The sequence below is a fragment of the Symphalangus syndactylus genome, chromosome 22 (assembly GCF_028878055.3).
Source record: "Symphalangus syndactylus isolate Jambi chromosome 22, NHGRI_mSymSyn1-v2.1_pri, whole genome shotgun sequence".
Classification (NCBI taxonomy): Eukaryota; Metazoa; Chordata; class Mammalia; order Primates; family Hylobatidae; genus Symphalangus; species Symphalangus syndactylus.
The window spans coordinates 60,887,058-60,959,146 of NC_072444.2; the positions used below are offsets into that span (position 1 = coordinate 60,887,058).

At 44.0% G+C, this 72,089-nt stretch overlaps 2 protein-coding genes across 2 annotated transcripts; both read right to left on the minus strand.

Annotated features, from left to right (window-relative positions):
- Window positions 1-28,071: 28,071 nt before the first annotated feature.
- CXCR4 (C-X-C motif chemokine receptor 4) lies at window positions 28,072-31,882 on the minus strand. Its single transcript, XM_055261919.2, is given in 4 exon segments — window positions 28,072-29,635; window positions 30,309-30,350; window positions 30,353-30,409; window positions 31,767-31,882. Coding segments are annotated over 4 exon segments (1,158 nt in total). The 5' UTR covers window positions 31,782-31,882; the 3' UTR covers window positions 28,072-28,591.
- Window positions 29,706-31,758, minus strand: LOC129472373 (uncharacterized). The gene has a single exon (XM_055261920.2). It carries the CDS (start codon window positions 31,733-31,735, stop codon window positions 31,145-31,147), a length of 591 nt encoding a protein of 196 aa, XP_055117895.1. The 5' UTR covers window positions 31,736-31,758; the 3' UTR covers window positions 29,706-31,144.
- Window positions 31,883-72,089: the final 40,207 nt, after the last annotated feature.

Consider the following 72,089-nt stretch of genomic DNA (forward strand, 5'->3'; position numbering starts at 1 on the left):
CATGGGAGAAAAGCTGGAGGAAATATCTCAAAATGTAGCTTGTAATTATCTCTGCATCATGAGATTTGCCTCTTTACATTTTTTAAATATTTGTCATTTTTTCCAAGTAATCTTCAGTAAATATAGAATACTTCTTGCAGCCAGTGACTTGGCTGGAATAGATTCCAGTACTATGAGTTTAGAGTCAGAAGTCTCGGGTTTAGTTCAATTTATTCAACAAATATTGACTGAACACCTTCTATGAGTCAGACACTGTGCCATGAACTGGGGATCACAGGATAACACAGGGTCTGGCCTAGGAGACCAACTGAAGGCTAAAAATCTGCTATGGGGGTGCTCGCAGCGTGGTAGGGGAGCACCAGGAAGTGGAAGGGGGTGTCTGGGGAGTGGAATTCACAGGACACAGGGTTTCAGAGACAGCATCCTGAGGGTACACCAGATCCCACTTACTTGCTTGTGATCTTGGATCAGACATTTAACCTCTCAGCTCTCAGCTTCCCATCTGTAAAATAAAAATAACACCACTGGTTGCCTCTACTAAAGCAGATGGTGATTGTTGAGAAAATCACATATTGAGAAGGCATCTAGAAGGCTGTTGGCACCTGAGAAATGCTAGCAGAGGCCTATGGACTTAACCTACAGATGGCAGGAAGGGGTTGTGGAGGGGCCTTGATTTAACGATTAGCAGAGCAGCGAGGCCTGGGGCCAGTTGGATGACAATCCTCTTGTGTCGTGAATGTGATCGCCACTTCTCCCTTCTCTTAGCTATTCTGAGGTGTGTTATGGCTCAAGGGAAGGGCAAAAAAGCTAATGCTGGAATAAAATGGGGCTCTGTGGGAGATTCTCAGCTTCCACATTGCAGTGTCCCCTCCTACCCTCTTCCTGCTTCAGCTCTGAGAGTGACCTGAAATGGTCATGTTTGATCACCCAGAGGAAACTGTGCTCCCACTGAGGACTTGCTATGTTAAAATGAACAAGCCCCTGTAATGTCTGGAGTTAGACTGGGGCACTTGTGGGGCCGGTAGTGTTGATGTTCAGTTTGCAGCTGTCTCTGGTAGATTCTTTTGTGTCAGTGGCATCCCTCACTGGTTGTAGATCCTGGGTCACTACACATTTCAGAACTAAGGGGAAAGGCTGTAGCTCCTCCTTGAGTGGCTGGATTTGAAACCTGGTTAGAAAGATCTGTGTGCTCAGAAAGGCATGGAAACCGGAGCCGGAGCCGGCTAGTTTCCTAAAATAGGCAGATTGGGTGCTTCTCCTGATTGTTCTTTCAGGGTGGCTCTGGCTCTCTTCTAGGGTTCCTATAGAGAAAATTTGGTTCATTCTCACTCATTTTCTCTTCCCCTCTGTTTTTTCCTCCTCTCTCCCTCTCCCTCGTTTATTCATTTTCAACAAATATGTATTGAGACCTGTTGTGCATCTGGCACTGTGGGGAAAACAAAGTGAAATTGTGTCCGGAATTGGTGGGTTCTTGGTCTCACTGACTTCAAGAATGAGGCCATGGACCCTCGCGGTGAGTGTTACAGTTCTTAAATGCGGTGTGTCTAGAGTTTGTTCCTTCTGATGTTTGGATGTGTTCGGAGTTTCTTCCTTCTGGTGGGTTCGTGGTCTCCTGGCTTCAGAAGTGAAGCTGCAGACCTTCGCGGTGAGTATTACAGCTCTTAAGGTGGCGCGTCTGGAGTTGTTCGTTCTTCCCGGTGGGTTCGTGGTCTCACTGGCCACAGGAGAGAAGCTGCAAACTTTCGTGGTGAGTGTCACAGCTCATAAAGGCAGTATGGACCCAAAAAGCAAAAGAACAAAGCTCCCAAGGTGTAGAAGGGGACCCCAGCAGGTTGTCACTGCATGCTCGCGCAGTCTGCTTTTAGTCTCTTATCTGGCCCCACCCACATGCTGCTGATTGGTCCATTTTATAGAGAGCCGATTGGTCTGTTTTACAGAGAGCTGATTGGTCCGTTTTGACAGGGTGCTGACTGGTGCGTTTATAATCCCTGAGCTAGACACAAAAGTTCTCCACGTCCCCGCTAGAGTAGCAAGATACAGAGTGCCCATTGGTGCATTCACAAACCCTGAGCTAGACACAGATTGGTGTGTTTACAAACCCTGAGCTAGATACAGAGTGCTGATTGGTGTATTTACAATCCCTTAGCTAGACAAAAAGGTTCTTCAAGTCCCCGCCAGACTCAGGAGCCCAGCTGGCTTCACCCAGTGGATCCCCCACCAGGGGCCGCGGGTGGAGCTGCCTGCCAGTCCCGCGCCGTGCGCCTGCACTCTTCAGGCCTGGGGTGGTCGATGGGACTGGGCGCCGTGGAGCAGGGGGTGGTGCTCGTCTGGGAGGCTCCGCCCCGCAGTAGCCCACAGGACGGGGAGACTCAGGCATGGTGGGCTGCAGCTCCCAAGCCCTGCCCCGCGGGGAGGCAGCTAAGGCCGGGCGAGAAGTCAAGCACAGCAGCTGCTGGCCCAGGTGCTAAGCCTCTCACTGCCCGGGGCCGGCAGGGCCGGCCGGCCGCTCCGAGTGCTGGGCCCGCCGAGGTTACGCCCACCCGGAAGTCGCGCTGGCGCGCAAGCGCCGCGCACAGTCCCGGTTCCCGCCCGCGCCTCTCCCTCCACACCTCCCCGCAAGCTGAGGGAACCAGCTCCGGCCTCAGCCAGCCCAGGAAGGGGCTCCCACAGTGCAGCGGCGGGCTGAAGGGCTCCTGCAGTGCCGCCGAAGTGTGAACCCAGGCAGAGGAGGGGCCGAGAGTGAGCGAGGGCTGCCAGGGCTTCAGCATGCTGTCACCTCTCAAAATGGTACCAAAAATTTGAGATGCATACTATGGAACTTCTGGAGAGTGATGACTGCCAGGGAAAATGGCCAGCTTAGGCTTCATGAGGATCTTTCAGGTAAGGCTTCATGGAAAATTTTGGGTTCTGCTCAGCTCAGTTTCTTTTTTTTGAGACAGAGTCTCATTCTGTTGCCCAGGCTGAAGTACAGTGGCGCCATCTCAGTTCACTGCAACCTCGGCCTCCCAGGTTCAAGCGATTCTCCTGTCTCAGACACCTGAAGAGCTGGGATTACAGGCACGCGCCACCACGTCCGGCTAGTTTTTTTTTTTTTTTTGAGGCGGAGTCTCGCTCTGTCGCCCAGGCTGGAGTGCAGTGGCGCGGTCTCGGATCACTGAAAGCTCCGCCTCCCGGGTTCACGCCATTCTCCTGCCTCAACCCGAGTAGCTGGGACTGCAGGCGCCCGCCACCATGCCCAGCTGTTTTTTTTTTTTTTTTTGTATTTTTAGTAGAGACTGGGTTTCACCGTGTTCGCCAGGATGGTCTCGATCTCCTGACCTCTCGATCCACCCGCCTCGGCCTCCCAGTGTTGGGATTACAGGCGTGAGCCTCATCTCAGTTTTATAGTAGAGTTAGAATCTGGCTATGCAGAAAGAAAGTCCATTCCAGGTGGAGGGAACGGCACAAACAAGGGTGTGGAGGGGGGGACCATGGGATGTGTTTCGAGTAGGGTGCAAGGGGAGGGGCCAGGACAAACAACAGCCCGCCTACCTTCGTTTCTTCTGTGTCTCTCACGGGATGGATAAAACCTTACTCAGCCATGGGAATTGCATTTCCTCACACAAAACCTTCCTTTCCTCCAGTTTTGAAGGAGTAATATCTGTATAGTGAGGCTCTTCCAAAGCTTTTAACCTGCTGGGTGGAGAATTTTGGCATAAAAGAATGACAAAGGCAACACTAACTCCTTCAGTTCAGAGAGGATCTTTCCTTCTAAGTTACAGAAAGCATTAACATCATCGTTAGCAACATCTAGCTTTTTTTTTTTTTTTTTAGAGCCTGCTCTGTGTGACACTCATAAAACCATTTTCTAATGGCAGTCCCAGACCTTAAGAAGCTCCATTGTACACACCTGCAGGCCAACAGGTGCCTTGAGAACAAGGCCTGATATTCTTATAAGTCTTCTGTGGTGCATCATGACAGTTGACCGATAGCACCAATGAGGACAGATGTGTAGGGACATTTGTTCTGCATAATCTGGGAATAAGAAAAAAGTGATAACAACCCCATTTTCCAGGAAGACAAATTGAGACAAAGCACATGAAAAGCTTCACTCAGGGTTTCTGCCAGAATTTGGCAAGTTTCTCTTCCAAGTTTTGGCCCATGGCAAGCTCTGCACGGCCTTGGCAGGGTGGGGGTCTGTCATGTCTACCACATGGCTGCTCTCCTGCAGTGCTGGAGGATGAGGCCATTTGGAGACAATCACCTTCTGTCTCTGGGCTCTGACATCTGGGAGGTGGACGACCAACAGGCCTTGGCCGGGCCTCCTGGCCCTTCGGCGTGCCGCATGTTTGTTGGAAGCCGTTTTTCCGGAGAAAGCCACAGCAGCGAAGGTCACCTTCTGGACAAATAATTCCGGTCCAGGGGCACCAGATGCAATTGGGAATCTGAGGCAATGAACAAATGCACAAATGACTTTGTCTTCAAAGAAAATAGGATTCGACAGAACCGTGGCTGTCCTTTGCTCAATAGGATTGGCACTGTGCAGAGAAGCAAGCCACTGAGGGTGGCTTGGTTAGAATCCAATTTTAGTAATTAGTTCTATTCACAATAAGGCGTGTTAATAGGTCCCATGTTGAGCAGGCAGAATCCCCTGTCTCAGGTGCCAAGTGCCAATTAATGAAATCAACATTTATGTCCCACAGGTAAACAACTGTTCTGCATTCATTCTCTTGGAGCTGCAGGCAGGCATTTCCCCCAGTAGGTGCTCTGTCAGATAATAGACCGTAAGCTTCAAGAAGACAGGGGTCATGTCTGTTTTGCTCACCACTATATTCTCAGTGCCTGCCTTACCTTTAGACACCTATTTAGATTGCAAAAGTCCCAAGAATTCTTTCCCTCCGTCTGTGCTCCCCCTTTGCAATACGACTTTGCAGCTCCTGCCCCTGTGATTTGCTTTGGCCATACTATGTGGCAGAAGCTACACAGCATCAGTTCCGGACCTAGATTTCAAGAGGCCTTGAACACTTCTGCTCTCCTACTTGGACCCGTGGAGGCTCCATGGGAACAAGCTTGGGTTGGTCTGATGAAGGGTGGGAGACACAAGGGCCTAGTGACCCTCATTGTCCTAACTGTCAATCAGCCAATCTGCAGAAGAGTAGCTGCTTAGATGACCAGTAGCTGACCACAGATGCATCAGTGTAGCTGAGTCCAGAAGAACTGTCCAGCTGGGCCCAACCCAAAAGGCCATTCAAAGAATTATAAAGAAAAGAAATTATTGTTGTAAGCCACTAAGTTTGGGGTAGTTTGTTGTGCTATTATTTAAGCCACTAAGTTTCGGATGGGCGTAGTGGCTTATGCCTGTAGTCCCAGCACTTTAGGAGACTGAGGCATGAGGATTACTTAAGGCCAAGAGTTCAAGACCAGCCTGGACAACATAGTGAGACTCTGTCTCTACTAAAAATTAAAAAAAATTAGCGGGGTGTGGTGGCACATGCCTGTAGTCCCAGCTACTTGGGAGGCTGAAGTGAGAGAATCACTTGAGCCCAGGAGACTGAGGCTGCAGTGAGCTATGATTGTACCACTGCACTCCAGCCGGGGTGACAGAGCAAGACCCTGTCTCTAAAAACAAAACCAAAAACAAAACAAACCCAAAAAAACCTAACCAGTTAAGCACTGAATATATATTTGCTGAAAGATGAATGAATTATTGATTACATATCATCCAACTGCAAACAGCTTGCCCAGTCACTGTCATTTATAGTATTGTTCTATGTTTTTCCTAACGTAGAAATTGTCTTTTTTGGCTTCTTGGCGTATTTCCTATCTCTCTTTTCAGTACGTACGTTTTATGAGGATAGGAGGAGATCTTGCCTGTCTGACTCACCTTTAAATTCCTACAGGCTAGAATGGTTCTTGCTACATAGTGGGGTCTCAAAAAAATATTTCTTGAATGAAACAGTGAATGGATTTCATTAATTTTACTTACAGTGAGGCTAGCTAAGCAAAGTGCTTGAGAAAAAGCTATCCCATATATTGATTGGCTAAGGTGCCCTTTGCTGTTTGTATACTTTCCTTAATTCCTTTCATTATAAATTAGCACTTAACTGAAGGCTGGCATGTGAAAATAAAGGACTTTACATTTGTGGAGATATTGTTACATTTCCTTTCTTCTACCTCAATTCTTAGTCTCCTCTTTCCCCCACTCCAATGCCTTTTCATCATGTGCAGTTATGCAAGGGAAACCTTTGGTTTGCTTGGATTTTCTCCATCAAAAACACCACCACCAACAACAACGTCAATATCATCATCAACAACAACAGCAACAGCAAAGCTTTGTTTCTAAGATTTCTTTTCTGTTCCTTCCCCTGCTCTTACCTCAGATATTTATCTTGGCTTCTCGGTATTTACCTTTAACGTTTCCTTTATTTATTCATGTTTGCTTCTTAATCTTAGATCCAAATGGGCAGAAAAATTACACAGAAAATGATGGAGGCAAGATTTGCACTTGAAAATCAGAATTCTATTTATTCACTTGTTAGTCAATAATAAAAGTGAAAAATACTCTTTTCTAATCAGATGTACACCTAATGAAATCTTTCTCATTTCTCACCAACCATCATTAGTGAGCTAATCTCTAGGTTTTGTAAGGAATAATATACAAAATCAATATTTTCTTATACAGCTTCATTGAAAAAAAGTATAGCATGAGAAATGAGTGTATTTGGACTCGGGTTGGAGTTTTGTCATAAAATGACCAAAAACAGGGTAGGTTTCCTTTTGCCTTTATGGTCAGGGACCACAGCATCTAAACATCGTTGGAATCAAGAGATGGACGTTGATTTTCCCAGAAGGCTTTTGTATTATTCATATCTGTCGCTCTTCACCTCTAAGGCTGAGAAAAAAAAATTAAGTCAGAGGGATGAATGACTTTCTAGCGCAGACATTTCAGACAGTTTTGGTGTTGTAACAGAGTGCTGTAGTCATTTTTACTTTAGGAGGGAGATGAGGAGGTGGAGAGAACCTTCCCTTTCACTCCTCGGATTACCCCTCCTGGACAACTGCCGACCTGGCTTCTCCTCCAGCCTGGCTCTGACCATGAGCCTCACATGTCATATGTGACATGAAATATGTGGAGGGCAGGGTGCCCATTTCTCAAAAAACCTCATATGGAGGGCTTCAGCTGGGTCAGTTAAATGCCTCAGTTTTTAAAAGACTATGTGTGCTGGCTCTGTTGGAAATTTATGACTTGCTAGGATCTTTCTTTTCTTTCCACATGGGACTTGTGCATTAAGTTTGTCTTCCTTAGTTTTGTCTTTAGCGTTGCGTTTAGGGCTTTCAAATCAGCCCATGAGGGCACTGACTTCAGTGGGTGAGTGAAAAGAAAGGAATCCAGCTCAAGGCCACCTGCACCTCTTCCTGTCACTGCCATTGTCAAAAGGGATTTATTAAGCACTGTCTTGTGCCTGATCTCCTCTGGAGTCTAAATTTATTGTTGAGAAATCTCAGACCTTAATGGGTATCCAAGTGTTTTGGGTTCATCTGCAGATGAGGCTTAACAGAGTTTCAAATGTTTGAAGACCATGTTCCACATATACTTCTCATGCTATTATTCAATTACTACCTGTTATAGGTTTATAAATTGAGCGCGTTAGACTTGCACTTGCTGAGCCAATTTTTATAAAGATCTCATCCAGAGAGTCGATACAGGGGGCGTTTTGAAGTGAACTCTTTTCCTCTGGACTGTACCCCCGGCCTCAGCTTCACGTTTGTCCATGTCAGTGCCCTGACCCTTGTCTGCGTGTAGCCAGGATATCAGATCCTGGAAAACCCAAGGACAGGGATCAAAATGTGGATGACAGGAAGCTCAGCAGGAGGATATTAACACTAATTAGAATACTTTTTCCTGAACACAGATAATGATGGCTTTCTTTGTTCAGCATCCTGGTAAATCCCCTCACTACAGATTTCCATACTCTGAACCAAATCTGAGCATCTGGGGGGAACTGCTGTTATGGCTGAATTAGCCATTCCAATTAGAGAAAGGAGGGAGTCGCCTGTGTGTCTCCATTCCCCAATCATCTGCAATAACTGGATTTTGGGGGGTTTATACAAGCATTCGTGGAAGGAAGAAACATTAACTATGACATGACCTATTCAACATATGCAGAAGTTATATGCTCAAGAAAGGGTAGGGATACACAGAAGTATTTTGAAATGACGCTTAATTTCCACCCCTGCTCACTGCACTAGCTCTGCGCTGAATTAATGCCACTTTTATCTTGCTTTTAAATAAAAATTTATGGATGACAGCTGAGGTCCTTCTTAGGGTGTTTATGATTTGGGATTAAGATCCTTAAGTGCTGGGGCAACTCATTAGCTTGTGCACACTACCCACTTTTATGTAGTCAGGAAAGGAAAGGAAAGAAGGAAGAAGGATGGAGTGGGGGAGGGGAAAGAACAAAGGGAAAATAGGCCACCATTGTCAGATAATAATAATGAACATTATAATTATTACTATTATGAAATTATTATTATTATTGTGCTGGAGCAATTAAAGGGCTTCCTTTAAGAGTTAGAAGATCAAATGCTACCCTAAGTATAAAAGAATAGGCATCTTGGCCAAAATTTAAATTCACTTTGAAGTAGAGTTTTAGACACAATTTAAATTCTAAACCTTGTATTTGTAAAAAATTTTAAGAAAACAATGAAACCTACAAGAAACATTCTACCATGCAAAACCCATTCCTGCAAATTGGACTTGGGCTTATTGGGCAGGGATAGGCAGATATGAAGGCCAGTGTATAACCTTGAGCCCTAACCAAAACCCACATCCCAAATGCTTCCGTGGCAGGCAGACTCCTTTCTACGTCCACCGATGATGAGGTGGCAAAACAGATGGGTCTCCAGTTGCCCTTTCCTGAGCAGACTTCCTGCCATGACTGTCCCCTGCTGGAGCAACCCGTAGGAGAATCTGTCATGGAGAGTCATATAGCCATGGGGCATAAGGCGTTCTCAGAATGCAGTTCCTTGTACTAGGACTTGAACTGTCTTACCCCTCACCTTGGGGCAAAAGTGCAAAGGGAGGCTATAGCCCACGCTTTTCTTTCCGCTTCCAGCTCCATTCCACATTTCAGGGTGGTTCTTCTTCCTTAGACCTGGGGACACTCCAGCTGGCACATTCAAGTTCCATTTTTCTCCCCACCCCAAATAGCTGTGTCTTGGCTGTCCTTGGGCCTAAGAATGTGCATCCTTGTGATATGTTCTGCTCTCAGGAAGGTGACCCAGGGAAGAGGCCTCTGAGGCCCAGGCCGTGGGTTTAGGGCTGTTAGGGCATGGACTCATGAGGTTCTGGGTACTGAGAGCACAGTCTAGAGTACCTGAGGCACAAGTTCTGTGTGAGCATTTTCTTGTGATCTCACAGACTCCTCACCAGTGAGGCTCCTCTGCAGAGCAGAGAGTCCCAGAAGTCCAGGTGTAAGGGGTTTTGAGAGTTCGCACTCTGTTAGCCACATATTTCCTGTGAACTGCACAGCTGGGTCGGTGTAAGCTGGTATCTTACAGTTAAACAGCTTCTTAAAGTGTTCATAAGGATTGTCATGAAAGGAGATTCTTGACCCTTCCTTGGTACCTTTCTAGAGTTTAATAAGTTCTCTTTCCTCTCTGTGTTGCACCCAAGAGCAAAGGTTCTTCCACAGTGCTGAAAACAAATACTGAGAGGATTAAAACCTGGTTAAGACCATCTCTGGTTCATAGCAAACATTTGCTTATAAGTCATCATATGGCTTATAAGATGATTGATCTATCTCAATAGATTCATAAAGGAGCATTTAAATTACAGAAGAGCTGAATGACTCCAAAGAGTTAAATATTTTTATTTACTCAATAAGGTTAACACTAAATTTAGCATACTTTTCAGCATATGAGTTGAGGGGTTGTGGTGAGGCAGGTAAAAGTCAGTTCATGCAGGTGAAATTGTTTTTATTAACTAAGTCAAGATGGGGCTTTATTTTATTTCTGTGCATATAATTTAGGATTCCATGGGAAAGTGGCACATAGCGAGATACCTGGAAGGGGGAAATCAATGCAGACTCCAGCTTTGGTATCTACAGAGATTCCAAGGACAGGACTTCACCTTGTTCATAATCAGAGTCTGACATGTAGCAGGTACCTAATAGGCGCTTGATGGAGAACTATAGAAGGAACTGAAGCAAAGGGATGTTGAGTGAAAAGTGAATTTAGTGGAGCACAGTGTTTCAGTGGCACACATTGATGAGCATGGTGATTGAATATTAACTTGCAGTCTGTTTTAAATATAGAGAAAACATTTTCTTGTTTCTTTGACTTTAGACTTTTCATGGATAAGTTGGAGATTTGAATCACATAATCTCAAAGGTCCATCTATACCTAAAATGCTAAGCATCTATTCCCAATTATTGTATCTAGAAAGTATTCTGTTTGCACCTTAGCTAGTAAATACTGGGTACCCATTAACTTGGGTACCTGGCTAACTCTATTAGCTTATTGGGAATATGGAATATGTCATGTGGTCCCCACCCTTAGGAGTTAGAGAGTAAAAATAATACATAAAATGCAGCGAGAAAGCAATTTAACATTCAACTCTGGGCTGTAAGTGTCAAAGATGACTTCATGAGTGGGGAGCTTTGAAGAATGGAGGTAACTTGGGTAACTAGATAATGGGGAGAAATATCAATTCAGGTTGAAGGAAGAGTATGATGAAAGATGGGAACCGGTTAATATGTTTAGGGACTGAGAATGTGGATATGTTTTTAGAATGGGAAGTAGAGAGAAAAATGTTTGCATAGACAGGCTAAAAACAGATTCCAAAGACTTTGATGGAGCTGGGCACAGTGGCTCACCCCTGTAATTCCAGCTACTTGGGAGGCTCAGGTGAGAGGATCACTTGAGCCAGAAGGTCGAGGCTGCAGTGAGCTATAATGGCACCACCGCACTCCAGGCTGGGCAACAGAGCAAGAGTCTGTCTCTTTATTTAATTTAATTTAATTAATTTATTTTTTTTGAGACAGAATCTCACTCTGTCACCCAGGCTGGAGTGCAATGGTGCGATCTCGGCTCACTGCAACCTGTGCCACCTGGGTTCAAGCGATTCTCCTGCCTCAGCCTCCTAAGTAGCTGGGACTGTGGGCGCACGGCACCACGCCTGGCTAACTTTTGTATTTTTAGTAGAGCCGGGGTTTCAACTTATTGTCTAGGCTGGTCTGGAACTCCTGACCTCGTGATGGCCTCCCAAAGTGCTGGGATTATAGATGTGAGCCCCTGTGCTTGGCTGAGTCTGTCTGTTTTTTGTTTTGTTTTGTTTTGTTTTGTTTTAAAAAAGACTTTGATGGAAAGTAGAAAAGGTTAGACTGGCAGTGGAGACACATCCTTGTCTTAGCGTCTCAGCATGTTATACAATAGGCCATCCTTCTGCAAATGCTGTCTGCTCTTGGCTTCCATAGACCCTACATTTTTGGCTTTTCTTGAGCTTCACTGTCTTCTCAGTCCCCTTTGCAAGTTAATCCTCCTCCACTCAGCCTCTAAGAGTTAGAAGCACTCAGGGTTCAGTCCTTGGCCCTGTTCTCTGTCTACTGTACTTGATTTAATCTCGATCCCTTTAAATGTCATCTGCGTGGAGATAACTCTCAAACACCTATCTCTGGCCTTATCCTACCCCTGGAGCTCCTTAGACTCACATTTTCATCTACCTACTTCACATCTCCACTAAGATATCCCCCAGGAACTGCCCACTCACATGTTTATTATTCCCACTTACATATTGACCCCACTCTAGTTAGGCTGAGGCTGCTGGTTGCCCACCAACATCCTTTCTACCTTTCTTCCTTTAGTAAAAGGACTCTGCAATTTTAGTTTGGTGTATAGCTGCCCAACCAGAGGCTTCACTTCATGCCTCCATTTCAATTAGGTGTGATCTTGTGGCTAGGCTCTGACTGACAAGATGTCAACAGAAGGGATGCAGGCCACTTTCAGGCTGTGGCCCTAAAATTGTCCTTTCCTTCCTGGCTGGGACGCAGTTGTAAGGGCTGAAGCCTAACACAGCTAACTTAGATCTAAAGACAGAAACCTTGCCCTTATGATGCCAGAGTTGCCTTCCCAGCCCTGCACTCTCTACCTGTGGCTTATTATGTGAGAGAGAAATGTTTCCATCTTCTTTGAGCCACTATGCTTTGGGGCCATTCTGAACAGGAGCTTAGGCTGTGCCCCTAACATACCCAGTCTTCCCCACCTCATAAATTTCATCTCCATCCACCTAATTTCTCAAGTCAGAAAGCGGTGAATACCCTATCCTTCTTCAGATCCGGTGTATCAGCATGTCCTACTAGTGCTACCTAAAAAGTATAATTGAGATCCATCCACAATCCAAATTCATGTGCAGCTACTCCATTACCTCCTAACTGGTCACCTCATTTTATTTTTGTTCCCATATGACCCTTCAACTAAGTGCAGCCAAAGACAACTTTAAAACTTAAATGCATCATTTTGTGTTCCTGTTGGAAACCTCTCAGTGCCTTCTCATTTCATTAAGACAAAGTCCCAAGTGTCCTGAACTTGATCCTCTATGATCTGGCCTTTGCTTTCTTCCCCAGCCTTACTGTGTGTCACTTTCCCCTTGCTCACCAGGCCTCAGCCACAATGGCCTTCTTTCCATTTTAGTTCCTCAAACGTGCCAGGCCCTTTCCCACCCCAGGCCTCTGCTCACATGCTATCTCTGCGTCTCCATGTCTGTTCCTTCATGCTTTGACAGTTCAGCTCCTATTTCTCTTTCAGGCATCAGCCTAACTCCCTCTTCCTCAGGTCTCCAATTGTGTTTCATAACAACCTATTCTTTTCATTTATAATACATCACAATTTATAATTCTACATTAAATGGAGGCTCTGTTTTTGTTTTTATTGTATGTGTTTGTGTGTGTGTATGTGTGTGTGTTTTATTTATTTATTTATTTATTTTTTTTAGGCAGGGGTCTCACTCTGTCACCCAGACTGGAATGCAGTGGCGCAATCATGGCTCATTGCAGCCTTGACCTCCTGGACTCAAGCAATTCTCCCAACTCAGCCTCCTGAGTAGCTGGGACTACAGGCATGAGCCACCATGCCCAGATAATTTTTTCAGAGAGGGGGTCTCACTATGTTGCCAGGCTGGTCTTGGGCCCAGGATCTCAAGCAATCCTCCCACCTCAACCTCCCAAAGTGTTGGGATTACAGGCGTGAGCCACTGAGCCCAGCCTGTGTTTAAATACCTGTCTTCCCTACTAGACTGGAAGCCGTTAGGAAAGTGGGGCCATGTTGCTGTTGTTCACCATCATACACCCAGCTTCAATAGGGTGCCTACCACATAGTAGTTGCTCAATAAATCTAGTACTTCCTGAAATGAAATAAGTAGTAGAAGAACAAGATGAGAGCAGAGATTAAGAAAAATAAATCTGGGAGAAATGTATAGAATGGATTTTAGTTGGATGGATAAATTTCCTACGACTGCCATAGAAAATTCCCACAAACTAGAGACCTTAAAACAACAGAAATTTATTCTCTCACAGTTATGGGAGTCACAAGTCTGAAATAGAAGTGTCAGCAGGGCCGTGCTCTCTCTGAGGTCTCTGGGGGGATTCTTCCTTAACTCTTTTAGCTCCTGGTGCTTGTTGGCAATCCTTGGGGTTCTATGGCCATGGCAGCGTGACTCCCATCTCTGCCTGCTGTCACATGGTGTTCCCCTATGTGTCCCTCCTTTCTCTGGGTCTCCTCTTCTTAAAAGGATACCTGTCATATTGGATTTATGAACTACATTACTCATGTATGACCTCATCTTAACTAATTACATTTTTAAAGACCCTATTTCTAAATAAGTTCAGGCTAAGGTTCTGGGTGGACATGGATTTTTGGGGAGACACTATTCCACCTAGAGTACTTGGGGTATAAGGAAACCAGTTTGCAATCTTGCAGGCTGGAGGTGAAAAAAGCCTGAACTGTGTTGTAGTGAGAATTTAGAGGAAAAGATAAAACCAAGTGACATTTAAGAAATTACAGACCATAGAATGCTAGGGCTGGAAGAGACCTTAGAGACTTCCATGTCTAGTGATTCTCAGGTTAGGCTTCTATGTCCTTCAGATGGGGTGCCTCAGAGGTGGCCAGGAAGTAGATGGCACAGGAGAGATTTTCTGGGTCTGCTACTCCTTGTTTAATTAGAACAATTATTATTTTATATTTTCCATGTTAGGTATCCACATAACATATTGTTTGAAGATCAGTTGTGCTACATATCTCTTATTTCACCATTTAGGAAATTGTAGCCAATTAAAGAGTAAGAGAGTGATTCAGAAAAAACTGCATAGTATGGACTACTGGTTTTAAGAATTTGGGGAGAAGCTGGCCAGAGTAGTATAGGAAACTTTCATAAAAGGGACAAGGTTTAAACCCAATGGCTGCACTTGTGAAATACAATGAGTAAACAAGGTTCAATTGTCTTTGTTCCTGTAAGCTACAGTTCTTCTGGACGGAGATGTGGGTGTGGCCTGGTCCCTATGGCAGGGGTGCAGGATGAGGTGGAAGGTGGCGGGGACCTGCCAGCAAGTTCTTCCTACCAGGGTCACTCAGCGACACGCTGAACACAGGGATGAAGGAGAAGGAAGTGCCTCAGGTGACATCCAGATCCCACAAGTAAAATATGAGGAGACAAGATGGTGTGGTGGGTGGGAGAAAGTGGTTTGCACCCAGATTTGGTTTATGGGGACCCCTTTTGTTTTGGACATTGGGTTTGAGGTGACATTGGAACAGTAAAACTTTGGTAAGTAAACTCGGATGAATTAAGTCATTTTATGTGTCTGTTTTGTAACCCCCATGACCTTTTAATTTCAATGACAGGGTAGTGTCTCCCAGGCCATGGTGTCCTCCCTAGAGTGCCCATTTTGGAACATGCATTGTGGAAATTAAGGAAACATCAGTCTGTGACGGGGGCTGTCATCTCCACCTGAATCACACACTGTCTTACTCGGTCGCCTTTCCAGATCTACTCAGGGCCCTTCTAATTTTTGGTTTATACTACATTCAAAGTTATCTTTCAGAACTCCAAAACACAAACAGATTGTGGTAGCCACCCCTGCTTAAAACAGTTCCCATTGCTCTTAGAGCAAGGATCAAAGTCCTTGATGTACCTTAGCAGATTCAGGCTAGAGGTGACTGTGTGTTGATTCTCTGGCCTTCCCTGGCACCACTTCTTCTCTGATCTTAGAGATCTGGCCACAGAGTCTCAGTTTCGCTGACTTCTTCCTGCCACAGGGCCTTTGCACATGTCCCCCATGCTGTCATTTCCTGCACCCCTTACCCTCTCCAAACACACAGTCATTCCTCAGATGCCAGCACAGTTAACATTTCTTTGACCCCTGGCCCACCCCAGTCTAAATCAGTTCAGATCAGTTTCTCTTTTCTTTCAGAGCCCTATGCTCATTTTTTAAATGTGTTTATTCCCCAGGTTATTTAACGTTTATTTCTCCTAAGTTTCATACGAGCAGGGGCTATGTATGTTTTGCTGTGTTAAGCACCTAGCATAGCACTTGAAATGTAGTAATGGAATGAATGAATGAGTAAAAGCTCAAACTCCTAATATTTGACTTCTTTAGTTTCCAAACCCTAAAGTTGCATTCAAAAGCACAATTTTATTTTTTGGGCAAACACTACTTTTGCCTATAGAGACATATCACACTTTAACAAAAATGTACAATATAAATTTTATTTCTGCTATATAAATATTTGGCAAGTTAAAGCTATATCAGGTGTTAAAAATACATTTCCTTAGAGACCTTGATTTTGGCTGTTAAAGCACTTGCTGGGAGATGTTCCTATGTTTTAAGTGTAAAGGAATAGATTGTACTGACTTAGAAAAAAATCTCTAGAAAACCAGGTCCTTATATCACCTTTTAGAGGCTGTGACCATTGAGGAGGTGCTGCTCAGATCTCCCATTAAGAAAGAACTTTCCATGGGCCCAATTAGTCAACAGTCTGTAGCTGGGAGCACCTCCTTCTGGCAGAGGCGTCTGTGCTTGCTCTTCCCAGGCAGCCCCCAGCCAATGATGGAGCATGGTTGAAATCCCAGGGCCGTTTCTGCCCAACACAGGACTTCTCTAACTTCTCTTTCCTTGGGAGCTCTCAGTTGGGTTGGCCAAGACTTTGTTGGATCTGCACTGTGGTCTGAGGCTTTCTCTTCCCAATCCTGCTTTCTCCCCAAGATCACAGTCTGAAGCCTTTCTCTTCCTAGTCTGCTTTCTTTCCCTTTCCATCTTCATACCTGATACCCTCTCATAAACCTCTTATACTCCTAACTCTGTCTCAGCATCTGCTTCCCAAAAGATACAACGGATGCAGAGGGCTTCCCAGCAGTATACTCATGTGACCTTAAAATGTTAGAAATTTAATTATTTTGTTTTATTGTCAATTTTCCTTTCCCAGTTCATTCCCTATGAAGATTTTTAGTTTACAGGCCAATTTATAAGGCCTATTTCTGAAATAAAGAATAATTCTAGAAAAAAAGTAATTCCTGTGTGACTAGCCTATAAGCTCATGGGGCCTGACACTGTGTTTGTTACTGTCCTATCCCAACACTTGACACATAGTAGATGCTCAATAAATATTTGTTGAATGAATGAATGAATGAATGTATATCTTAACAACAAGGTTTGTTTGTTTTTATTCCTGCTTATGTTGAACAGAAGAGGCAAGAACAAGACATACTATAACAGCATTTTAGATGGAGGCTGTATTAGTTTGCTCGGGCTGCCATAATGAAGTACCACAGACTGGGGGGTTTAAACAACAGAAGTTCATTGTATCATAGTTTTAGAGCATAGAAGTCCAAGATCAAGGTGTCAGCAGAGTTGATTTCTTCTGAGGCTGTTCTCTTTGGCTTGTAGATGGCCATGTTCCCATCGTGTCTTCACATGGTCTCCCTCTGTGTGTGTCTGTGCCCTAATTTTCTCTTCTTATAAGAACACCAGTTATGTCAGATTAGGGCTCATCCCAGTGATCTCATTTCACCTTACTTATCTCTTTAAAAACACTATTTCCTAGTACAGTCACATTCTGAGGTACTGAGGGGTTAGGGCTTCAACAAATGAATTTTACAGGGCAGACATGGTGGGGGCCAAGTCAGCCCATAACAGAACTGCCAGTAAGCAACTCTTTTGTGTAAAGATTTTTTTTTGAGATGGGGTCTTGCTATGTTGCCCAGGCTGGTCTCAAACTGCTGGGCTCAAGCAATCCTCTTGCCTCAGCCTCTTGAGTAGCTGGGACTACAGGCATGCACCACTGTGCCCAGCTTAAAGTATTTTAACTTGTGTTGGATGCTAATGGAAATAGAAATAAAATACAATAAAACAAAAAATAAAAATTATATGAAATAAAGCAAATAATTAATATCCTTCCTTTAACGTTTAATTTGTAGCCAAAGAGTTATATAAGTGTATCTGTAAGTATAATGAAGTATAAGACCAAAATCTCTTGATAATTCCTAGGTAGACTTGTGATGCTTGACCAGGTAAGTCATACATTGTAACAAAGAAACAAATTTCAACTCATAAAAGACCATACACTTGAAACTATGAATAGAAAGGTCTTTACCATGTGGATTTAAAATCTCAATCAAAATAGGTAATACCTTTATCATTAAAACATATACTTTTTAGGATAATTTATAGTCACATTTGGACAATTTGTTTTTGAGGATAATAATAAAAATTGTTAACTTTTTACTTACTAATATATTAATTTTATTTATTTATTTATTTGAACTGGAGTCTCACTCTGTCACCCAGGCTTGAGTGCAGTGGTGCAATGTCAGCTCACCGCAACCTCTGCCTCCCGGGTTCCAGCAATTCTCCTGCCTCAGCCTCCCAAGTAGCTGGGATTACAGGTGCATGCCAGCATGCCTGGCTAATTTTTGTATTTTTAGTAGAGACAGGGTTTCGCCGTGTTGGCCAGGCTGGTCTCGAACTCCTGACCTCGGTGATCCACCCGCCTCGGCCTCTCAAAGTACTGAGATTACAGGCATGAGCCACTGCGCCTGGCCAATATATTAATTTCATTTTAACTATAGGCAAAATGTTAGCTTTTCCTTTCCAGTCCCTGTTTTGGATCTGATTCCTGAGCCTATCTCAAGTAATAAAAGTAACAGACTTGCAGAATGCTCTCCACAAAGTGAGCATTAGTCTTTTTCGCTGGCTTTTCCCACCTTGGAACCTTGCATATGTGACATGCCGCAAACCACCATTGTTGTGTGCGGCTATATTCTGAGGGCTTATTCGAATGAAGGAAGTTCTTCCCCAACATGACATTTCCTTTCTAATACAATACAAAAATGGAATATTTAGGGTTGACCACTTACACATTGTTCCCATTTCAGGCCCCCACATTATTGCCGTCATGTATGAATGCCTAACCCTTTCAGAGATTTCCGTTAGGACTTTCTAGTATATTTACTTTCCTGTAGATTTTGAAAGACTTGACGTCTCTGGGAGAAGTGCTTTGAGAAACCGCAGATCTGTATTGCTTCTACTAAAGCCTTAACGGGCCGGTCTTATGAAGATGGTGCCATGAATATGTATTGATTTGAAATATGCTCACTTGCCATAAGTTCACTCTGGCCTGTGGCTGCTCCCATACAGCCCTGAATTGCATTCTCCTGTACTTTGGGAATTCTCTAGAATGCTTCCTTGAGATCATGACCTTCATTTCAGAAATGCTAGACTGCATCAAAGGCACTACTGGGAATATAATGTTAGGATTTCTGCTACTAGTAAACCCTACTATAGTCATGTATTGTTCAGTGACCAGGATGTGTTCTGGAAAATGTGTGCTGAGGTGATTTCATCATTGTGCAAACATCACAGAGTGTACTTACACAAAGCTAGATGGTGCAGCCTACTACATACCTAGGCTGTACAGCCTATTGCTCCTGGGCTATAAAGCTTACAGTGTGGTACTGTACTGAATACCATAGGCAACTGTAGCACAAGGGTATTTTTGTATCTTAACCCATATAAACATAGAAAAGGTACAGTAAATGCATGGTATTATAATTTTATGGGACCACTATCATATATGCAGCCTGTCCTTGATCAAAACATTGTTATGCAGTACATGACTCTACTATATTCTGAGTACCTTCAGGGTAATATGTATGTCTGATTTTTTCTTTAAATATCCTACAAATGCCCATTTCAGTTCAACTCAACAATCATTTATCTAGTACCTGGTTGGGTCCTGAGTTGATTAAAAAAGAAAAGGAAGAGATAAGGCTTCTTTCTTGAAGTATTTATAGCCTAGGAAGGAGCGTGGGGATTGTACACTTCTTTCCTCCCTTCCCTACACCTTTTAAAACAACCCAATCGATTCACGCCTGTAATCCCAGCACTTTGGGAGGCCAAGGCGGGCGGATCATTTGAGGTCAGGAGTTCGAGACCAGCCTGACCAACATGGTGAAACCCTATCTCTACTAAAAATAAAAAAATAGCTGGGCGTGGTGGCACATGCCTGTAATCCCAGCTACTTGGGAGGCTGAGGCATGATAATTGCTTGAACCCAGGAGGCAGAGGTTGCAGTGAGCTGAGATGGTGCCACTGCACTCCAGCCTGGGCAACACAGCGAGACTCTGTCTCAAAAAACAAACAAACAACAATAACAAACCCAAGCCAATTATCTTTTCATTATTCATTATAGTAAGTTTGGAAAATAGGGAGAAATCAAAAGAAAAAAATATTTTACAATTGCCCCAAAGCTTATTACTTAACTACTGCTGACAACATTTTATCTTTTTTAAAAAATATGCAAAGAATATTAAACCTGCTTCTTTCATTTCACACATCATAAATATTTTCTAATAAACTTTCCTCCCTTCTGTATACTTTTTAAAACAAGCCGATTGGCCGTGCATGGTGGCTTGTTTTAAAAGGTGTGGGGAAGGGAGGAATGTTTAAAAACATTTTCTTTTTAAACATTGATTAAGAAGCTGGATAATATTTCATTCTGTAGATTCACCATAGTTTGTTTCATTCTCATTTTGCTGTCAGATATTTAGGCAAATGGCAGTTTTTTTTTGTTGTTATTACAAATGTAATACTCAACTTTGTACACAGAATATTTTTAAGATTTAGGATATGTTTCCTGAAATGTCTAGATGTCTAGAAATGGTCTCTCTGTATCAAAGGGGATGAGCATAGCGGCTCTGGAGACATTTGCCCTTGGCTTTGGAAAGGTCTGGCCAGCTTATGTCTGACCAGCCGGGCTCAGAGGTGCTTGGCTGTCTGTACTCTGGCCCTTGGGACGTTATTATTTTAAAAATGTGTGCTAGTTTGGTAAGTAAGAAACAGTGTATTGTTGTTTTGATTTTCATTTATTTGGTTGCTAGTGAGGTTGAACATTTCCTCATATTTTTGTTTATCAGTTTTATTTCCTCTTTTGTGAAGGGGTACTTTGAGTCCTTTCTGATTTTATTTACTGTTTCCACACATCTGTCTTCTTTTCCACTCCATACGCTGGGGTTTCCATCTGGCCAGGGATTTTTTTCCAGGGCCACCTTAGCCTGGACGCCTTGTCCTCCTTTACTCTGGACCATGGGAACTGAGCAGCCGCTTTTGTGCCATCATCCAGATATAGCAGAAAATTCACATTTACACAGAAAGCACTTGGCAGTTTCCTCAGCGTCTTCTCACATTCTTTTCATCTGAAACAGAAGTTGGGCCTCTTACCTTGGGAAGAGTGTTCTATAAAGTAATGAATTTGCTTGGAGATGTTTCTAGTAAGAGACAGAACAGAGCAGCCCCTTGGAGATTAATTTTGATATTCCCACGAGGTACCTGAAGGCTAAAAGGAAATAGCAGAATTATCCTCCTTCCCCCAAGAGCTGGGGTCAGGTCCAAAAATGCTTTCTGCACCATTGATTTTTCTTGGACTTTTGTGGCTCAGCTTGTGGCCATGAAACACTATTCATTGCCCTGGATTATGGCTTTTTCTTTTGTCCTATTTACGGACTGTCTGTGGAGTCACTGCCAAAAGTTGTGATTGGTGATTATCACTTTGGAGGAGCAAAGCTGATGTTGCTCACACCAGATGAAGGTTAGTCAGCGCACCTCAACAACTTTCATTAGTGAGACGTCACTGCTGTAGCTTCAGGGAGTTATAAGAGAAGGAGATGCCACCTTTATCAGCACTCTGGGAGATCAAAGTGACACAGCTGCACAAAGGTGCATTAAAAAAAGCAACTCTCTTACCTCAGATTGTTCTTTCTAAAATAAAAGACCCAGTAAAGAAGCAAGATTTTGCCAAGCAATATGGCAAACCAGTACCCAGACCCACATTGAGGGTTACCTGTGAAAGCATTTTGTCAATACTAAAGGTGACTTGTAAGTGGTAGGTATCATATTTATGTGAATAAAGTCACTAGCACTAGTTCTCTGGGGCTTTCAGTGCCTGAAGCTTAAAGAGTAAACTTTCCTATATTTCGGGTTTCACTTGTTCATTTTTATCAAATTTCTACTATCGCTTAAGCACATTCTAGACCAGGGGTTGGTAAACCACAGCCTGCAGGTCAGATCTGGCCTGCCACCTGTTTTTGTTTTTAATAGCAAAGAAGCAAAGAATGGTTTTTACATGTTTTAGTGATTGAAAAAAAATCAAAAGGAGAATATCTCATGACACATGAAAATTTCATGAAATTCAAGTTTCAGTGTCCACAGATACAATTTTATTGGGACACAACAGCCACACTCACTTTTTTATGCATTTTCTTGTTACCATGGCAGAGTTGAGTGGTTGTGCTGGAAACTACAGGGCCCTCTAGATAGCCTAAAGTATTTGCTACCTGGCCCTTTACAGAAAAAGCTTGGGACCAATGTTCTAGACACTGGAAATACAGCTATGAACAAAACAGACCTACCCAGTCTTTACATTCACAGAGCTTACATTCAGGTAGAGCTTACTTTAAAAATGGCCCCAGGGGGACTGGCAGACTTGATTTTGGCTTTGGAAACCTCAAGTTCTAAACAACTGAGCTAACCTTATATAATTTTAGCCAACATTGGCATAGCCTTATGGAATCTGATTGCTTTTTAATCAAATGAAGTATCTATTAATTAACTACATTAGACTGCAAAGGTCTTGGTGCTTAAAACATTGAATTAGTTGAGAAAACAATATTTATAAATTTAAAAAGAAGATAATGCCATTTACAATAGCTCCTTTTAACTTTTCAAAAGCCCTTTATGTGTGGGATCTTCCCATGTCTCAGACTTCATGTGCTAAGAATTTAGGATGGAAAAGCTCACTTGGACTGATAGAGACAGAGTAGGCTTGCCAAAGGAAGTGGGATGTGGTCCAAGATGATGGTCTTGATTTCCTTCTTCAATCCCAGGAGGCTAACAAGTTGTCTTCTGTGAACAGAAGGCCAAAAAACTACCACCAGGGCTTTTTCCCATATCCTATGGCTTGGCAGGACTTTTTCTCTTATCTTCATGACGTAAACAGCTTCCCTTGGGCTGGTAAAGCAGGAAGGAAGATCAGGATTGGGGGCCTCTCACCCATCTCGTGAGGTAGGCTGGGATATGATACCCCTTAAATGGGGAATGAGTGGGAGCAAGACTGGGGGGTATTAAATAACGGGAAAATTGGGTGGGTGGGTGGAATCTTGGATTTCTTAAAATGTTGGACATTGGAAAGTCTGAGAGGTCTTTAGCTAATTTTCCAGCATGTCTAGAATATCAAAGGGCTACATCTTCCACTCTACCATAAGCAGCTTTCATACTTACCTGGTCCAGAGTGTTGCTCAGTAAATGATTCAGTAAGTGAAGGACTGTGAAAGAATGAAGGAACGAAGGAAGGAAGTCAAGTCATACACAGGAACATTAATCAGAATACTTAAGGCCAGGTGTGGTGGCTCATGGCTGTAATTCCAGCGTTTTGGGAGGCTGAGGCGGGAGGATCACTTGAGTACAGGAGTTTGAGACCAGTCTGGGTAAGATGCTGAGACTCCCGTCTCACAAAACAAAACAAAACAAAACAAAACACCCGAGCCTGGTGGTGCACACCTGTGGTCCCAACTACACCGGAGGCTGAGGTGGGAGAATTGCTTGAGCCCAGGAGGTCGAGGCTGCAGTGAACCATGTTTGCGCCACTGCACTCCAGCCTGACTGTCAGAGTGAGACCCTATCTCAAAAAAAAAAAAAAACAACAACAACAAAAAAAAAAACTTAGAGAATTTTGTGTGCTCCCAGGAATAGGAATTTATGGGTGTTGATTCATTTGCTTATTCCACAAAATATTATGAAGCTCCTACTATACGCCAGGCACAGTGTATCAAGTTAACTTGAAACCCATTTTATTTCAACCACAAATAGTGCAAATCTTTCTAGACTGTCAGTGTCTGCTTTGTCACTTACAAAAGGACAATCAGGTGAGTGTCCGGTCTTCAACTGAAGAGCACGAAGGATGTTTTTGACTTCATAGTTATGTTCCTGAATATTGGCTAACATCAAGGCAAATAATAAAGTTCCTGTAGTGCTTAGGAAGGCACACTCTGGTGTCGGATGACTTGGGTTCAAACCCAGGCTTTACCACTTATAAAACGTGATGTTGGGTCAATTTTAAGCTTTGTTCTATGCTTCAGTTTCCCCATCTGTAAAATAGGCAAATAATAATACTTACTGTGCAGGGCTGTTGCGAAGATTAACTAGTCAAAGCCCCTTGGTGTGTAGTAGGCCCTCAAGGTCAATGTTAACTGTTATTGCTATCACATAGGACTTGACCTAGAAATAGAAAAGATAGGGAAGTTTGGACTGAGTATATTGAGAATGTGAGGACATCTCCTAGAAATTGGTTGTCCTGTTTTCACATTTATAATGTGTGTAGTGGAAAGAACATTAACCCCTTTATTTGTAGTTAAACTTTGCCTGTGCCCTTGCCTGAAAATGGAGCTAGTAATATTGCTGGGACTCTTGCATCTTACATATGAGAGTGCCTGGAATTTCAGTATACATTACTTTTCTTCAGACAGAGTCAAATACGAGGAAGTAATTCCCTTTAATTAAGAGTGTTGATGAGTTGGGTTCTGGTTAATTGAACTGTAATATGTAAATCAACTTAGTAGTGGACTTGCTCTGCCAGATAAACACACAGCACCTGGTGTAGTTTGGTTGAGCACCTTTGTTTGTTTGATTTTGAAAAACTCTGTCCCTTCTGTGACTTCTTCACACTGGGGATCCCTCAACTCAGCCTGCAGCCAGCTTGCATTTTCAGTTGAAAGAAGGATTTTCAGAAGGTTTTAGAAGATTTTAATTGTTGGACTTGATAAAATTGATTTAAATTAATCCAAGCCAGTTTCAGACAATGGAACAATAGGCTGGTACCTCATCACTCATTTTTTAAATAAAAGGAGAAGAATGGGAAGTGTTCCAAACTGAGTCACAGGCAGTGGTGAGGATTAAATGAGTAAATGTCGTTGGCTTTAGAGAGACAGATATTTGATGATAATTAGAATCCCCAGCAATTTACCATTTATTTTTCTTTGTAGGATGGCTTCCTAGCACAGCCTGTGGCAGCCCGTCAGGGAACAGAGAAGAAATGACAGAGTCCCTGCCCTTGAGAAGCTAATACTCCAGTGAAAGAAGAAAACAGGCAAAGAGAAAGATGTCACGATGACAAAGTAACACTGAAATAAATGTAGAAGATAATTGTGGGGGTTCGGTAAGGTGGGAATGAGTAGAGTGCATTGAAGTGAGATTCACTCTGGAACCCTGTCCAGTGATACTGTCTTAGTCGGTTCTGGCTACTATAATGAAATACCATAGACTGGCTGGCATGTAAATAACAGAAACTTATTTCTCACAGTTCTGAAGGCTTGGGAGTCCAAGATCAAGACACCAGCAAATTTTGTGTCTGGTGAAGGCCCACTTTCTGGTTCATAGATGGCACCTTCTAGCTGTTTCCTTATTCGACAGAAGGGGCTAGCTAGATTTCTGGGATCTCTTTTATAAAGGCACTACAAATTGTGAGGGCTGCATGCTTATGACCTAATCACCTCCCGAAGACCCTATCTCTTAATACCATCACCTTGAGGGTTAGGATTTCAACATGAGAATTTTGAGAGGACACAAACATTCAGACCGTAGCAAATACCAAGCTTTTTATGGATTCATGCTATTTCAGAGAATTATACTGGTTGGCTATATCCTTATTTTGATTATTACTATCACCTTAAAAAAGGGATTCTCAACTTTGAGCATTACTGACATTTTGGGCCAGATCATTTTGTTGTGGGGGCTGTCCTGTATTGTAGGATGTTTAGCAACATCCCTGGCCCCTCCCCACTAGATGCCACTAGCACCTCATCTACTACTCCTCCCTGCGCCCCCTACTTCCTCAGTATGATGACCCCAAATGTTTCCAGACCTTACCAAATGTTCCCTGGTGGGCAAATTGCCCCCAGTTGATGACCATTGTGTTTAAAGAATTCATTTCAACTATTTTATCGGCCCCTAAGGCACCAGCCTTCCCTCTGAGGCTGTGTCCACGGGAATGCTGTCTGTCTGACTGCTTGTGGATCTCTCCAGCACTGACTGGCTAAGTCACACTGGCAGCCATGGGTGAGACTTCCTCACCGTGGGTGGAGCAAATTCCTTCACTGCCAGGCTGCAGGGTTGCATTTCTGCATTTCTAGGTGTTGGGGATGCCTTGATTCTTTTCCAAAGTAATCTAAATTTTGTCTCCAGGGATCTTTGCCCCTCCTAAATGGGTATTATCTGGGAATAAGACAGCTCAATTGTTTATGGAGCCTTTATTTAATATTTGACAACATCTAGGAGAAAGTCACACTTAGTTCAGTTATTAAAATGAAGCCTGTAGGGTATCTCCCCAAAAGAGTATCCCAGAATCATTATTTTAATTTAAGCATAATTGTAAAAGGGGGCTGGGAAGCCTGCAGTAGGGGGAGATTAATTTTCAAGTGTCATTTTAGGAAAACAAAGGCTTTGCAAGAAAAAACATTCACTTTCCCCCCTAGTTACAGGCTTAATGTTATTAATAAGTTAGATGTCAGATGTATGCTGTTACTGGCAGCATGCATACAATTTAAATATTTTAGCTTCTATTATACAACTGAATCTACATGACTGACCTTCAAGGGTCCCATTCATAAGGGATGAGGAGAGGGAACAATCTGCTACTTCATGCAAGGGCTGGCCAGCAGACTGGGTTTCCCCGCATTGTCAGACAAACCACGACACAGGGAATGCTTTGGAGACGCTCTAACATGGCAGGGTTGGGACAGAGAATGATGGGGGTGGGGGGCACACTTTTGGGGCAGGGAGAGAGCCAAGGCTTGTTTTTCTTTTAGAAAAAAAGCTATTCCACCTTTGTTCCAAGAGAGGATGAAATATCCATTAAGACTGGTGACACTGGGAATTTTGTTTTGGCTCAGTTCCTTTTGTTGTGACTCCACGGTAAAGGAGAGGAATCTGGGGTAAGGAGGTTTCAAGCCAAGATGAGAAAGAAAAAGCATGCCTTCCAAGGATTTCTTCTATTGTCTCCCGGAGAATAAATATTTATAGAGAGGGTTCAAGTGAAGTCTGTCTCAGTGGTCGTGGCTTTAAGACTAAGCCTTTGAGAGAGTGCATGTAGAACTATGCTTAACTGAAGGGTGATCCAATTAGGCTTCCCAGGGAAAACCAAGAAACCTCAAGATAATTTCCTATCTGAAATCTAATTGTGTCCTCAAGTGGAATATGAATACCACTTTGAATTACCCCAGATCCATAGACGGCAGCAAAAATGTACAGCCAAATTGGATTCTATTTTAAGTAATTAAGTTATTTCCCTTCACAGGATCTATAATTTGCCTTGAACAAATGTGATTTGCCTCAGAAAGATAAGGCATTGCAATTTTTCCTCCAAAATGGATTTTCTGTGCCAGAAACAATTACTAAAAGTAGACCAAATATTGCCGTAATTATATCCTACTTATTATCTGAGTGCATGCCTGGAGTACCCTGTTTGTGTTCCAATGTGAGGTAGGTATGGCCAGTTTAGAAATTACCTTTAAATAGAAACCGAAGCTGAAATTTACTCAAGAGCCTGGGGCTTGCACAATGGTCGTGTTAATAGCAACGGGTGGTTACATAAGTCTCCAAAATCTTGTGCAAAATGTGAGCAACAGGGAGCTTGCTTCAGTAGACCTTCCTTCTGACTCTGATAAATATCAATATTAACTTCTAGCTGCTTGGCTGAGTCCTTGAGGTGGTGCTACATGTTGCAATAGTTTAAGAATAAAAGTGTTGAGATTTGCATAGAAGATATTACAAGAGGAGTATTTTGGTCATGGTTAATTTTATGAAGAAAACATTCACTTTTGGCTTTCTTTATTAGCAGTTCAGTTGACTTATGCCCAGGTGTTCTGAAAGACAGTAGTAGGTAAGAGTTAAAAGCAAGAGCTGGAACAATAAACAGAATTAGTTCTTGGCTCTGCCCCCTTGAAAGTGCAATGTATGGAAAGTCTCTGAATCTCAGTTCTCTTGTCTGTGAAAAGGGAGTGATGGTTATCTACACTGAGGAGACTGGATGAGGAAAGCACACACTGTCTGGCATTGCACAGACCTGAGTTTCACAAGTGGATGGTGGAGTAAAATCCAAACACGATTGCATACCTTTTCTTCTTTATACATGCTTATCCTCTGAAAGATGATCTTTCATACAAATCGGTGCTGGCTGGCCATTTCTAAACTTCCATTTGAATTTAAAATGGTTAAAGCTTCAGATTCGTAAGTCGTGTTACCTGGTTTAAAATACAGGCTTTGCTACTTACTACATGCCTTTGACCAAGTTACATAGGCTTTCTGTGCGTCCGTTTCCTCTTCTATAAAATGTAATTAGTAACAGAAGCAGAACCTATCAGAGTTGTGATAAGGGGTAAGTAAAATATTACAATGAAATACCTAGGATAGTGCTTTGCATACCATAAACATATCTATTATTATTTTTGTCTTCTACCAGCCAAGAGAATGTCAACGGAAATCAGAACATAACATTAAGTAAGTTTAACATGTACTTTTATTAACAACTTAATACAAGACTGTACACTGTAGGTGCTGAAATCAACCCACTCCTGAAAACTGGCAAACCAGCATTTCTATACCACTTTGGGCTTTGGTTATAAGTGCCATCTTCTACAGCAAAATCACGTCTTAAGAACAGGAAAAATGTTCCACGGGAATGGAAAGATTATTTATGCATAAACAGCTGGGGATTATTTCTAGCTTTACGTGATTCACTACACGCTCTGGAATGTTCAGTTCCCTTTTCTACAGTCCTACCACCAGACATACAGCAACTAAGAACTTGGCCACAGGTCCTGCCTAGACACACATCAATATGAAACAAAAAAAATTTGTATAAATAAGTCAATTAAACTTCACAAAAAACTAAAGAAACACAAGACAAAAATCCAACAAGCAATAAAAACTGTACAATATTGGTCAGTCTTTTATATCTGAAAAATGTGTAACTTAAAAAAAAGTTCTTTATCGTATAAAAAAAGTCTTTTACATCTGTGTTAGCTGGAGTGAAAACTTGAAGACTCAGACTCAGTGGAAACAGATGAATGTCCACCTCGCTTTCCTTTGGAGAGGATCTTGAGGCTGGACCCTCTGCTCACAGAGGTGAGTGCGTGCTGGGCAGAGGTTTTAAATTTGGCTCCAAGGAAAGCATAGAGGATGGGGTTCAGACAACAGTGGAAGAAAGCTAGGGCCTCGGTGATGGAAATCCACTTGTGCACAGTGTTCTCAAACTCACACCCTTGCTTGATGATTTCCAGGAGGATGAAGGAGTCGATGCTGATCCCAATGTAGTAAGGCAGCCAGCAGGCGAAGAAAGCCAGAATGAGGATGACTGTGGTCTTGAGGGCCTTGCGCTTCTGGTGGCCCTTGGAGTGTGACAGCTTGGAGATGATAATGCAATAGCAGGACAGGATGACGATACCAGGCAGGATAAGGCCAACCATGATGTGCTGAAACTGGAACACAACCACCCACAAGTCATTGGGGTAAAAGCGGTCACAGATATATCTGTCATCTGCCTCACTGACGTTGGCAAAGATGAAGTCGGGAATAGTCAGCAGGAGGGCAGGGATCCAGACGCCAACATAGACCACCTTTTCAGCCAACAGCTTCCTTGGTCTCTGACTGTTGGTGGCGTGGACGATGGCCAGGTAGCGGTCCAGACTGATGAAGGCCAGGATGAGGACACTGCTGTAGAGGTTGACTGTGTAGATGACATGGACTGCCTTGCATAGGAAGTTCCCAAAGTACCAGTTTGCCACGGCATCAACTGCCCAGAAGGGAAGCGTGATGACAAAGAGGAGGTCGGCCACTGACAGGTGCAGCCTGTACTTGTCCGTCATGCTTCTCAGTTTCTTCTGGTAACCCATGACCAGGATGACCAATCCATTGCCCACAATGCCAGTCAAGAAGATGATGGAGTAGATGGTGGGCAGGAAGATCTTATTGAAATTAGCATTTTCTTCACGGAAGCAGGGTTCCTTTATGGAGTCATAGTCCCCTGAGCCCATTTCCTCCGTGTAGTTATCTGAAGTGTATATCTGCAAAAGAGGCAAAGGAATGGACATTCACTTCCAATTCAGCAACCATTAACCCAGTTAAAAAATTTTTTTAAAGCAATGTAAAAAACCAATTCAGGCTTGCTTTCTTCAGGAAATTCTGAAGTACTGGGCTAAGGGCACAAGAGAATTAATGTAGAATCCTACAACTCTCCTCCCCATCTTTTCCCATAGTGACTTCATTATATCCTTCTTTGGTAGAACCAATTACAAAATTCTTTGTTTAGAACAAAAGGGCGCTGAGATGCTGAGGGTTTCAAAGTCACATCTTGGCTAACTCCTCTGCCCCGCCCACTAGAGGGAAGAAAAAAACCTTCCTTAGGAGGAAAAAAAAAATACACACAAAGAGGCCACTCCCAGGCGGCGTGGGGGGTGGGGTGGGTGCTGCGAGGAGGGGCTGTGATTAACTTTTTGTAAGAAGTTTTTCGCCAAGGGAGGGAAGAAGGGAGGGAGGAGCACGGGGGGAGGGCGGGGGCGTTGCAAAGACTCATTCTCTTAAGGCGCAAAAACTTAATTTTCCCACGCCTGCCTAAACACAAACCATTCTGGGCTTCAAGCAACATGTAGTGGGTAAAGAGAATGCAGTCTTAAAACGAAGGCCCTTCAGTGCTTGGGGTATATTGGGCGGGACTGTCAGAAAATGAACAAACGGCACCTCCTCCCCCAAGCGGGCGCTCCTCCGGGGCGTGGGTCTCTTTTGCCATCCTCGTGTTTATCACTTGGCGCGTTTGGGACGTTAGGGAGCGGGGCATTTTCCTGGGTGGAGAAGGTAACGGGGTCTGCATCCGTGGTCCTCGCCCCAAGTTTCATTTCCTCACTCTCCCGGGTGGCTTCCCATTACCCCGCCACTGATCCAGTTAACCCGGCCGGAGGTGGGCAGCTGGAAGCCTCCAGGCTGTGGGCACGCGGGGGGCCGGGTCGTCCAGCCCCAGGCCACCGCGGCTGCCCACCACACCCACGCCAATCGCCCGCAAACAGCGCTACAGGGGCTCCACTGGGCGACGCGCCAGGCTCTGTCCCACACGGTGCTGGGGAGAGACTGGGCGGCTCCGCCGCGAGCGTCTTTGAATTGCGCGCCGCTGCAGGAAACCAAAAACTCCCTACCAAGAGGGTTTCAAAAGGCTTCTGGAAACCACCGACGGTTAAACATCACAACTGGACTCGGAGAGAGCCAAACGGTTTCCCCACTTGCACCTGCCCGTCTTCGCGGCGGCGACCGGGCAGCCCAGGTGCGGTCCTAACCGCCCCCGCCCCCCGCCCCGTACCCGCTCCTGTCCCCGGAGCGCATATCTCAGGGCTGGCAGCTGCGCGGTGTCAAAGGGGAGGTCAAACCACTCCGCTGACCTCTGCACGATCCCAAACTCTCGAACTGCAGGACCCACTCGCGGCCGTGGGGAAGAGGCGCGCTTCGCACGGCGGGAAGGTTTCCCCCCCTCAAACCCAAAGCGCGCGGGCGGATCAACTCCTAGCTGCTGCCACCACTCGATCCCCTCAGAGGATCGGCGCGGTGGGTCCACCCGCCTTTCCCGCCCTCTGCCTACTGTGCTGGGAGACTGGCACAGCTCCGTCGGCCGCACAGAGTTTAACAAACACGCACCCAACGTCAAGAACAGTCACCAGGCGCTTATCCCCGAAGCTAAAGCGGGCGCAATCTCCTCCTGGGAACTCAGCCCAGGCACGCCACCCGCCGCCTCTAAATTCAGAGAATGTAACTCCCTCCAAGAAATCCCCGCTTCCCCAAGGAAGAGACCGGTGGTCTGAGTCCCGAGGCAGCGCGCACGCCTTCTCTGCACTTATGCACAGAATGTTCTTCTGTTTGCAAACAGCGTGCAAGCCGCCGCGCGCAGCGGGACTCAAGGGGGAGACACATGCAGCCACTGGAACGCTCTTTCCAGTCGTTTCTCCTCGACTCACAGAGAAAAAGATTCCAATCCTGCTCCCCCCGACCCCTCCGCACCATATAGGCATGGTCAAGAAAACTCCTTTCCATGACCCCTTTTTGGAGCACGGATACCTCCAATGTCCTGGCCGCTTCTGCCCGCTCGGAGAGGGGCTGAGCTCTAAGTTCAAACGTTTGTACATTTATGACAAAGCAGGTTGAAACTGGACTTACACTGATCCCCTCCATGGTAACCGCTGGTTCACCGGACGCGGTGGCTACTGGAGCACTCAGACCCTTGCGGTCACTTTGCTACCTGCTGCCGCAGCCAACAAATTGAAGTTTCTTGCCGGGGCCGGACTTATAAAACACGCTCCGAGCGCGGCGCATGCGCAGCTGGGGCGCGGAGGGAGAAGGCGGGGTGGGGGAGAGGGGCAGACGCGAGGAAGGAGGGCGCAGGGGCAGGGCGGAGGGATGCGCGGCTTGGGAAGCTCAGGGGACCCTGTTGTTCGCGGGTGGTCGGTAGTGAGTCCGGAGCCGGACAGGACCTCCCAGAGGCGTTTCCTAAGTTTGAGGAAAGCAGGATGCGCCTAAAGACAGGTGGGAAGCGCGGGCTAGGGACGCGTCTCTGTGTGGCGCGTCCATCCTTCTAAAGTGGATGGAATTCCAGACCTGGGAATGCTACAGTAGAGACACTGAGGCCCAGGGAGGGGAAGTGACTTGCCGGAGTAACCCAACCAGTAGGCGGCAATGTTGGAAGTAGGGCCAAGCTTCCAACGCCATTCCCCGCGCTTTCAGCACACGCAGCCCATTCAGAAGGTAAAATGAGTAAAGATCCTTCCTTCGGAGGATGTAGCTATACGTGCACATTCACAGCATCACTAGGGTCAGGTGCAGATAATTAGGAGATACTTTCAGAAGAAGGTAGGATTTGGCATAATTCTGGAGACTGATCAGATGTAGATGTATATTGCTCAGTAATTTCATAATAGCGGTAACCAATTCGCGAATAGTGCTTTATTATCTTAAAAGTATGCTTTATTATAAGAGTAATTTAGCGACCAGTACTTTTTGTAACAGATTACTAGGAACTTGCACAGAATCACTCATTCATTCTCACCACACCGTGTGGGTATTGCCATCACAGAGATGCATTTAGTCAGATATTTATAGAAGGACGAACTGCGTGCCACGCACTGTTCTAGGCGTTGGGGATCCAGCGTGAACCAGACAAGGCCCGCATGCGGAGGAACCAGCAAATAAGCCCGGAGATGAAATGCCAGGGATGGGCAGGGATTCCAAGCCGGGCTTGAACCCAGGTCTTCGGTCCCCATACTCGGCGTCTTCCACGATTTTGAGCAGAGGACGAGCTTTGGCACGAATCAGAAATTAGGTTGAAGAACTGGGCGGGGCGGAGTGGGGGTGGGGGTCAGACGTTTAAAGCTATCCCAGACTGGCTGAGGTCTGCAGTGGGCGCGCAGACAGTGCTTTCCCCCTCGCGCCACTTCCCGCCGGCGCGGAGACTGGGTGGGGCGGGGGAGGGAGTGTGGGGCGGGGCCGAGAAACTGCGTCCGCAGGCGGGGTGGCAGCTGCGGAGATAGCTGGGACCGAGGTGCGTGCGCCGCGACACGGACCCCAGAGGCCCCCCACCCCGAAACGGTCCCGAGGAGAAGAATTGCCCAGAGTGCACCCTACGCACGACCCCTCTTTTCTATATCAAAAGAGGAAACATTTCAGTCTGGAGTGTTCCAGAGGTAGTTCGGAGGCAGGGAACCTTTTCTCTACAGAGCAAGACTTTCCCCCTTTGTCTGGGACCCCTCCCTAATGTTGGTGGTTGAAGGTTCTCATCTACTCTGCACTTTCACTGACACAGGAAAGATGATATCCGGGCCGGGAGATGGGACTCTCAGAAACGAACAAGTTAGGACACACACTAAAGGCCAGATAAAATCAATTCTAATATTACATTTGTAGAATTAAAAAAAAAAAAAAAGAAACTCCAGGTTCTTGGAGGGTGGTGGCTGGAAGAGGTTTCGGAAGCTCCACGCCCCTTCTCACAGGCCTTGCATTATGTATCTCTTCATCTGTATCCTTTATAATATCCTTTATAATAAACGATAACGGTAAGAAAAATCAAAATAAAACCGTAAAAACACTTTTACTTTTTTCTAATCTTTAATGAAACTTAAGGATCTTCATATTTTTATAGACACGGTAGATCCTATCTACTGAAGGTCTGGAATTTCAGAGCATTTTCATGACTTGCTTTTCACAAAGCCTGGTAGTGGCAGAATCAGTATGTTTTATCCTGGACCGTAAGCTGCACCGTACCTCAAAACTCCCTGCATGATGTCTAAAACCTGAAAGGTGAAATCTCCCAAATCTGTCCAAAAAGGGAAAGAGGAGAAAACTCGGAGCAAAATGGTTTGCATAATAAATATTTGTTGATTGTAGGCAGACAAAAGAAAGCTCCTTCCTTTATCTGAAGACTCCTTTCAGATCTTTTTAGGGATCTCTACTAAAAGGAAGCAGATAATTAAAAGAACAATGAGATGCTATTTGGTGACTACCAAATTAGGCAAAAATCCATTTTTTTTCCAAGATAATATTTGGTCTCCGGATTTGAAAAGACCAGCTGTCTCTCGCTTGTCACTGGTGGGAATGTGGCTTGGGACAGCCTCACTGGAAAGCATTTTCTATTCAGCAGGAACTTCAGAACAGTAATTCCACTCATAAAAACTTATGCCACAAAGGTATTTGTGGAAGCATTTTTTTTTTAAATAGTGAAATGTCTGAACATCCCTAAATAACCACTGTTAGTGGAATAGTTGACAAGATTTTGGTTCATCCAAATCTGAAATTCCATATGGACATCACGAATGTTATTTGTGAAGAATTTTTAGTGACATGGGAAAATACTTATGAAACATTAACTGCAGAAAGCAGGATTCAGAATTGTGTATATAGTGTGATCTCAGTTATGTTAAAATATGCATTTGGAAAATATAGGGAGGAAAACCAAAATGTTTATAGGCGTTTTCCTTGGTGCAGAATTATATTTGATTTTTGCTTTCTTCCTGGGGTTTTTCTATGCTTTCCAGATTTTCTGTAACAGACATGAATCATTTTCATATTCATAAAAAAGCCAACAAATTGTATGACAGAAAAGGAATCAGAAGGCCTCCTGTCATGTATGTTTCTACTTCTAAAGTATCTACTAGATGTGAGACTTTTTTCACAATAGTCCTTTCCCCTTTTCAAGGAAGGCTTGTTTTCCAATGGGCTAATCTTAAACTTCTATTTCCACTGGGCTACCTAAACCTTATTCTCAACTATTCTATGATGTTCTTTAAAAAGCAAACAAAACTCAAGCATTTACTGAGCGCTTGTTATGTGCAACTGACCTCATAGAATCCCCTCAATAACTCTACAAGGCAGGTGCCATTACCTCTATTATGTGGTAAAGAAATTAGGGTCTGGAAAGATGAGGAACTGGCCTGTGACCCTGGAATGAGGATCTGCACCCAGTCTGTCTGGCTCTGAAGCCCAGGTCATTTGGCATTTATGTACATATTGCTTTGAGTGGCATCCCTTGTGATGTTACTCAACTTTGAGTATATGTCATACTCCTATCTCCCCAATATTTTAGGTTCCTTGAAGTGAATGCCCAGATATCCTCTATCCAGCTAGCCCATTGCTGAACAAATACTTGGCTCCTTAATCTTTTACTGAACCTTTCTTAAAAGAATGAGTGACTTTCCTGTGTGGCTCTGGCAACAAAGTCAGGCTTAGGGGCTGTCAGGGATTTGGCAGGGTCCCCAACTTCTCAGGTTGGCTTTAGCCCAGGGAATAACTAGCCTTGGCCACAGTTTGGAGGGGATGCTTACAAATCCAGTGACACAGTGGCAAGCATCCTGCGGCCTCCTGTTGCTCGCTCTGCAGCTGGTTGATTTGTGTGTGAGTGTGTGTATCTGTGTGTGTGTGATGAAAAGCTGTACTCTGTCCCTAAATTGGCTCCATGTTAGCTAGGCAGAAAGCTTAGGAACAGACCTTTTCTCAGTGGTGGATGGCAGGAGGTTAGAGAAAGGAGGAGGTGCCAGGAGGAGGTGGATGGCAGGAGGCATTAAAGGCCTTCAGAATACACAGGGTCTTCTGGTTCCTTTGCTGGCCCCTCTCCTGTCTCTAAAAAGATTGATCGCTTTTGTTTCTGAAAGAGGAAAAAAGTACAAACTTCCTTGATAGTAGTAAGGGATACTTAGAGAAAGTTAATGTTTTCCCAAGTGGTTAAAAAACAACAACAACAACGGAGACTATTTCTCAAGGTGCAAGTAATTCTAACGCAGGGTTACAAATCTCAAAGAGACAATGCTATCAAATGTCAACTATTTCCAAGCTGGTGTTAGGTGGAACAAATTGTCCCTTGCCTAACCACACCCCGCCCTCTCCTCCTTCCCTAAATCCTTCTGTCTCCAACACCTACAGATGAAAAGTGACTTTGAAAACAAACCCAAACCTTCCATCCCACAGCTCTTTACCAATTTAGGAAATTATTACTGTTTTTTGGGGGAGAGCCATTTTTACTCTAGATTTAAATTATATCTTGAATGTTGAAAAGGTCTGCCTTCACTAAAATGGGATGATTAGTGATTTCCATCAACGCTTTATAGCAGTCAAGACTAGTCAACAAATTTCCTACACAAAGAGAATAAACTAGACTAGTAAACAAATATAGGCAATTTAGAGCCATCCTGGTAAGTCATTTAAACAAAACAGCCACTTAATTAACAGTGCAATGATCATTACTCCACTAGTTCCACTGCCAGGAGGATGATTGTTCACAAAGTTTGCTGTGCTCCTGTGGCAGGAGCTTGTGTGGCTTTATGGGTGTAAAGAACAGCAACAAACAGGCTTGGTGCTATTGCCTCAAAAATTATGGTGTCAAACTGGGAAGGAGGGCACTGCTTTAGGAAATAATTGAATGAATGAACCCTGTCCTCCATGGAAAAGGCTTGTCATTGTTTTCCTTAAACCAGTAATTTATTGGTGGTGACCTCAGACAGCTATATAAAAAGAGGAAGCGCCTAGAGCCCTGTGGACTGTCAAGTTTTATAAAGAGAACTGGGCATCCCATGGCAGAGCCTTGGTGCTCCCAGAAATGTGGTGATCTGATCGCCCACACAGATGGGCTTTGAGATCTTTCTGAGATCATTCTTCCAAGAATATTATATTAGCAAAAGAACAGGGTGGGAATTACTTTTGTGTGTGTGTGTGTGTGCGTGTGTGTGTGTGTGTGTGTGTAGGGGAATCCATACGTTTTGCTTGAGTTTTCTAAATCTAAAGCTATCTGTCAGCTATCAAAGCTGTGTCTTTGAGATTTGTAACTTTTGTTAGAATTACATGCCCCTTGAGAAATAGTCTCCTTTAAAAAAATAACTTGGGAATGATCTTAGAGCTACTTGTAGGTCTAAGACACCAGTGACAACATCTAAAAATCTGCAAGTATTGTAAATGAGTGAGGCAATAGGGACTGGTGGGGACTGTGGAGAACCAAAGGTTGCATGCCCTGTCCTAAAGCAGCAACCACTACCCTCCATTGCCCTTTGAGGGAATTTGGGCCATATTATTCACGTTATTTTTTTTTTTTTCGAGACGGAGTCTCGCTCTGTTGCCCAGGCTGGAGTGCAGTGGCACAATCTCAGCTCATTGCAAGCTCCGCCTCCTGGGTTCACCCCATTCTCCTGCCTCAGCCTCCCAAGTAGCTGGGACTACAGGCACCCACCACCACGCCCGGCTAATTCTTTTTGTATTTTTAGTAGAGACGGGGTTTCACCGTGGTAGCCAGGATGGTCTCGATCTCCTGACCTGGTGATCCGCCCATCTCAGCCTCCCAAAGTGCTGGGATTACAGGTATGAGCCAGTGCGCCCAGCCTATTCAACTTTTTTTAAAGAGAAAGTGAAAGTCCTGATTTTTTAATATGAAATCTCTCAACTTGAAAATGTTGGTTCAAAACAAACAAACACAAAAACTCTACTAGCTTCCAGTCTTCCAGTTTACACTGACCTAAGGTGTTGATGATAGCCATCAAAAGAAAGTATGAGACTAGGTATTGTGGCTCACACCTGTAATCTCAGCACTTCGGGAGGCTGAGGAAGGCCGATTGGATCATCTGAGCTCAGGAGTTTGAGACCAGCATGGGCAACATGGTGAAACCCTGTCTCTACCAAAAAAGTACAAAAAAATTAGCCAGGTGTGGTGGTGCACGCCTGTAGTCCCAGCTACTCAGGATGCTGAGGCAGGGAGATCACTTGAGCTTGGGAGGCAGAGGCTGCAGTGAGTTGAGATCTCCCCACTGCACTCCAGCCTGCGTGCCAGAGTGTCACTCTGTTTCAAAAAAGAAAAAAAGAAAAAAAAGAAAGGATAGGGTTAGGCAGTCAGGAGACTTGGGAGGATGGAACAGACACACATGGACAAAAACTGGCTGCAGAATCCTTTTGGGGTGGTCTCTGTCATAATTTGTCTCTCTGAGACTGAAATTAGTCACTTGGGATTTCCAGGTCAGTCCTCCCTTGCGGCACCTAACTGCACTCAGGTTAATGTCAGGGACCCTGAAGAGAATTGACAAGCTTTGTGTGATCCTTACATTCCTCAAACCTTTTGCCATCCCCAGGCCCTATGCCTTCTTCACTGTCTTGATGCATGAGTGCTGGGCCCGTCTTTTCTTTCAGTTATTATAGGACAACATCTTTCAGGGAGAAGAAAATTCTTCCTTCTTCTCTTTAAACAGAGGGAACAACAGCAGAAAGGAGGATTGCAAGCCAGACAGATTAGCTTTGTGGTTCAGAGCACAGCACTGGAGTCTGCTCAGACAGTGGCCTTTGTTGTAATATTTGTTTTAATATCCGGCTAACAATAACATTCTACTTTTTGGATTATTGGGAAGATTACTATGATATCTATGTAAAGACTTTAGTACAGTGTAGGGCACATAGTAAGTGCTCAATAAACATAGCCCATTACTAATATAGGTTCCTATCTCTGCTGCTGAAATGTCTTTCTTGTTGGTAGAGTGCTTTGCTTAACCAGACAAATGGCTTTCTCCACCATTACCCACTGAAATGATGTAGAGGGAAGTGGAGTCTTAAATAAAGTGTGAAGTGTTCTTACTTTTAATTGTGGTCAGAAGAGAGATCTATGCAATGAGGGAAGGAAAAAGAAGTCATAAAGAATTTCTCATACATGCCTTGAAAGCCCTTCCTGTCTTTGCAGTCTCAGATTTGGGGTTGAAAGGGGTCCTTAATGCCATTTGTTCTCTTTATCTTCCATGCATTGGAAGGAGCTCCTTTTCAGCAGGTGGTCTTGTCTCTGGACACTCCTGGGATGGGCAGCCCACCCTTTGGAAAGGAGCAGATCCCGCTGCCGGCCAAGCCTGATCACTAGACGGTCCTTTTTTTTTTTTTTTTTTCTTTTTTTTTTTTGGCTAGGCACCTGTCTCTCCTGTTTTCTAGCCTCTAAGTCTAACTTAGCTAGAGCTTGACTGGATGAGACGCCATGAGAGGAAGCCAAGGACCGCGGCAGCTAAAACCATCCTGAGGCTAAAGCAAAAGCTGTGCTTTCTGAGACATCCCTTATTTCTGCAGCCACAGGGATGAGTCTAATGAGAGGCTTCTTTGTTCCATTAGCAAGTCTGAGAAGGGTATCTGGCCAGGTTAGAGTTTCTTTTCATAAAGGAAATTATCTCCAAACATAGAAGAGCTGGGGATTAAGTGACTCAGAAGATTTAGTGCTGGACTTTTTAAGGCCTCCTGAGACTTTCAGATATACTTGCCTTGGCGAGAAAATGTGGGGAAGCAGCAGCTCTGGAAGCAGGTTAATAAAGAAGGCAATTAACCCCATCTTTGCTTGGTTTTATGTTAGGCAAAAGCAGTTAAAATGAATACTTGAAAATTTGTCTGAAGATGTGTGTCTGAATGGGCTTCTTTTTAACAGGTGCCAATAGCTGCCTGGAGAAAGCATTTCCGTATCATCTGTTCACCCCTGTAACCCCGTCCAATCACAAGCTCAGGCTGTTTCCTGGAATCTTTGTAAATTGGGGATGTTCTGTGTCTGAGCAACTTCTTTTTAAATGGAAGCCATGAAATTGCTTTCAGTGTCATTTAAAAATACTGAAGTGGAGTGCTTTGGGTTTCTCCCTACTTTGTCTGCTTGTTTATCCTTGTGGTTAACCAGCTGCAGCATAATCTCCTGGCTGTGTTTACTCCTGTCCTATGTGCCCAGGGCCGCCCTCCGTGGCCTGCTTGCTATTTTGAGCCCAGGTGGGGCAGCCCCTTGGGGGGAGTGGGCATCAAAAGTCCGCTTCTGCCCACATTGTCTCTTTTTGGTTGGGAAATCGGCTCACCTGTGGATAATTTATTGCTTGTTTGGGGCAGGGGAGACAGAACGAACTCCACAGAGACACTTTGAACAACGCGGAACAATTTCGATTAATCCTTTCCACAAACAGGGTTCCATTTGCATGAGGGGATTGCTGAGAGTTTTATCTTGGGTGATAAATGGCAGGCATTCTAACTCCATTGGCGAGCATCGCTCCCATGCAGGTTTAGATTAGGCTTCTCCAGACTGAAGAGGATTTTTGTTCTTGGCCAGGTAGATTTTCACTTCAGGGTTAGGGTTCAGGCAGCTGGTTACTTTTCTGAGGGGGCTTTTTTGTTTCCTATTGCCTTTCACCCGTCTGGGGTATGCTAAGGTTTTTGTCCCAGTGTGGCAATTTTCCAGGCTAAAAAAAGAACCACCCTCCCTCCTTCAACCAAAGCCTCCTCTGCCAACTTTTCTCACACATGTGTGCACACAAGAGCATGCACACATGAGATCACAACCAACCACCCCAGAAAGCCCAGTTCTCTTGTGCCGCTGAATGTTTTGTTTTGCCTTCTCTCTCCTCTGTCATATGCCTGCTGCTGTTCCCCACCCTCAATTCTAGAAAGGGGAAATCCTACTCAGGCACTGCCATGGATTTCTCTTTAGGTTTCTACCTACGAGTTCAGGTGCTGCGGGTCACCCGACTGGCCCCGAAAGTGAGAGGGGCTCCCTGGTCCCAGAAGGCAAAGACCTCCTGTGCCTGTTTATGCTAAACCTAAACATTTAATTGATCCTGCTTTCTAGCAGGTCCCAGGAGACTTCATCAGCCTCTTTCTTGGAAGCACAAATATACAGAAGATATTTCTTCTGACTATTCTCCAACAATCAAGAGATGTTTGTTGAACTCTACTTACTTTCAGTAGTTTGTATTGTGAAAACATGAAGTTGTTTTCCAGAGGTGAAAAAGTACGTTATTCAATCTATATTTTTTCAAACTGTATGCTTCATTTTCTTCTTGAAAATCTGTTTTATCCCCACCTTCAATCAGAGAGAATCTTAGAATGCTCTGGTTTTCTGACCTGTTGTCTGCAGTCTCCTGGCCCATACCTTTGTGCCGCCTGTGAACAGAACAGGTTGTCTTGAATTAATTCTGCAGAAGAAAGAATTGAAAATGGGGGAGTGTGAAGAATCCCTAAGAATCAGAAATAAGCAAAACTCAGCCAGTACGAGGTCTGAAGTTTCTCTCCCACCCTCCTGCTGTCCCACTTTGCTGTAAGTATAAACAGCTCTCCTCTGCTTCTCCTAGCGAGCAAGCTAACGAGGGAAGTGGGTTCTACTGTGCAAGCTCTCCCTTCTGTGTGTTGCTGGGGTGGGGTGCGCTGGGGGCAGATGCGTCTGTGTTTTTTCACCAGCCCGAGGCAGTAGCACAGGCCCTGTAATCTCCCTGGTCCCCCTGTGTCATCTTCCAGAATTTTCCATAGAAGCTGAGGCAGCCCCAGCATGCCAGGCTTAGGCTGCCTGGTGATGGATCCCCCCACTACCCAGGGGAGGACCCCAAAGAGTCCCTTGGGTGGTGCTACTCTGGTTCTCTCCCCAGAAAACCTGGCTTCTGGAGGTGAAGAGGTTGAAGGACTCAAAAAAAAAATTCTACCCAGGGAATCATCTGGGCAAAGACTTGGACGTGTAAAGCAGCAGGCTGTGCTCTGGAAACTGGAGTAGATGGATCTCTCTGAGCGTGACTTGGTGTTAAGGGAGTAATGGAGATGTCAGTGAGCAGCAAATGAGACAGCAACGTAAGACAAGGAGCTCACCACACGCTGCGAGGCAGCTATCAGGGAATCCCATTAACTATGTATGTAGCAGGAATGCTGTGAGAACTGTCTAGGGTAATCTATAAGGCTATTTTGTAAACTGGAATAACATTAATTAAAAGTTAATTATCAGGCCAGGCGCAGTGGCTCACACCTGTAATCCCAGCACTTTGAGAGGCCAAGGCAGGTGGATCACTTGAGGTCAGGAGTTTGAGACCAGCCTGGCCAACATGGGGAAACCCCATCTCTACTAAAAATACAAAAATTAGACAGGCATGGTGGCGTGTGCCTGTAATTCCAGCTACTCTGGAGGCTGAGGCACAAGAATTGCTTGAACTCAGGAGGCAGAGGTTGCAGTGAGCCGAGATTGCACCACTGCACTCCAGCCTGGGTAACGGAATGAGCAGAATGAGACTCTGTCTTAAAAAAAAAAAAGAGTTAATTATCATAAAGATAAAATGTTTTAATTAAATCTAGATTAAGTATAAGATGAAGGTGAGCATCTACCCATTCTGGTTTCATAAAGCGCAGGAACCAATTTTCAGCCTAAAGACCCCAGCTCTGCTGTGAAAGATGAGGGAGATAAGGTGATTGAGTCTGCCACTGAAGAAAACCAAGGCTGGTGTTGAGTGTTCTCATGATGCCAGCAAGTTTCCTCAGTTCTTCTCCCTTGCAAATCTGGTACCTATACTCTCACACGGCCCTGGATCTGTCCCATAGCATTTTATTTTTTCCGTGTATCTTCATGACCTGCTTTCTCCTACAGTGGCTTCTCTTCCTGCTCCCTCTTGCCCCTTTTGGTTTCCTTCTCTTTTATTTCTGAGGTCTCTTCATTCTCCCCCTTCCTTCCATCCTCCTATCTTTCCTTCTCTTCCTCCCTTCCTTCCCTTCTTTCCACAAACTATTTTGAGTGCCTACAATGTGCAGAGCTCTGCTAGGTGCTGGGAGAGACACTAGATGAATAGCATACAGTCCTTAGCCTCAAGACACCTAAGTCCAGTATAGGAGATAAAATAGGGACATAAAAAACTGTGATATAAGCCAGAGCAGGGTGGGCAGTGCAAGTGAAGTACAAACAAGGCCCAGCAGGGAAAGAGGAGGCCTTTCACATAGGAGAGGCATGTGAAGAATGGGTAGGTATTGATTGGAAGGTGTTCAGCAGAAAGGAGGACAGCCTGACTCAAGTGAGAAGGCATGAATGAAAGGTTGGAGCTGCAAACAGGGATGAGCTAGTTTGACTAGAATATAGGCTGGAGTTCTGTCTGCAGGGGTACATTAGGCCAGAGCATAGAAGGTTTTATAGACAAGGCTAAGAGGTCTGGACTTTATTCTATCAAGTAACAGGAAAACTGTGATGATTTGGGGTTGCAGAATAATATGCTCAGAGCTTGGCTTTAGAATAATTAATCTATAAATGTAGTGTCAAATGGATTGGAACAAGAAAGCTAAGGTGGAGAGACCAGACAGAAATCTATCTGGATAGCTCAGGTGGAAGGTTGTAAAGGTCTGGGCTAGCCACACATGGTGGCAATTGCAAGGCTGCTAATGGATGGAAGAGATCTTGGAGAACCAACATCTGGTGACTTATTGATGTGGGGCTGAGAAAGAAGGGGGAGATGAAGGGAGACTGGAATTTCAGCTAAGATGTGAAGAATGAAGGTCAAGGGGAGAGACTATTTCAGAGGGGAGGGGATGCTGTTGAGAGAAAGTCTGAAGGCTTACCCTTGTATTTTTCAAAGTTTGTATGTTGGTTTCTCAGCCACCACCTGCATCTGACTTGTGGGCTTTTGTGTAGCACGATGATATCCTGTTACTTATGTCATCGAAGTGACTTCATCTCCTTTCACATCTCAAACAACAACGATCAGAGGTGGCAAAACTTGGCAGACAAAAAAAAAATGCAGGCTTTGAGATCCTTTCCTTACATTTCTAAGGTCACTACCTGGGTAAGGCCAAATCTGGATTTTAGGGGGAAGGACATTTGTTAGATCAAAGAAATAAGTATGTGGGTATCAGTTAGTGCTGGGGACTTTTTTCTATGGGAGGAAAGGCAGAAGGAAAGAAGCAAATGTCACAAAAGCTTAAATACGAGTTCAAATCAACATCTGTGATGTAATAATAGTTCCAATACAATCATGTGTAACTTTTATGGTTAAAGATGAATTACACAGAAAATAAGGAGTTGATGGTGTCCACCATCAGACCAACAGTATCAGAATGAGCAGGGCTGGGGCTCAGTAGTTCAGATGAGAAACAAGTTGTTCCAACCCAATGTGCCCTGGGAAAGTTTTGCAGGAGAAATGGCCTCTGAAGCTGAGCTTTACGGCAGTCCACATTACCACTACAGCACCCACTTCCTGGTTGGGCACATTGTTGGAATGTCATACCAAGGCACCCGAAGTTTAAATAATTTCAGGACTCCTTAACTGCAAATATAATTTTTAGCAGAACATTGAAAATAACTTGCTCTAGACTTAGGCCTTTATCTGTAAATTTTATCACAGTCATTCTTAAGGAAAATAGGCACCCTTTGCTTCCGGACCTTTGGTCCCTTATAACTGTTGCTTTGCCAAGTGTCCTGGTCTACTTTTGAGTATCCAACTTTGGTTCTTAGAGTGCAGTTCCAGGCTGGACCTAAATATAACTTGTTGTTATATCTAGATTCTCAGAGTGTGGCTCCATTCTTCACATCTTAGCTGAAATTCCAGGCTTCCTTCACCTCCTCCTTCTTTCTCACATCAGTGAGTCATCATATACTGGTTCTCCAAGATCTCTTCTATCCATTAGCAGCCTTGCAATTCCCACCACTGTGTGGCTAGCCCAGACTTTTAAAACTTTCCACCTGAGCTATCCAAATAGATTTCTGCCTGGTCTCTACACCTCAGCTTTCTCCTTCTCATCCATTTGTTTGTTTTCAGACCCATTTTCTCTTTCCTTCTTGGCCTCAGATTGTGTTTCTGGCCCTTCGGTTACTTACCAGTGGCTCATCTCAAACATGCTCTTCCACAGTTGGGTTTTTGGGTGATTTACTGGAAAGGGGAATGTAGGGGGGTAAGGTGGGCTGATCACTGACCTTTGACTCTGTCAGGTGGTACAGGCTGGTTCTCAATCTGTGAGCAGCGGACTGCAAGGGAAGTTATTGCGAAGGGTCTAAATACCCCCAAGTGCCAAATCTTCCTGTAGATTGAATATATAATGTGCTACAATTTTTGAAATGCATGTGGATGCTATTGTGATTCATAAAATATGGAATTGGTTTGGAAATGTCTTGAATTCATAGGAGTTTTGTGTGTGTGTGTGTGTGTGTGTGTGTGTTTAAGAATGTTGTTCGGGCCAGGCAAGGTAGCTCATGCCTGTAATCCCAGCACTTTGGGAGGCTGAGGTGGGTAAATCACCTGAGGTCAGGAGTTTGAGACCAGCCTGGCCAACATGGTGAAACCCCATCTGTACTAAAAATACAAAAAAATAGCTGGGTGTGGTGGCAGGCGCCTGTAATCCCAGTTACCCAGGAGGCCGAGGCACGAGATTAGCTTGAACCTGGGACACGGAGGTTGCTATGAATCAAGATTGCACCACTGCACTCCAGCCTGGGTGAGAGAGTAAGACCCTGTCTCAAAAAAAAAAAAAAAAGCTAAAAATGAATGTTGTTCGTCAACAGACATTACCACACTACCAGCACGATCAGCTTTCATCTGGTGGTTCATGAAACTTTGTGGTTGTTAAAAGTGATCTTCATGTTCCGCAGAGGAAAGGCAGCCCTAAAGGGAATATAGTTTTTGTCTGGTGCCCAGAGCCTATCCACCCCTACTTGGGCTGCCAGAGAGTGGAGCTTGGGACACGACCAGTGTGGAATAGGATGGAAAAAATATTTCTCTGTACACTGATCACCACACTGCTTGCAGCAGGGAGCTATCAACCGAGAACCAACTACATAAGGGGGTTGTTATTTGTGGAGGAGCTTTCAGGTCATCTAAACCTACCTTCCAGTCTCGGCAGGAATCCCTTATGGAACCTCCCTGTGGGATGAACATTAGCTTGGCCCTGGTCCCTGCATAACAGGTAGCCCTGTTTACTATAAAGTAAATTCAGATTCCAGGACCTCCACCTTGGTTGTTTCTGATTTGGCAGGGTTGGGGCGGGGCTTTGAGCATTCGCCTTTTCAAATAATGCTCGAGGTGATTCTGATGTCAGCCAGAGTTGAGAGAGAAGATTGTTATGAAAGGACACAAATACCTCATCACGGTGCTTTTTGTTTGTGAAGTGCTCACTAAGGCGTGAACAGCGTCATGGTGGGGCTCCTGCAGGCTTTATATTTATACCCCGTTTCTTATTTCTCACACCCACTCTGGTAGATAGATCCCTATTTCAAAAATGAGTGAATTAGGGTTCAGGGAAGTGAAACCTGTGTGCCGGCTGGGGACTGACAGTTGGAACCCCAATGTACAAATGAAACCAGGGAACAGTAGGTGTGACGAGCACTTGAGGAGCGACAGAGAGTTATGACCTCGAACCCACAAGTGAGACTGCAAACACAAGGAGGTGGGAGCCCAGCGGCAGGAGACTGATGCTGCTGGAATCAGGGCGGGGGCAGTGCTGTTTAAGAGCTTCTGACACACTTAGTTCCTCCCTTCATCCTAAGAGACCTGGGCTCACTAGCAGAGGGGCTTTGGCAAGTTACTTGATGGATTAGGGCCTCAGTTTCTTCATCTGTGAAGTGGAGATAATAATAGTGCCTGCCTCCTGCTGTGAGTCTAGTCATCAATATCATCAACATTGGTGGTACACCTGCTCGGTACCAGTCCTGGGGTGGGGGTGTCCTCTCTAGAGGATAAAAGCCCATGTAGAGACTATGGGGGAAGGAGCAGGACAAGAGAATCAGAAGCTCACCTCATTCTTAATGTGAAGAGACATTAAGATCAGGAAAGCCAGATGCTTGATGTTCTCTCTCGTACCCATAGCAGATGGGTGCCTCACTGGGTTCCCCCAGAACCTGATGGTGAGCAGGGAGGTGGCAGCCACTTTTCTTTTCTCTTTTCTTTTCTTGTCTTCTCTTCTTTTCTTTTTTTTTTCTTGGATCTTACTCTGTCACCCAGGCTAGAGTGCAGTACTGTGAGTATGGCTTATTGCAGCCTTTAACTCCTGGGCTCAAGCAACCCTCCTGTCTCATCCTCCTAAGTAGCTGGGACTACAGGTGTGTGCCACCATGCCCAGCTAATTTTTGTTGTTGTTATTGTAGAGATGGGGTCTCACTCTGTTGCCCAGGCTGGTCTTGAATTCCTGGCCTCAAGCAATCCTCCTGCCTCAGTCTCCCAAAGTGCTGTGATTGCAGGTGTGAGCCACTGCACTCAGCCAGCAGCCACCCATTTCTTACAGTTGCTCCAGTGTGAGGGGGTAACAAAAAGGCTGCTTACAAGGCAGCAGCCCAGCCCCCATGTCTCCTGCCTGGTCCCTGAGGAGTGCACATGTGATCAGGAGAGATTCTTCTTTTGGTCACAGGGATCTTAATGATCACTGGGACTCGGGCTGTTTAAGATGTCACTTAGAAGTTCAAATCCAGATGGCTTCCAAGCGAGGGATGGCCTCTACAGTGAGGCCAATCATGTGGTATATTCTTACCTAAGTGGGCCTTGCTGCCCTGCACAATGGCATCTCTGCCCATGGGCCAGCCTCGTAAGGTCTTTAAACCTATGACCACCAGGTGATCTTCTCTGGGGAGCAGCAGAACTTCCATGAGTCTGTCCAGGGATCTTATTTAGAGATGAGTCATACTTTTCTACCCTGTCAGCTCTAGGTTGAAGTAGAATGTACCAGCAACAGACTAGGACGACCTTGCAGCTAGCTGTCCATAGGAATACACCTCTTCTTTCTTCCAACCTCTCAGTTTCCTGGCGTTTCCTCTAAGTTAATGTCTTGCTACAGTGGTTCGAGTTGACATTAACTGTCTGCTATGTTTTGTGCAGCACATGGCCACCTACCAAGTGGCACTTTCCATTTTGGGTATGGGGAGCAGGGCATATTTTATACCTCCAATCTCATTGTTCTTTATGAATCTTTGTTCCTTCACCCCTCACTTCCCAAATTGATCACTTTGCTTCTTGATTATGATATCCCTGTGGGTGAACCCGTAGATAGCAGAAACTGAGCTGTCTCTGCTGTTGATAATTTTAGCTGTTCTTGGAACTCCTGTCTTTTTGCAAATGCCTACCAGGTGTCCCCAAGTGAGAGATGATACTTGTTTGTTTGGTAAAGGCACACAGATAAGAAGAGTCAGAATGAACAGCTCCAAAAGAGAAGTGGTTTCCTCGGTCACCGACTCACCACATTAAACATTCACCCTGGCTCACTGTCTGAAATGAGTCAGTGGTCCTTTCAGAATTCCCTTTACAACAGTGTTTCAAAGAAATCTGTGACTGAGGTTGCAAATCATTTTTTCTTCACTGCAGCTGACTGTTTTGCATTTTCCCAAGGTGAAACTCAGCCTGTCTTTTCAGGTGTTGAGAAAGAGAGTCAACACTTCAAAGTTGAGGGTGCGGGGGTGCGGGGCAGGGGACCCAGCTATCAAAGGGAAGCCCGAAAACACTCTTTTCAAGGATAGGAAAACACTCACCAAAGTCAGACTCTAACACTGAGCTGAGTGGTTTGCTATGTGCAGCTTTCTAGTGGCTTGGATTTTTCTCTCCTAATTTGTTTTTTAAACCATCATCCTTCTCGTTGCCATCATCCTCTTAGCATTCCTGACCGCCCAGTGTCTGGCCTCACTTGATTTACCGAATATTACCTTACGGCTTCTTTTTACCAAAGGCCATTGCTATATCCATGGTGGTCTCCTCCCTGATCTCTCTTCACACAGATTGCAGCAGTGATTTTTCTTTCCTTTCTTTTCTTTTTTGAGACAGGGTGTTGCTCTGTTGTCTAGGCTGGAATGCAGAGGCATAATCATGGCTCACTGCAGCCTCTGCCTCCTGAGTCAAGTGATCCTCCCACCTTAGTCTCTTGAGTAGTTAGGACTACAGACACAGGCCACCATGCCCGTCTAACTTTTTATTTTTTTGGAGACAAGGTCTCGAGATGTTGCCCAGGGTGTCTCGAACTCCTGGGCTCAAGCCATCCTCCCACCTTGGCTGCCTCCCAAAGTGCTGGAATTACAGGCATGAGCCACCACGCCTGGGCCAGGAGTGATTTTTCTATGGGGGTTATTATCCACTCATTTCTGCACCACCTTCTGCATTGATAGAAATCCTTTTCATCTTAGAGCCCATTGTCCATCCCATGTGCTGGGTAAAAGCTTCCTGATGGATATTCAGTTCCCTCCTTCCCCAAATGCTTGCTGAGCACTCTGTCCCAGGCACTAGACATAGGGATAAAGGCAGTGCACAAGGCCAACCAGGAACCTGTCCTCATGGAGCTCATGAGGATCCAGACAAGTGCACCTGCACTTATAGTTCAACCTAAACCAAATGTGGAAGGCTTTCCAAAAGAGATGACCTCAAAACTAAGACAAAACAAGTAAATGGGAGTTAACCAGGTGAAGGGGGTAAAGTGAGGCGTTTTGCTTTTCCTTGCACTCATGGTATGAAGCATCTTCTGGCAGCCTGTTTTGCATCAGCTTGTGTTGTTTCTATGCCCGATGTGGGCATGCTGTTTGTTACCTTTAAAGTGCTATAACTCTTTGAGAGCCAGAGAGTGTGGTACTTTTCCACTTATCCTTCTCAGGTTTTAGCACAGTATGGTATAGTTTGCAAGGAAGGAAAGTAGCATTTAAGGAGGGCCCATTGTGGGTCTGTCACTTTGTGTGCAAGAGGTAAAAGCTACTGTGTTACTGAAAGGAATGGGAAGCCATACGGTTAGGGCAGTGCCACAGGCTGGAAATCAGGATAGTGGTTGTATTTTTGTCTCCACTGCTGAGTGGGTGTGTGATTTTGGGTGAATCTCTAAACTTCCTCTGGGCCTGATTTCCTCATCAGTGGAATGAAGGGATTCCACTCCAGCATCTTCCAGCTCTGTCATCTACTTTTTCCTGTGGCCTTGCAGGCCATCTGGTTGTTGTTGAACTGGTGGGAAGACAACTGCAGAAGTCAGTTCAGGGGTTAAATCTGGAAACCCAATGTGGAAATGAAACCGCAGCCCTGAATACATTAAGTGCTGGGTTAGTTGGAGACTAAGGAAAGAAAGTTCCTGAGGAATGAGCCCATGTGAGCTTTAGCGCCTCTGTGCCCACTACCAGGAGCCCCCAGTGCAAGCTACCAGCCAGGGAGGAACAGTGTTTGCTTGGGCTTTGCTCTGTGGGCATGCAGAGCTTCCACCCGGCAGCATCTACACCTGCGGTCTTGTAACCTAGCTACAGAAATAGCAAGTATGTGCGCAGAAGGCAAGTTGATGAGCTAGACAGTGGGTACAGACACTTACAGCAGAACTTTGGTGCTGAAAACACCTCGTTCAGGACATCATGTACTAACTCAAGGGTGCCTCCCCCTTTTTGTCTCTCTTAAATTTTTCAAAACAGGAAGAAACTTTTCTTCAACTGCAGGCACCAATAACCTATGACCTTCTAGAGAGATCATTTTGGAAACCATCTAAGAAAGCTACCCTCACTGAGGGGATGCTAATCACTCTTTTTCCCTCTCCCCACAACTCCCCACCCTCCCTTTTTTTTTTGTAACTCTGGGCTTCTGGCAACAGTTTGGAAGGTTGGCACAAGGCCATCTGAAACCACAGTGGGGTGTTAGGTAATCTGTTCTCATTAAAATGCTGTTCTGTGGTTTAATTTTCAACGGTTTCTTTGCAGCTTGAAAACACACGTACTATATTTTTTGAGGTAAGGAGAAATGGCTGTTACAGAGGCAAAAAGGCGGGAAGATGGGGTGCCCCTAAGACACTTCCTTGTATGCTTCCAGAAAAGAAACAGCTGCTTTCCTTCTAGAGGGGGCAAATTGAGCCTACGGCAGCACTCAGGGAGCTTCCTGGACATAACTGACTCTGGGGACAAATGCTTCAAACACGTCTGAAAACTCTCCAGATTGAAAGGATCAAATCATATGACCATTCCCCCTCTTAGTCATTGAACTGAGCACTTTTATTGACTGTCTACCAAGTGCCAGGCACTGGGAGACATTTCATATCACTCCTGAGGACAGAGAGACAGAAGCCACTGCCCAGCAGGAGATCACCACCAGGTGGTTGATGACAAATAGGGTGGTGCAGTATAGTGCGGTAAGCAAGCTGCTTGTTTGTTCTCATCCTCACCTTCATGGAATTCCCACTTTTTGAAGCGTATCAGTGAAGACAGCAAACTAAAGCCCAGGGTTATCATTTCTTTCTAAAAAAGAGAATTGCAACACATTCAAATGCTCTCATTGCCACAAAAAGGCCTTAAGGTTGTCAAGTTTTGAGTTCAAGCTTTAGATGAGTTACATTCTGTCATGAGCAGCATAACCTCTGTAGGGGTGGTAGGGTGTAACCCCTTTCCTACCCATCATAAGGGTTACAGCCAACACTGCTATAACAAAAGACAGGTTAACAAGAGAAAAACATAGCAAATGTATTAATCAAAGTTTATATGACATGAAAGCCTTCAGAAATGAAGACTCAAAGACCTAGAGAAAGCTGTTTTTATGCTTAGGTTTAATGAAGAATGGACAGCGGGTAGAAATGTGATTGGAGAAAAGGTATGGTGTAACGGTGATAGACTGAGGGGGATATCCAGGGAGGCTGTCTGTTCAAATTCTTCTTGGCCTCTCTGTGCAGCATTCCCTCCTCCCAGGTATGGGGGCAGGACCTCTCTGGAATGAAGGCCTTCAAAGGAGAAGGGAGAGAGTGATCTTTCTGGTTTTATGGCTTGCTTTGAGGGAGAGGGGTTCTATTTTCTATGATCCGCCTTGGGGAAGGAGAATTCTAGTTTGTATGGCTCTCTTTGGGGGAGAAATGAAGAGAGGTGGAAAACAGGAAGGGAGGAGAAGGTCAGAAAGACTTTGTTTCTGAGGCCTTCCAATCTCCTTTAATTCAAAGTACTCAGCGTGTCCAAGTGCCATGCTCTGGGTTGCTGCATTCTAAGTCCCAGAACCACTCACCAGCAAGACTAGGGTGCCATCCTCATGCTGATAACAGTGGGTAGTTCAGACAGTCTTCTAGGAACTGTCTCACCTCCCCCACAACTTCCCCCTTCTTTGCCCCAACCTTCTTGACTGACTCCTTCCCACCTCACGCAGCTCTGGCTCTGTGACCATGACCTTGGTCCTTAACTTGTCCATTCCCAGCATCTTGGCTTTCTTCCTAGTTCTTCTCTTTCACTCTAAGCAATGCTGAGGCTCAAGGAACCTAGGCTAACCCCTATCCCTCAGGGTGACAGAAGAGCACCAAAGGATGATGTCCAGGTGCGATGAAGATGGCCCCCCAGTAAACTGAACTAACCAAATTCAGCCCCAGGCAAGTTGGACAGGGCAATTTTGATCCAGGTCTGATTTGAATATTACTAACCAGATGAGCATTTTAAGTCATACCAATTCCAGTAACAGGTGAAAATTCTACCTGTTCCAATAAAGGATTAAAAGAAACCCATCCTTGGAACTTTTATCCCCTCCAACATTTTTCTTTCTTTTCTTTTCTTTTCTTTTCTTTTCTTTTCTTTTCTTTTCTTTTCTTTTCTTTTCTTTTCTTTTCTTTTCTTTCTTTCTTTCTTTTGAGACAGGGTCTTGCTCTGTTGCACAGGCTGGGGTGCCGTGGCATGATCATAGCTCATTGCAGCCTCAATCTCCTGGGCCAAGTGATCCTTCCACCTCAGCCTTCCAAGTAGCTGGCACCACAGGTGCACAACACCACACCTAGCTAATTAAAAAAAATTTTTTTTTTTAGAGATGGGATCTCCCAGTGTTGCCCAGGCTTTTCCAACATTTTTCTTCCCTCCTGTATGTCCTCACTCCTTGGGGCAGTTTCTCTCTATTTTTTTGACTGTGTTATTGTATGTGTACTAATGGAGAAATGTGCATAGTTACTTTGGGTCTTTGTTTTGAGGGACTCAGGGCATTTAAGTTTTCAGAAAGCATCCACAATAGGTTAATATTGACAAGTGACTCATTTTCCCTCTCTTAACCATTAACTATTTGGCTCAATTGAGACATTCAGTCAGGGTTCCTTAAAAACATTTTTAGATAAGCATGAAGGCTTTTGATTTTATTTAAAATCTTCTCATTGGTGGACACTTTTTGAGACAAGTCAAATTTGGTGACACTTAATGGAAGTATTTTATATATAGATGCTCCTTGACTTACAATGGGGTTACATCCTGATGAAAACCCAAGTATGCTGAAAATAATGGAAGTCAAAAATACATTTAAAGGATAAAATGGTTGATGGCCACTCCTGGCTTGCTGCCTTCATGCTGGGAAATTCTCTTGAGTTTCATCTCAAGAGTAATTGCCTTCCTCCTCTTGTCACTGGAAGCAGGAGACACAGATGGACTTTTTGTAGACATGATGGTATTTGAAAACACAAAACACAATATCCAAAAAAAACACTGACCACTTGGTCTGCTGTAGAGCATCGGTCAGTGGCCCTGCTGATTGCCTGGCTGACTGGGAGCTGTGGCTCACTGTTATGAAAGAGTCTCATATTGCATATTGCCAGCCCAGGAAAAGATCAAAATTCAAAATTCGAAGTATGGTTTCTACTGAATGCATATTGCCTTTTCATTGTCACAAAGTCATAAGTCAAGCCATCCTAAGTCGGAGACAGTCTGCCCCAAAAGGTGAGTGAGGAGTGAGCTGGTCTGATTTATTGTCAGAATTTGTCAAAATATCGACATTGAAGCAGGTAAAAATCAGTGTGGTTTTCTTCGTGGAGGGTTTCACTTTGACTTTCAATACTGTGTCTGAGGGTTTGAAGAACCCGGAAATGCAAAGTGAAATTTGGGAGTATCAGCGCATTTCAAGCCAAACAGACCTCTATGAATGAAAGCTGAGTTCCAGTTGAACTTCTTATCAGCATAGACCATTTGTTAGATGCCACCCTCTTCTCTTCATAAAAAAATATGGTCCCTTGTCTCGAAGGAACTTGTTTTTAAAATAAGATATATTGTCAGCCACCAAATAGCATGGCATTTTCTAACTCTTGTCCTCAAAGTTCCATGCTCTTCTGGACTACTTTATTTTTATTTATTTATTTATTTATTTAGATAGGGTTTCACTCTGTCACCCAGGCTGGAGTGCAGTGGCATGATCTTGGCTCACTGCAACCTCCACCTCCTGGGCTCAAGCGATCTTCCCACCTCAGCCCCCCAAGTGGTTGGGACTATAGGTGCAAGCCACTACGCCTGGTTAATTTTTGTATTTTTCGTAGAGACAGGGTTTCACCATGTTGGCCAGGCTGGTCTCAAACTCCTGAGGTCAAGCAATCATACACTTACCTCGGCCTTCCAAAGTACTAGGATCAGATGTGAACCATAGTACCCGGCCTGGACTAGTTTATTTAAACTAAAGGTGCCATCTTTTTTTTTTTTTTTTCTGTTTTATTATTTTGAGGTTCTACCTTTGGAGGTTGGGTTGTAAGATATTCCTGCCCCATCTTCTGGAAGATTGGAGGAAGGGGAGTAGTGAAGGCAAGGCTGGCAGAGCCCTTTCCCCCAACATTATCTCTTATATGGGTGGGGGCACAGGGCAAGGGTGCCCCCTGCCTCCTCCTGTGACGGCTCTGGGAAGCAATGTAAAGGCCAGAGGGTGTGAAGAAAGGCCTTGAACCACCAAAAACGCATTCTTCTATCTTGACACTTTTGATATGCTAGGTTTAAGTAGATCAATAAAATAGTGTGATGGAAAGCCACTAGCGTATTTCTCTTGAGTGCACATTCAACATAGCAAATGCTTCATTCACTCAGGCTCCGGGAGGTTTTGTGTAAAAGTAGAAAAGGTACAGAAGAAGCTTTTGTTTTCATAATACTTTAAACGGACTTAGTGTTCAAGGTGAAATTCGGGGTGTCTGTCTGTGCAATGAATGTGACCCTTAGGTCTGTAAATCCCTGGAGTCTGGGTACCTGAGTCTGAAAGGGGCGCTTTCAACACCGCCTCCCACCCCGCTCCAATCGCTTGCTTACAGTTGTTAAAGTTTAGCTGAGGCGGGATCAAAATCAGTGATTGAATGGCAAGGTGCTATTGTCCTGGCTCCACCAGTGAGTTTACACATACTCAGAATATTAGACTTGATTGACAGAGGGGTGTGTGTGTGTGTGTGAATCAAACCCCTTGTTCTGTTTTGCAGTCACAGAGAATCCTTTCCTTTTGAAATCCAAGAAGGTCCCCTTCTCTCGGCTTGTGGAGGGAATTAGGCAGCAAATAACCATGAACTTTTTTTTATAATCGGCTAAAACTTTAATTGATGTAGAGTTTATGAAATGTGTAGGAATTTCAGGATGGCTTTTTTTTGCCTGTCTTTCAAATGCAACCACCTGTAGAGGGGCATTAGTTCTAATAGGTGTACAGTCTTCCCTAAATCCTTGGATCTGACCTTGGTTATTGTTCAAATTTTACATTTAAATAAACCATAAATTTATTTTGTATAACTAGATGATATTAAAAGAAAACTGGCCAAGTGATCAAAGGCGTTCTGTCTCTCTTTTTAAAAATAATTCAGAACAGAATCCTGCATACAGGTTAGGATTCTATGAAACAAAGACTTTGTATGTGACTTGCAGAAATGATTGTGCACATAGTCTGAAAGCCTTTTAATGGCCTCGAATTGAGGAGTCTACAATCAGGAAGGGCCAGGTGGACCTGAGCTGGGATGAGTGCTTTCTTGGCAGGGAGCCCATTCTCATGATGAAAGCTGGGAAAATTTGCTGGAGGAGAGTAATCCAATGATACGAAAGGATTAGGCAGGCTTACATTTAGCAAACTGTAAACCATGAATGTGAATGCTGCACCTCTTCCCCACTCAGACAGCTGCCTTGCCTATAAAATAGAGCAACCATAATTAAATAAGAGGAGAAACTAAAGAGAGAGGGTGGGAGGAAGGAAGCACCGGGTGTTTCAAAATGATATCGTGTGCATACAAACCAAGTTTGACAGCGTTAAGTAATTCCTGGTGAGTGCTAACAAAACACTCCCCATCATCACTGGGGGCAAAGACAGGTGGAAACTTTGAACCTGCACAGACTCCAAGTTTACCTTCCACTCTTTGCTCCTATTGGTCCAGCCACTTTTTTTCGCTTTTGATTACTTAGCTATTAATGCCATTAATTAAAACCTGCCTTGCTTTCAGATGTATTATGAAGCTGTTTGTAAAATGCTGTGAAGGCAACTTGTTCCAAGAGCCATTAATTCTGGTAAGGGCCATGTCAGCTTCAGTTATGTGCTCATAAATGCAAACCCAACCTGGTCAATAATTTCCAGGGATGGTCTAAATTGCACAGCTGGCTTTTTAGAAAATGTGTGTGGAGGAACATGAAAAGATGGTTGAAAATGCCTGAGTAAGGTTAGATAATAAATGGAACTATACTGGGAAGGGGGAGGGCAGAACAAAGAAGTTATTATTGAGCATAAGGTATGTACTGTATTCTACAAAAGGGTGATTTAGGCTGGGTTAACAAGGTATTTGGGAGGAGGTATTAAAATAGGAAGGCAGCATAAAGCATGATAGGTTCGACCAAATAAGTTCCCAGCAATGCCTGCTTCAGGTCCTCTTTCTTTCTTTTGCTGGCTGTCCTACTGTCATCACTACTTGGGAGGATCGGGGAAATGGAGGTGGAAGATGACTCCTTGAGTTACCAGTTTGTTGGGCCTATGGACTTTCACCTTAGGACTTTTTTAGAATATTATTTCACATACTGTATTTATTCTGTAAACCATATTCAGATAATAAAACTAAGTACATAATAAAATGAACTCACTAGTATGCAGGCTTTCTCATATGATGGATGAGTAGGTACATGATGGATAAATAAATAGATGGATAGATGGATAAGTAAAAGCTTCATTCATCCACTTATTCAACAAATATTTAGTAAATAAGAACCATGTGCCTAACATTGTTCTAGGTGATGGAAATGTGGTGATAAAGAGACATGGTTCTTGTACTCAAAGAGCTTTATCTTTTAGTGGGGGAGGCATGCAATAAACAAGTAAATATGTGGATGTGAAAGTGGCAATAAAGAGCTACAGAGACAATAATACAGGATAATGTGATAGAAATGGACAGAATAGATAAATTTATAGCCTAACAATAGAGCTCCAGGTAATTTAGTGTTGTGGTCTTCAATCTTCATTTTAACAACAGAACCTACATATTTTTTCAGTTGAAAATACATATCCTATAGGGAAACCTCAATAGAGACTAGAGGTGAAAGCATATTTGCCCTGGTTATTGTGTAGAGGGGTGTGTGTGTGCAAGTGTGTGGGTGTGTTTGTGTGTGTATGTGGTGCCAGAGCCCTCTCCACCAGTTTAGGTAAATTGTAACAAATTGATTACAAGTTGTAACTGTCATAAGAGAAAAATAAGTTAAAAATTAAGTGGTAATTGTTCCGTTGCAATGGGGTGGACAATATTGCTGGCAGTCTCTCATGAAGACATCCATAATCTCTTTGTGTCATTCACTTGATTCATTGATCAGGGTCTGCACTAGGTCATTTTCTATACTTATTGTTTCTTTCCATCTTTTTAGTATTTTAATTTCTTTTCCTATTTTTATTAAATTAGAAAATCGTATCTTGCAATTATGAAGGTTTGAGGAAAGGCACATATATTTGGTTCTGGATAGTTTAGTCTCACACAGATCCAGAAATTATGGCAAGGGCTCTCTCTAAAGACCATGTTCAGTGCTTTGTCAGGTGCTCAGAGGATGAGCTTATCACATCAAATGGGGGATGACTGGATGCTGCACATCAGGAGATAACAGCAAATGGATTCTTAGTCTATTCTTGGGTTCCATTTGGCTCTGAAAGTATTTATTTATGTTTTATTGCCACATTTAGGTGTGTTTTTAAATACATAAAATAATACATAATAGATTTTCCTCTCCAACAAGTGTGAAAAACCATTAAATGCTGGGAACAAATCAATTTTTTATTTTGTATTTTTGAGCTGTTTACACCATAGTTCAGCCTTTAAAAAATCCCTTTATCTTATCCTTTTCATGGCCATGCAGGTTCAGTGTGTACAAGATACTGACTATATCAGTGAGATATGCCCTTATAGCAAGTCACGTGAAACCATAGAAATGACCATGAAGAAATTATTTTTTATCTCATCTCTCATTTCAAAACCTCCTTCCTTGTGAATAGCCAAAATATGTCACTATCTACCAGTGACTGCAATTTCCTCATGTTCCCAGTTGTCACCATTTCCTTTGTGGTGGTGGGTGCTGTGATGTCCACTGCCCTGATCCCCCTCCAGTAATTAAAAATGTATTCTCCCCCACCCCCAAGTTGCTGGACATGCTGCTGGAAGACAGGTCTCAGCTGTCAGTGCTCTCTGGGGATGCCTGGGCTGAAGAAAAGTGCCTCAGCCAAGGTCACACCTCCTTCCAGGGGCTGACTGATCATTGTGCAGCAGAGAGGCCCAGCCCCCTCAGCCCAACTCAGAGCACCTCTGAAGGGTCATCCCTGCTCAGGAACTCCTCCCCACAGGGCTAGCTTAGGACCTGATCACAGCTCAAATTTTCCCTCTGACCAATCCTGCTTCCTTTCCCTCCTTTCCATAGGTGTTAATCCAAGAATAAGCCCTAAAACACATCCTGCATGTTGTGGAACCCAACCTGTGATACCTGGCCCCAGAAAAGATAGGATCAAGCACTCACTGGAATGGGATTTTAGATCTAGGTCATGAGCTGTCTGGTGGTAATGAGGCTCCCATCATTGGTGGTAGGTGAAGCACAGAGAGCCCCTGGCTCAGTGTGGCAGTATAGCTACTAAAACTTTTGCCGGCCAGGCATGGTGGCTCATGCCTGTAATCCCAGCACTTTTGGAGGCTGAGGCGGGAGGATCACTTGAGCCCCGGGGTTCCAGACCTGGGCAACATGGAAAGACCTCGTCCCTACAAAAAACAGAAAAATCAGCCAGGCATGGTGGCACATGCCTGTATTCCCAGCTACTTGGGGCACTGAGGCAGAAGGATCACTTTAGCTTGGGAGGTCAAGGCTGCAGTGAGCAGTGACCACGCCACTGCACTCCAGCCTGGGCAACCGAATGAGACCCTGTCTCAAGAAACCCCACAAAAACACACAAAAAAACTTTTGACAGTAGTGGACTTGGATGGCACAAACATGGAAGAGAATGTGATAGCTCATGCAATGTTTAGGCTTTTGAGAAATATGGTGGAAATGGGAACTTTAAGGAGAGTGGAATTTGGTGGCTGTAACTCAACTTTGCTCTGGAAAAAGATTATGAAAAGCTGAGCATGACTAACTGGCAATTAAAATTTAAGTTTAAAATCCAGACAGTCTTTTTGGTAGCATATGAAGTGGCTTTTATCTCCTTCAGCGGGAGAAAGAGCCAAGGATCAGGCTCAGGATTTAAGTAGAAGAGTTGCTGAGCTGCAAGGAAGGCTAAAGTCTCAACTGAGGCTGGTCTACTATTACAAGGTTATGGCCTTAGTTGGGAAAGAATAGCCTTTTAGATACAGGATAGGGACTTCTGGGTTGATGCATCCAAAAATCTTGAATACTGAGATTCACCTGAACCTTCTGAACCTGAAGAAGTGGCCTATATCTCCCTATCAAGAATGGTGTTCCCTTCTAGCTTAAAGATGATATTGAGGTTTCTCCCTGCAGGACATGTGCTCCTTCCTGGCAGGATCTCCCCTCTCCTTTCTTTTGTCCACTAGGTCAATGATTAGGGCTAAATCATAACATAAGCTGAGGACATGCTGGTCCTTCCCAGAGAGGGAAGGGGCTATGCTCTCCAAAGAACTGCAGGACCAGCAAGACCCAGGAGAGGACTGGATTCTGAGGATGTGGGACTGATGAGGGCAGATCATACATTTGATAATAGAGAGTTTATTGATATGGGAGTTCTCTCCTGGAATATAGGGTTTAACACTCTGGGAAGAACTCCCAGGGAATGGTACAAACATATTGGTAGGATGGCTCCTGGAAGCCTGAAAATGTGGTGGTCAATACTAATTGAGGCCAAGATGACAAAATTTTTGTGGCAGTTGGTGGGAGAAGGAATTAAGAGGCTCAGTGAAGTGAGCACATGAGAGAGGATATACTACATAAGGGTGAAAAACCTGCAAGATGACTATGTTCTACAGAAGGGCCAGGAAGACACATCATTGACCACTCCAATAAGGAATGTGCTGGAGAGGGGTGCACCAGCATTGCTAAGAAGCTCAGTGGTGTGGCTCCCCTGTATCCCGGGCCTGACAATAGGGAGATGCTGTTACAGAACTGAGTTCACAGATAACAATAGGGATCATAGGAATCCAAACCCATAAGAGGCCAGGTGGCAGCATTACCTGTCACTAGCCAGGTAGGTACAACTATTGTAACGAGCAACGAGGTCAAATGGCATCCAAGAGGGCCTGACCTGTAGATGGTTATGAAGATAGTTAATAGAACTCAGTGTCCCTAAGGGCAATATAGGTGGCCAGCCAATGAAAGTACTACTCAAGAGAAATCATGGGTGGATGACCAGGAGACTGAGTGATGTTGCCACAATAAAATTCATGATCCCTTGCCCAATTTCTGGACCTGAGTTAGTCTTTGGACCAGGAACCCACTGACTGAAGGAGAGTTCATGTCTCCAGGAGGAAATATCCTGAGACACTATTGTAAGTCTGTTTATAAATGAGTCTCCCAGTCCTTCCCCCAGAGGAATATATGACTGTATATTCTGAAACTTTATGTTGTGGGAAGGGGAAGACCCAAACATTTTTGAGAACTGCTGGACTCAGTGTGAGAGACTTTAGGACACTGAAGACCTAAACCATCATCATAGGCCCCCTCTTAGAGTGGGGGTATAGGGAGATAAGGTAATGAATAAAGTCCTGGCTCAGGTCTGGTTCACAGTGGGTTCATTGGATCTGCAGACCCACCTGGTGGTCATTTCCCTGGTTCCTGGAAGTATAACTGGAGTAAATATACTTGGTAGTTGGTACAACCCCCACAATGGGGAAATTGGCCTGTGGGGTAAGAGGTCAAGCGAAAGTAGTGGGCAAGGTCAAGTGGAAGCCATCAAAGTGGCTTCTTTCCATCCTACCCACTGGCAAGATAGCAAATTAAAAATAATATTGCACTCTAGGGCTGGGGGAATGGCAGATATTAGCACTACTCTTAAAGATGCAGGGTAGGAGTCTCCATCATATTTTTTTTGAGACGGAGTCTCGCTCTGTCACCCAGGCTGGAGTGCAGTGGCGTGGTCTCGGCTCACTGCCAGCTTCGCCTCCCGGGTTCATGCCATTCTCCTGCCTCAGCCTCTCTGAGTAGCTGGGATTAAAGGCGCCTGCCACCATGCCCAGCTAATTTTTTTGTATTTTTAGTAGAGACGGGGTTTCACCATGTTAGTCAGGATGGTCTCGATCTCTTGGCCTCATAATCTGCCCGCCTCGGCCTCCCAAAGTGCTGGGATTACAGGCGTGAGCCACCACACTCCACCCATAACTACATTTAATACACTAATCTGACACCTGAAGACAGCAGATGGATCATGAAAGGTGATAGCAGACCACTGCAAACTTAACCAAATAGTAGCCCCAACTGCAACTTCTTTTTTGAGCAGAATACCATGCCCTTAGATATCTGATATGTGGTCACTGGTCTGGCTAGCACTTTCCTTTCCAACTCTATTGGAAAAAAGTGCTCTGACTTGGAAAGGACAAGAGTATCCATTTTCAGTTTTGTCCCAGGGCTATGTTAATTCCCCTGTCCTCTGTCATATGATAGTCTGAACTAACTGGCCATCCCAAGGAATATCACTTTGGTCCATTATATCAATGAAATCATGTTAATCAGATTGGATGAGCAAAAAATGTTCAGTACTATGGATACCTTGGTAAGACACATATACTCCAGAGGGTGGGAGACAAACCCTACAAAATTCGGGGATCTATCACATCAGTAACATATTTAGGGGTTCCTGTTCTGAGACCTGCCGGGATATTCCCTCAAAAGTAAAAGGACAAATGAGTGCATCACGTACCTCCACCACAAAGAATGAAGCACAATACACAACTCTTGGTAGGCTACTTCTGGTTGTGGAAGCAGTATATTCGGTATCTGGGAGTGCTGATCTAGTCCATGTAGCTGGTAACATGGAAGGATGCCAGTTTTGACTGTTGCCCAGAGCAGAAAAGGGCTCTGCAGCAGGTAGAGGTTTGGGCTATACTGTATGACCAGGAAGATTCTATAGTATTGGAGGTATCGGTGGTAGGAAAAGATGCCTTGTAGAGTTTATGGCAGACCCAATGGAGAATTATAGTATAGACTGATAGGTTTCTAGAACAAGGAAATGCCATCTGCAGTGAAAATTATATCCCTTTTGAAAAATAGCTTGTGGGCTCTACTAGAGACTGTGTGCTTAATACATGGCACACCAAGAATTGCCCCAAATGGGCTGAATTCTGCCAGGTTCATATGGTTGGGAAGGCCCAATAACAGTATATAATAACATGAAAGTGGTTCATCCAGGGCTAAGCATGAATAGGACCAGGGGGCACAAAACAGCTGTAGAGTCAGGGCACCCAGAGCCCCATGTCACCCACTATGACTGCACCAGTGTCCCTCTGTCAGCTCACTTCTGTGATTGCAAATGGATCCTTTATGACCAGCTGATGGAAGAGGAAAAAACCCTGAGCTTGGTTTGTGAATGGCTTGACTTGGTATGTGTGTTTAAGCTGAAAATCATGGTGGTTGCACAACAGCCCTTCTTGGGGTGGCCTTGAAGGATGTAATGAAGGAATATGCTCCCAATGGGCAGGGCTTTGAGTGGTACACATTTGTGTGGAAGGAGAGGTGGTTCAGAGGTTAGAATATATACTAACTCAACATCAGTGGCGAATGGCTTGGCTGGCTGTTCAGGGACCTGGGAGAAGAAAGACTGGAATATCAGCAACAAGGAAGTCTGGGGTAGACACATGTAGATGGACATTATGGGAGTAAGAAAGAAGGGGGAATATTTTTGGTTTTCATGTTAGAGCCTACTAGAGAGCATCCACCATGGCAGAGGCACTAAACAACCATGTGGACAAAATGACTTGGCCAGTTAATATCAGCCAACCTCTGTCATCAACTGCCCAGTGCTGCTCCAGTGGGTCATGAATAAAGCAGCCATTGTGGTAGGGATGGAGGCTGGGAAGGAGACAGGGGTTGTGCATGGGCACAATAGGATATAAATTTGTGCTTCTCATCCCCAGAATTCTGGGACTTATGATTGAGAGATCTTGGCTCCCAAAGGGGATCATGAATACTTCTGCCAGGGTATGAAGCAAGAATCCCATTGTAGTATAAGCTATGACTGCTGCCTTCACACTGCAGGGTTCCTTGAGCCAAGAAATCAGCAGACGAGAAGAGGAGTCACCATCTTGGCACAGGTAGTTGACTCTGATCATCAGAGAGAGGTAGGGCTACTTCTACCCACTTCTACACAATGAGGGCAAGGAGGAATGTGGCACCCAGGCGATCCACTTGGATAACTCTTTGAACCCCCTTGCCCAACTCAGACAGTAGATGGACAAGTTCAGCTACTCTGGCCTGAGAAGGGCATGGTGACCAGGGACTCAGACTGCTATGAGGGTCTGGGTCATGCCACCAGGTAAGCCAGTGTGAACAACTGGCTGACGGTGAGGGAAATCTAGAAGGGGTTGTAACAGGTGGGAAATTATGAGTATTAGTTGCAGCCTGGAGATGAGCTATAGTGACAGGGACTATCCCATCTCATTAACCTTCCTTTCCTAAGTTTTCTCTGGGAATCCTCCTAGAGGAGTGGAATCTGAGCAACGCAAGGGGAAGAGTGGACTGGATATGTGATGCACTTTCAGATCTTCCATTAGGACCGAAGGACAAATTCCTCTTGCTGCTGGGAATGCTGCTGGAAAGATGGCTCTCAGTCCTTTTAGGGGATTGCCTTGGCTGATAAACTTCCTTGACCAAGGGACAATCTACATCCAATAACTGACCAATAATGGGGCATATAGATTTGGTCCCCTCACCTCTATTCAGTTAAACTCTGAAGAGCTTTTCCCTAGATCCATAGCTCCCTGGAAGATTGGCTGAGGACTTTGTTGGGATGTACCGCAGCTCGCCTTCTCTCAATCTTGCATCTCCCCTGCCCAATCTTGCTTCCTTTCTCTCCCTTTAACGGGTATTGATCCTGAGCCTATTCTCTAATACACATCTTATATACTAGTCTCCACCTTAGAGACTGCTTCCGAAGGAATGCCTTCAATACGGAATCAAACCAAAAGGCATGTTTTCGACAGCCAAGTGATTTCTTTGAGGGAAGCAGTGAATCGATTGGTGTTCAGATATGCCCTCTTCAATTCACAGGGGATGACTTCCTTAATGCACACAGAGTTGGAACTTCACCAAAACTGATGCCAATGTACTTTCCCACTTTATATCATGGCTCATGAGGTAAGTGTTGACCAGATGAAAATCTTCTCTTAGAGCATAGATTTTTGTGATAAATAATGAGGTAAATAATATCTTAGAAACTAACGAGTCTTGCAGAAGATAGTGGTGATGGTTGCATAACATTGCAAATATAATGAATGCCACTGAATTGTATGCTTAAAATGGAAAATTATGTTATTTATATTTTATATTTTACCACAATTTAAAAAAATCAATAATGTAATATACCAAAAACATTGACTTGTGTACTTTAAGTGGATGAGTTGTATGGTTTGTATCATTCAATTATATCTCAATGAAGCTTTTTTTTATATAAAAAAAGAGTCTTGAGGGAGAAAATAATCAACTGTTTCTTTTTCATATATGTGCTCCACCAGAACTGAATTTTGTCCACATATAAAGGGTAATCTCTGCACAGACACAATACTACCTTTCTCCCACATTGCATACCATTGATATTATGCAACATCTACCAATGTTCTTTGATAAAGAAATTTTGTTGGTAGTTCTGATTCTTCTCCAAACATAGTATTTATCATTACCTCTGTAGCTGGTTTCACAAGCTCTTTGGCAACAGCACGGCATATACTTACCTTACGATGTCTCTGTAGTGTTGTGTTTTCCATTACTTTTAGCAACAAAATTCTTCAATTTTGTATTGGGAAGCGCTTGTAATGCTTGCACTTGTTCTGGCAAAACTTTATTGTTCCATCAGAGAAGTCACTATAGAAGTCACTATACTTTGTTGGAAAATGACACTGAAGCTTTTGTGGCTTCCTGCTGTTATTGAAAAACATTTTTATAACAGATGCCACCCTGGACGTCTAGGGGCAAACGTATTACCGTCTGATACAACACAATTTTCAGAGTTTTCTGGTCATACTTCCTCTATTCTTGACTCACAGTCTTACATTTTTGTTAGCTTGTATAAGATCATCACAGTCATGTTCTTACTTCTTCCAGAAAATACTGCTTCACTGCTCTTTGTTGGTCCTTGAACCTGTTCTCTCTTTATAGTAAGATGTTATCATCTTGAGTTATAATATTTACGTTACGCTTTTCATCATCATCACTTTTGATCCACTGATACATTTTTGTAAATTAGAGATAATCACATTAACAACTAAAGATACAAATTCAGTAAATGAAAACAGTGACATATGTTATCTGAGACAAAATACACACTATGTAAATGAATGTCGGCCTGGATGAACTGATGCGTTGCTGGGGGTAACCTAAGCATTCAAGGATCTCATTTTGAGCAATCAAACCCTGGTCTTTTCCACTTCCCCTTCTTCCTTTTTTCCCTTTGTTGGTCCTACCTGGACTCCTTACCTACTTCTTTCCCTTCCTCGTTCCTCTGTTTTCATCTTGAGAGTTAAAGAACATTAAAATAGAAAGAGACCTTGGAGATTTTAAAATCTAATGATCTCATTTTACAGATGAGGAAACTGAAGTCCAGAGAGATACAATGAACTTCTCCAAGTCAGAGGGACGAGATCTGGCCTCCTGGCTTCTCTGACTCATGGGCCAATGCTTTTCCATTTTGCCATGACTCCAGTAAACTTTCTCCTTCAGATTATCTTTCTGGTCCTCTTGTCGCTGACAGTGGTTGAATCCATAGTGGTTAAGAACGAAGGAGACAGGCATTTAAGGGAGTCAAAACTTCCTCCTTTCCCTCCCTCTCCTTCCTTCCCTCCCTCCTTCCTTCCCTCTCTCCCTCCTTCCTTCCCATTCCGCCTTCTTTTCTCTCCCTCCCACTACTGCCAGAATGGCCTGATAATGTCACTCTCTTCTCTACTCTTTGGTGACTCTTAAATCCCTATAGGATAAAGTTCAATCTTCTACCTGGACATGTGACAGGCAAGTCATTTTTGTGTTCTGACTCTTGCCCTCCTGTCTAGTCTTATCTTCATCACTCTGTATATTAGCCAGGCTGGTTTATGACAATATTAACAAACAGGTCCAAAATCTCAGTGGCCTTACACAAAAAAGATTTATTTCATATTTATAAAAAGTCCACTGCAAGTCTGGCTGACTTTCCAGAGGAACTATTCTTTATGTAGTGACTCAGAGATCCAGGCTGCTTTGACCACACAATTCTTCCATTTTCACCAGATTTCCTCCTTGCCATGGAGGAGGAAGAGACAAGAAGATAGCGCTCAAGTAGGGAATGAACTCTTCTGTGCTTATCCTGAAAAGAATTTTATCAGCCAGAGTTTATCATCTAACTGCAAGAGGGCTGGGAAATGCCAGGGAATGTTTGGTGAGGACTATGTTTCTGCCATGGTCCTTCCTTGCAACTGCAGTTCTGGAAATATCTGACTATTTGTCCCCTGAGCACAAACTCCTTTAAGCCTCTATGTCTTTCTACTGAGGCATTCCACTCTGCCAAGCATATACTCTTCTTGCTGACCTGACAGACTCTTACAAACCCAAGTCTCTACTTCTTTCTTTCTCTTTCTCTTTCTTTCTTTCTTTGTTTCTTCTTTCTTTTTTTCTTTCTTTCTTTCTTTCTTTCTTTCTTTCTTTCTTTCTTTCTTTCTCTCTTTCTTTCTCTTCCTTCCTTCCTTCCTTCCTTCCTTCCTTCCTTCCTTCCTTCCTTCCTTCCTTCCTTTCTCTTTCTCCTTCCTTCCTTCCTTCCTTCCTTCCTTCCTTCCTTCCTTCCTTCCTTCCTCTTTCTTTTTCCTTCCTTCCTTCCTTCCTTTTTTTGAGAAGGGGCCTCACTCTGACGCCCAGGCTGGAGTGGAGTGGCACAATCTTGGCTCACTGCAACCTCCACCTCCCAGGTTCAAGCGGTTCTCCTGCTTCAGCCTCCACAGTAGAAGGGATTACATGTTCATGCCACGACACCAGGTTAATTTTTGTATTTTTAGTAGAGACAGGGTTTCACCATGTTGGCCAGGCTGGTCTTGAATTCCTGACATCAAGTGATCCGCCCGCCTCGACCTCCCAAACTCCTGGGATTACAGGTGTGAGCCACGTGCCTGGCCCCAAGTCTCTATTTCTAAGAAGCCATAGCTGATTTTCCCAGGCCAACATAGTGGTTCATTCTCCACGTCTCTACTGCATCTTGTCGTTATCTCCATCACAGCACTTTTTGTTTTGTTATATTTTTTTGCCTGGCACTTTTCCTCTAAACAGAAATCTCCTTGTGGATAGGGAAAGTGTACTTTCATCTTTAGGTTCTCAGTTTTATACGATGGTATCTAAACTCTTCATACCTGTGGCTGAATAAATGAAAGAACAAATAAATGACCACAAAACTATCCAGTTTCTTTTTATGTTCCATTTCACTACCCCTACCCTAGCTCAATCAACTGTCTTCTCTTGTTTGGATAACCACAGAGCCCCCCTTGTGTTATCCCTCCTCCATTCTTACCTGTATCCAATCCTTTCTCCACTCAGCAACCACATCATTCTGAAACACGAATCAGAGTGGGGCTTCCTATTTCCTTAGAATAAAATCCAAACATCCAAATTCCTTCCCATGACCCACAAGGCATGTGCTGGCCCCTGCCTGCCAATCTGGCCACAGCTCTCTCTCATTTGCTGTGGTTCCCACACCGGGGCCTCTTCTTAGTTCCCTGACACACTAGGATTTTTCTCCCCTCAGGCTTTCTCAGGGCTGGTTCCTGCGCCATGAATACTCCTACTTCCTCTCCTGTCCTGGTTAGCGCTTTCTCAGTCTTTAGCTTAAATGCCATTCCTGGCCGGGCACAGTGGCTCACGCCTGTAATCCCAGCACCTTGGGAGGCCAAGGCTGGCGGATCACGAGGTCAGGATATCGAGACCATCTGGCTAACGCAGTGAAACCTCGCCTCTACTAAAAATACAAAAAATTAGCCAGGTGTGGTGGCAGGCGCCTGTAGTCCCAGCTACTCGGGAGGCTGAGGCAGGAGAATGGCATGAACCTGGGGGGCGGAGCTTGCAGAGTGGAGACCGCGCCACTGCACTGCAGCCTGGGCGACAGAGCAAGACTCCGTCTCAAAAAAAAAAAAAAAAAAGCCATTCCTTTGGCGGTTGCAATGATTTTGTTTTGATGACAAATGAGAAACTCCCACTTGAAATACCCTAAATAATAAAGGAAATCTACCGACTCATATATCTAACAAATCCTGAAATAGTGCTGGCCTCAAGACAGACTTCATTTATGCTTTGAATGACCTCATAATCTCCAGAGAAAAAGAGAGACCTTTCTGGTAGTTCCTGCTGAAGTCCAGGGATTCATTCTAGCTGATTGGCCTAACTGTATCACATGCCACAGCTAAACCAATCCCGTTAGGAGCAGGACACTCCAGGGGGAGGTACTAAATTTGCTTAAGCCAATCAGGATACTCCCCCTCCCCCAGAGCTGATGATGGAATTGTGCATGACCAAACAACATGGGGGCTTTGGGGAGGGTTTAACTCCCAGAGGATAGACAGTACTTTTGGCAGAAGAAGTGGGAAATAAATATTGGGAATGCATCCAAAAAGATAGATTTATCATATTTTCTCAGAGGAGCCATCACTGCCCACCCCCATCTAAAGAATCCCCTCTGTTATTTTCTGTTACTGAATCCTACTTCCTTCCCTCATAGCACCTGCTACTGTTTGTAAATATTTATTTTGTTTGTTTTCTGGTTTATGGTCTGAATCTCCCACTAGGCTCTGTCATTGGAAAAGATTTGATTTGCTCACCTACTGCTGGAACATATGAGAAAATTCAATAAATATTTTCTTAATGAAAGAAAAAAATGAACAATTTTCTTCTTTTCCATTTTAGTCCTGGTTTTTACTAACAGACATGGAAGGATAAGGGTGAATGTGAGCACTATATTAATTTGGCTTTTCTTTATCTGGAAGCTTAGTTCTCTTTCCCTCCCAGTAATCCCTCAAATTCCCTTTTTCCCAGATCTTGTCTTATTAACCCACCTGCTCCAGGCACTCTGGTAATTTGGTTGTCCTTTTCATTTTTTTTTTTCTTCACCTAGCTTGATTTAGAGCCTTCAATAGAAATCTTGATTTTTAAAAAAGAGTTAAGTTATATTTTTCCAGAGGATCTAGGGACCAAGTCTCCTCTTTTTGTGTTCCCCTAGTGCCTACAAATGTAGGGGTGTGCTTTACTGGGTGAAAAATCAACCACCCTCATGGAAAACAAGACTGAAGACAATGCCAGGTAGCAGAAAGAGAGAGGAAATGTTAAGAGCAGGCCAAGAAAAAGAAAAAGCTGCCAGGAAAAAATAAAGTTTGGAAAACAGTGAAGTGGGAGGTCTTTTAGGTGAAAGGGACATAGCTCAAAAGAAAAAAAGTCATAATGAACTTGGAAAATGAAGATGAAATAAATCACAAAATAGAAGTAGACTGAAGGAAATTTCTTTCCTTCTGATATTTATTCATTTACTTTTCAACAACTACTGAGCTCTACTATGTGCTGGGAGCACTCTTCTAGTTGCTGAGGATATGGAGGTGACCAAAACATACAAGTCTCTGCCTTCCTGGAGCTCATATTCTAGAAGGGCAAGACAGACATTAAGTAGACATAGAATATGGACTGCTGGACACAGATGTCAGAGTGAAAACACACATCTACTTTTGTTCCTTCTTGGCACATCACAGAATGTCATTAAAGGTACTTTTTGAAGGCAATACTCATGGATAAGGAAAAGGGGAGAGAAGTCAACAGTAACAAAGGTGGGAGCAGGAAGGAAAACTTGAGAAAACTACATCTTAAGTGGGCAGAAGAGAAAGGTGATTAGTGTAAACCAGGTTGACACTAATCACATTCCAAAATACAGGAATTGGTGGCATCAGGTGAATCTGGAGTGGAGTGTGTGTGTGTGTGTGTGTGTGTGTGTGTGTATGTGTGTGTGAAGGGAGCAGAAAATAAAGAGGATCAGCTGAGAGTTTGTTGAAGAAGCAGTCAGCTCTCCGGACAGTCTCTTCTTTCCCTGCACCCCTGCAGAGACTGGAGCTTTATTCTTTGGAGATGGCATCAGGCCCAGCTGAGAATGGAGGACTGAACACAAACAAGGGGATTAAGTGAGTGTATGCAGACTGGATGCCCCAAGAAAGATGGCATCCAGGAGACTGGAGAAGTCTCTCTGAAGAGTCTGACTATCTCAAGAGAGAAAGATCCAAAGATGAGAATATTGGGGTTTTCCAACCAAGTGGTGCAGTGTGACCATGTCATATAGTGAAACTCTTCACTCAAGAAGTCTCACCTGGGTATTCAGAGCTACCAATCACCAATCAGCATTTTAGTTCCCTGTTCCTCAGATGGGCAGATGGCCAAGGATTACTAGACATCTGCACAAAGGTTCTAACAGGAAAGACTAAACAAAAACCAAATATACAGAAAAAAAAGCAACTTGGAAGAAACAGATTATGTAAAGAGAAGAAAATTTAAAGAGAGATGGAGAGAGAAAATTATCATTAAATGTCCAGAGAGATAAAAAAAGAGATATTGCAACAATGAAATAAGTACTGGATGCTAAAAAAAGTAATATTCAGAGAACTAAAAGGAGCAGTTGGAAATTAAAAATGTAACAGCAAAAGTGAAAAACTCAGCAGAGGAATTGGAAAGTTGAAGAAGCTTTCCCCAGAGTAGAGTGAAAAGACAAAGAGATGGGAACGCAGGAGAGAAAAGATGAGAAAATGAGAGGAACAGTCCAGGAGGTTTAAATAATAAGGTTTTCAGAAAGAGAAAAGAGAACAAAAGAGAAGGGGACGGTCAAATAAAGAATTCAAGAAAAATTCCCAGAAAGGAAAAATATGAGTTTCCAGACTGAAAAGCAGGCACCATGTACTCATCACAATTACACAATGGGTGAAAATAGTCCTATGTTCATCTCATAATGTACTTTCAGAACATGGAACTAAAGAAAGCTTAAAACCTTGCAGAGGGCAGAACTATGCCGCTTACAAAGGATCATTAATTAGAATGGTTTCAGTTCTCAATAGAAACTTTGGGAGCAGAAATTCAATGGAGTAAGGCCTTTGAAACTCTGAAGGAAAATGTTTTCAGGCCTAAGATTCTACTTCCAGCCAAATTATAAATCAGCTATGAGCATAGAAGAAAAGTATTTTCAGATGTGCAATGTCTCAAAAAATATGTCTTCCATCTTTCTCAGGAAGCTATTGGAGCTTATGCTTGGAGTAAACCAAGAAAAATAAATATGCTAGAGTCAGGAAACAGAATAGCCTTAGGATGATGGTGAAGAGAGATTCCAGGATGTTAGCAATGTACCAGACATATTGGGTGACCATTCTAGATTGCACCATATCAGTAGTTGGGAGAGCACTGCAAGAAATTGAAATGATGGGGGATGTAGTAAGTATGATATCTATTGAGAAGACTTGGGGAGATAGTGAAATTTGGGTTTCATTGCTGATACGAACATTGAACTCTGAGCAAATAGGAAACAGTAAAATTAGTAACTCCAGCAAAACAGAAATAATTGGAAAGGAAAAGTAATAATGGAATTCTATATGGTTCATTGATTGCATTTGCATAGGCATAATTATGTAACACTGAATGTTAACTTATTCAAAAATGCTATATATGAGGAGGACAGAGGAATGGAAAGTGTGTGCATGTGTGATGGGGCAGAAAGAAGAAAGAGAATCAAGACCCTCAGTTTCCATACTGACAAATCAGTAGATAATTCCTAAACGTTACTGTTTTTTTCTCTTGTTTAGAGACTTGGAGGCAATAATAACAATAAGAAGAATATCAGTTAAAGTCATTGAATGTAATGGCAAATAGGCATATGAAAATGTGCTCAACATCATTGATCATCAGAGAAATGCAAATTGAAACTATAATGAGATGTTATCTCACCCCAGTTAAAATGGCTT

Coding starts and splice junctions, on each gene's coding strand:
- LOC129472373 (XM_055261920.2), bottom strand. CDS start 31,735: ATGTACAAACGTTTGAACTTAGAGCTCAGCCCCTCTCCGAGCGGGCAG.